The sequence below is a fragment of the Bidens hawaiensis genome, unplaced genomic scaffold (genome assembly GCF_021521415.1).
Source record: "Bidens hawaiensis isolate Kalapana, Puna unplaced genomic scaffold, B.hawaiensis_p1.1 tig00000820_1, whole genome shotgun sequence".
Lineage (NCBI taxonomy): Eukaryota > Viridiplantae > Streptophyta > Magnoliopsida > Asterales > Asteraceae > Bidens > Bidens hawaiensis.
In genome coordinates this window covers 2,522,973-2,593,967 of record NW_027491048.1, presented here as the reverse complement: position 1 = coordinate 2,593,967, position 70,995 = coordinate 2,522,973, and the positions used below count along the sequence as shown (strand labels likewise).

Below are 70,995 nucleotides of genomic sequence, written 5' to 3'. Positions count from 1 at the left end.
CTGTGTTTATACTCTATACAAAAACAAATGGTGTGTGAAATACACGCGTCCATGGCATCTCTCTAGCATTAGAAACCTCAACTGCAAGATATTTCTGGCTTTTATGGTTATATTTTTGCATGGTATATTTAATAGTGAAAATGTGCAAGCTGGGAACTTTTATTTCGAATCACTGGATATAGTAAAGGTCTTTAGTTTGACTTTCTGGAAGTCAAATTATGCAGATTTGTTTTAGTCAAATATGAACTATTTGGGTCTGATAACAGTCGTATTAACTTCACCCTGGTACAGAAAATTAATGGCCTCAAAGGTATTCGTAACTTAACTATTTCACTCTAATGCGCCATGTCATTTTGTATTATTATGTGCTTTCAGTTTGTTAACCTATAAGAAACATGATTTTAGAGTGATCTTATTTATATGCATACATATTTTGATGTGAACACTGTGAAGCTCAAAGCTTCATAATTTAAAGTTGATTAGATAATTCAAAACTCCAACATTCGATTTGTCATATGTATACATGTAAATATGAACAAGTCAGATTTACCGTAGAAATTTGCCTAATTTGACCTTAAGAAAGCTAGATCCTTTCAAGCTGAAAACTAACTTTTACTTCTTTTCTTGATGACTCAGGTGACATCACGCACGACGATAACTGCATTTACAACTCACTATCCAGTCAATGATAGGAGGTGGCAGCGGCGGGGTTGGAGTAAGTGTGGAGAAGACTATTGTTGTGAAGAAACAAGGCAATTTTGTGACAAAAATAGAAGATTAAGAAATCAAGAAGTGAAATCGTTGGAGAAAATTTTTGAAAACGATTAACAAATATTGTTTTTCTTTAGAATGTTAAAAAGAGTATTTATGACATTACAACATTCAGCAACCCGTCCATCGGACGGGTATAAAACTAGTTCTCAAATATAACAAATAGTTATTCAAGGTAAATAAAAAGGAACTTGTATGATTAAGAATAATTGATGAATTGTAGACTGAATATTGAGGGTAGTTCGAAAAGTCGTTGAAGAGAAAGGACAATTCTTGTAAAAAAAAAGTAATCACCGTTTGGTTGGTCATTAAAAAAGCATGGTTTAAGCAAGAGTATGAATGTACCTGATAGTTGATACACTGTTTAAACTCGGTTCACTTAACTTATGGATTGAATTGTATTACTATTAGCAAACGATTTAGACGACACAACATAACATGAAATGTAATGTTATAAACCAGATATACAATACTTTACATAATTGTATTTAGCGGTTACCTTATGTTTTACATGTATATATATATGTATATTATGGATACTTGATCATCAATAATATTTATTCTACATGATTTCTCTCTGGATTCTCTGGTTCATTTTACGTTATCAACACGAATTTGCTCTTTACATGAATTCATTTGTCTATTCATCACTTCCGGGTACACACAATCATCCTCATAGTTTGTTGAATATGTTTTCTACGTTATTATTGTTTACAGCCATATAATTATATGCCCATGCAAGATGAATTATATGATATGCAAGAATCGGTTATTAAAATCAGACTCATCATATTCAAAAAATACCCTCAAAAGCATTAGTTTTTGGATAGAAAGAGCCAGATTAGTCCGTCATTATTAAGAACCAAATTAATAGATTGATTAAAGAACAGAAAATAGGGGTTTTCAATTAATAGATTGATTAAAGAACAGAAAACGAAGAGATCAGCCAAATATATATATACTTTTTACTTCTAGAAAATCAATTTATATCAACTTAAAAGACCACCAAATCTACTTTATACTTGGGAATAGTTTTAAGTTTCAACCCAGTAAAACAAACATCATACAATAAAAAATAAAAATATAAAGCATTTACGATTGCAGGAAGTATTGTTGAGATGTAATATCATTTATAAACAATTACTGATTAGTCCCGCAAGCAAGTTAGTAGCCCGAATGTATCATTATACTTACAAGGATATATGATGATCAGTAACGAAGAAGTTGCTTGACAAATATACATTAATGGCCAAATTAGTCATATAACATAATGAATGGTGTGCTAAATTATTTACCGCGCTAAATAATTTGAAATGCTACCTAGCACTCACATGTAACCTAAAGACATATATCTATCGAGATAATTAAGTGTTAAACATCATAGGTGAAAATTTTAGATATTACAGTTAATAGCTAAATTGCTTATCATAAGATATGAATAATCATCTCCTACGTGAGGGCATGCCATTACGCATGTCGCTACCTTAATCAAATAATATCCAACTGTTGATAGCAAATACTCCCCGTCATAACTAATCTCCGGAAGAGAGTCAAATATGTTCTACATAAAGACTAAAGAAATATTTATAGCACCTCCGAATGCTAGCTGTCAGTTAAATATGATGGTATTCCCGGTCTTAGGGGGAGATAAGAATGAAAAGCCTGGTACTACATGAAATAATATGAACTGCATCACAAATATTAAATTTAGATCCCAGAAGAGGTCAGTATAAATCTGAAGTCAAACATGTCATATACATTTGTAAAGGGTAACAAATGAGTTAGATGTATTCATAAACACAAAGTGACAAAGTCACATATACCAGTATCAAATTCATTTGCTCGATTTGAAGTAATCAAAATAAGATTACCATACAAAGAAAATGTGGAAGACAAATTGGTTCCAAATATAAAATCCCACGAAAATCAAATGAGCAGAATAATGCAGTTGATATAACCTCAGAAGATGTGACATGTATAACTATGTAAGAGGTTATTGATATAATGTCTGAGTCAAGATAAATATCCTAAAAGAGACCATTATATTTCTAGAAGTAAATAATTAACCCCATAAGAGGTAAATGTCCTAGAAGAAACTAATGTGATTTACAAAGTTCTAGAAGAACCACCGGTATTGAATTGATATGAGCTCTCTACAAATTATATACAAAATAGTACAATATGGAACCGAAGTTAAACACGTGTATAAACAAATATTTGCATATGCTATAGAAATAGATGTAATCGATGAAAAGATTACGTATCTAAAACTCTGGAAGAGTACATACACATGACCAGAGTACATACACATGACTGCCAACAATGGCAAGATGCCTAAAAGGCTAAATTGAATATGACAAGCAAACGTTTTCGGACCCGTATTCCGAACACCCATAGACGTCAAACCAGTAGGTTATAGATGGGTGTCTTTATATATAAAAAGAAACGAAAGAATGAGATTTTGTGATGTAGGCGTGACTTGTAACACAATGGTTGTTTTTCCCAAATCCCAGTAGTTGATTATGAGGAAACGTATTCCCCTGTAGTGGATGCGATAACCATTAGATGTTTTAACCAGCCTCGAAATCTCAGAACGACTTCAGATAAAATATGATGTTATCACCGTATTGTTGTACGAGACAATTGAACATTACATTTACATGAACATTCCTAAATGGGTAAAAATGCCTGAAGCAATAAAATGACTTTAATATTCTATGTATCAAAATTTCACTCTTAAAGTTCATTTAATCGCAGTTTACAGTAATGTGTCCTACATTATTGAGAGACTCTGTCGAACTAATTAAGAGAAAATTTTGAGACGGCCAAATTATTCCTCGACCTGTAGATCGAGTATATGTTTAATTGTATATATATATCTATCGATCAAATTACATCCAGAAGATGTTAACATATCTTAATACAAGTAAAGTTGATTCACCAAGCACATCATGATCGGTCAATTGCTAGAGATACATATGATCCTCATTGTACCAAGAAAGAGGGAATAAGTACTTGGTCCAGAAGTATCATAATTAGAAGTACTTGGTCCAGAAGTATCATAATTAGAAGTACTTGGTTCAGAAGTACCATGGTTTAAACGAAATTTATGCCTTAATATGTCTTATAAATATCACGAGATTAAATAGTGCATTAATAATATATGTGGTAGTGAAATTTGATTATATTCAAACATGTTCCACTCATTTTTCCTTCTCTAAGTTTTGTCCCAAGAGGTTTTCTTAGTAAGGTTTTTAATGAGACAACATATCTGATCCAGTAGCATCAGTTAATCATATAGGTCTTGAAGTACCGATTTAACATCATCCTAAAGCATGTTGTTAATTATTTAAAATACGTGATGCATGTCTTTTTCCCTTAGCTATGGTCTTGTCCCACCGGGTTTTCCTAGCAAGATTTTTAATGATGCAACGTCATTAAGCGTATTAAATGATATGTTAATATTTTTAAGGACTCAAAACATGGATTTATTCCATAAAGAAAAAGCAGAGTTCCGTGTTATGTTTATGCAGGATATCCATCATACTTGCATTGAGCTCGACTATTATTCAAATACGTTTTCACACATGAAGGTTAATGATCCAACACTTACAAGAGGCATGCGGTTTAGACCAAATTGTGAAGAACTCAAAGGATATATGAAGACAATATAAATTGCATAGTTCCGATTGGAGACGACTACAACAAAATCAAGTCAAGCAACAATGATAGAAGATTGATTTCTAAAGACTTAGAGATAATGTTCAATTGAGGGGGAGAAATACACACGTTGTACTCTTTTTCCTTAACTAAGTTTTGTCCCACTGGGTTTTCTTAGTAAGGTTTTCACGAGGCAGCTGGTAGCATAACTAATCCTGCAGTATTAGTTAATATAAGTCCAGAAGAACTGAGCAAGCATTATCCAGTAGTATAATGTTGATAGTGTATAATAATGTATATCTGAGGGGGAGTGTTATAAACCCGAATACAATACTCCACATAATTGAATTTAGCAGTTAACTTATGTTTTACATGCATATATATGTATATTATGGATAGTATGGATACTTGATCATCACTAATATTCTACATGATTTCTCTTTGGATTCTCTGGTTCATTTTAATCTCCATATATTTTTATTTTATTATTTTTGAAATTTCTATGATACTTAACTTTCATCTACCGTTTGATATGATTAACTACTCTTGATTTAGCTTACTTTAGAACAATGTTAGTTGATACTTTGAAATTTACATTATAACAAACTATGTCGTTTGAACAACAAATCAACAATACGATGTCAAAAATGCTAAAAAAAAGGTACCATTCCTGCTTAATCTTTATAGAATGCACATGATATTCTTAACAATGTTTATATATACATAACACAAATGATTGCAAGAACACGTATATAATAAAGTTATATTAGAAGCAAAATGATGTCAAAACTTGGAAGCCTGGGTTCATATTAATTCTCGTTGTTTAAAGCTCCGGCAAAGGTGTTAAAACAGTTAGATGAGCCGGATCAATGTTTGTGGAGAGGTTTGGATGAGCGCGATAGTCAGTTTGTGGTCAAATGTTTAAGATAGGAAATTGTTTTGGTATGTTATTTGCCTTGTTAATTTTCTCAATGCACAGAACTTAGTAAAGTTGAATCATACAAATATATAATACCTTAGCAAATTCAACAGAAATGGAGAAAATGGCTATTAATCTTACCATGGTGCTTAGAGGTGCACAAAATACCGGCGGGCAAAGCAAAAAAAAAAGGGTCAAATAGCCGACTACACCCAAAACCGGTTCCTACCCACCCGTTTTTGACTTTTGTTGACAATACCCGGAACTGGTTCTTGAAAATACCCGGTTTGTGCACCTCTAATGGTACTTTTGCATCAATAAAACACTACTGTATGTTTTAGATGCTAGTTCACAAACAGATTGAGCAACTAAAGCCTGAAGGCAAAGGTAATACTTGTATATGAAAACCAAGACTTTCCTAGTTGTTTTTATTCACATTAATTATACCAACAATTCGATCTTCAATCGGTAACTCCATCTTCAGGTATCACATGAAAGTATGAAACTATGAGCTATGTTTTCCTGACTTGCATACTGCAATCTATTCACTGTGATTTTTTTTACTTTGCAATCTATTGATTGTTTTGGTTTCTTAAGTGACTTAATAAGAATGTTTTAAGTGAAATCGTTCATTAAGCTGTTAATTGTCTAGACTCAAACAAAGGAGTAATACGACATTCGGAAAATGTCCCAAATAATCTCCTCACTTATGCCTTCAAAAAGGTTGAGCCGACCATATACATAAAAATAACACGCGATTAGCATATCACCGTTACACTCACGTAGCATCTTAAAAGCATCCAATATGGAAGCATGGTTACACGTAGAGGTGGCAATGGGAGTGGGTTTGGTTGGATTTGGGTGATGGATCAGGATGGGTATGGGTCAGGATGGATTTTTAAAATAGAGGGTTAGGATGGATATGGGTCAAGATGGGTAAAACTAACCCATCTTGACCCAAGTGAAGGTTGACATACAAAGTGTTTTAAAAACCCCTCAAAAAAATATTCAAAAAAACTATTAAAAAAATATTAACTCAAAATATAAATAAAAAACGCAAAATGTAAAATAACTAAAATGTTTCCCCCATCATCCTCTTCATAAAAAAAAATTTGTACCGGTTCAGGTTCGAGTTTTTCGCGGCTTTTTTTCGGTTCGGTTTTGTTTTTTTTCATTTCGGTCAGTTTCGGTATCTGCTCGGTTTCGATTTCTCGGTTTTTTCAGTTTCAGTGTTGTTTTGTTTTAGTCAGTTTTTTCGGTTTCATTTCGTTTTTTTGTTTCGTTTCGATTCATTTCTTTTATTTTGGTCAGCTTCGTTTCAGTTTTTTTGTTTCGTTTTGGTAAGCTTTTTGATTGCATTTCGCTTTTTTTTTTGTTTCGTTTTGGTCAGTTTTTCGGTTTCATATCGGTTTTTTTGTAGCGTTTGATCGTTTTTCTATTTCGGTTTAGTTTCGTTTCAGTTTTTTTGTTTCGTTTGGTCGGTTCGGTGTTTTTTATTCGTTTTGGTCCGGTTTTTAAATTTCATTTGGTTTTTTTAAGTTTCCTTTTGGTCAGTTTTTCAGTTTCAATTCGGTTTTTTTGTTTCGTTTCGGTCGTTTTTCTATTTCGGTTCAGTTTCGTTTCGGTTTTTTTGTTTTGCTTTGGGCGGTTCAGTGTTTTTGTTTTGTTTTGGTCAGGTTTCAGTTGCATTTCGCTTTTTTTTTCGTTTTGGTCGTGTTTATATTTCGGTTCAGTTTCGTTTTAGTTTTTTTGTTTTGTTTTGGTCGATTCGGTGTTTTTGTTTTGTTTTGGCTTGCTTTTCAGTTGCAATTCGCTTTTTTTTGTTTCGTTTTGGTCAACTTTTCGGTTTCATATCGGTTTTTTTGTTTCGTTTTGGTCGTTTTTCTATTCGATTCAGTTTTGTTCCGGTTTAGTCGATTCGGTGTTTTTGTTTAGTTTTGGTTAGCTTTTCGGTTGCATTTCGCTTTTTTGTTTCGTTTTGGTCAGTTTTTCGGTTTCATTCCCGTTTTTTTTTGTTTCGTTTTGGTTGTTTTTCTATTTCGGTTCAGTTTCATTTTTGTTTCGTTTTAGTCAGTTCGGGGTTTTTGTTTCGTTTTGATCGTTTTTTGGGTTTCGGATGAGTTTTGTTTCGCACATGATAGTTTGAGTGTTTTGAAATAGATAAATTTTGGATAATTTGGATATTTTGTTTTGACCCATTTTAACCTATGAATGAAACTCACTTGTATATTTCCAACCCATCCTGACCCACTTGAAGAATTTTTATGATCCATCCTAACCCATTTAACTTTTAAAGTTTATTCATCTTGACCCAAAACAATCCATTTGGGTTGGGTTTGCCGCCCTTAATTACACGACACTATTTAACATAAGCATCTACAATTTCCCGTTCTCTACGCCATATTTTTGTTCTACCTATTTTCTTCTTCATTAGTTTTTCGTACATCTTCAATATCTCAAAACCATATAAAACAGTCGATCAAAATAAAGCAAAAACTGAATTAAAAATGTACTAAAAATTCATGCATGATAAAGAACACATACCAACCTAGAGTTTATAAAATCTCAGATAATACTCAAAACCTCAACGTCGTCTTACACATCACAATCAATGTGCAAAAACTGTATCGTTACGCCTTGGTGGCCTATCAGGAATTGAACCAGGTTTGAACTTAGACGCCTCATGTCTAGCAAGTTCAGGAGGAATAGGACTATTGCTTTGTATAAGCATCTGCTTCAAATCATAAAACACATCAGTATCATGTAAAGTCAAGAACGTTGTAGCCGTACCTGTCTTCCCTGCACGACCCGTACGCCCTATACGATGCGTATACATTTTAATACTTCCAGACATATCATAATTTATAACATGAGCCACATCTGGTATATCAATCCCACGACCCGCAACATCAGTAGCGACCAAAACATTAAACCTTTTAGTCCTGAAACCTTCAAGACTGATCTCTCTTTGTTCCTGTGACTTGCCACCGTGTAAAGTTGTCACACGGTACCCTGCTTTTTCCAGTGTTTTCGATACAAAATCAGCAGACTTTTTCGTGTTTATGAAAACAATGGCGGTTTTGTCACCCAAATCATCCAGCAGTTTCTGTAACATCGGCATTTTTTCAGATTCTTTCACCATGATAACATGCTGCGTAATCAGATCAGTTGCTTTTCCCGCAGTTCCTATAGTTACAACCACAGGGTTTCTTAAGTACTTTCGAGCTAATCTCTCAACAGCCGGAGGCATAGTTGCACTAAACATATAAGTGGTTCTGTATATCCTTTTCTCGTCAAGCTCCTCGTCTTCATTTACGGTTTAAAGTTACTTGACAGCATTGCATCAAGAACAACAACAACTTGTGGTTCAAATCCCATATCAATCATACGATCAGCTTCATCAAGAACAACATAGTTACACTGGTTTAAAACCGCATAACGTCTTTCCAAACAATCAATAAGACGCCCCGGAGTAGCATAACAACCTCACACCCTTGTCTAATCTTAAACCCTTGCTCTTCATTCGACTGTCCACCGACGATCGAAACCACTTTGATACCTAAATAATGCGCGAACTTAACCGTTTCTTCTTCAATCTGCTGTGCAAGTTCTCGGGTAGGCGCCATGACAACCGCATACGGACCCTCGGCCTCATTCTCTTCACTAATCGGAGGCATTCTAGTTATGTAAGTCAACATAGGAAGAACAAAAGCAGCAGTTTTACCCGAACCTGTTTCTGCAACACCGATGACGTCTCGTTGTTGCAGACCAAGAGGAATCGCAGCCATTTGAATAGGCGACGGGGTCTTGTACCCTGCTCGAGCCACAGCTTTCAAAAGTTCCGAACTCAACTTACTTTCAACCCAACTCCTCATCGGTCTCGGTATTCTCGACCCCTTATACGAAATATTAAAATCCTCTCTAAATATCCTCCAATCCCTCTCAGTCATTTCTTCCAGCTTCTTCTCGGACCAATGCCGATCAACTCTCATATCAAACGTATCATACGCCTCCGCCTTCTCGTCCTTCACCCTCTGCGCAGCCGCCTCTTCCTGCCTCTCCTCAATCCCATCCATCTTCCTAATTTCATCCCTCAACTCCTTCTCATTCTTCGCCGCAAGCTTCTTCTGCTCCCGACGATCCATCCCGGCTCGAAACCCTCTCCCAAACAATAATCTCGCCTCGTGCGGGTTCTGATACAACACATTCATATCCCGAGACGTGTCCTCGGTGTTCTCCCAATCGAACGAGAACCGAAACTTCTCACTCGGCTTACTCACTCGCTTCTTCGGCTTTTTCGACCCGAGATACTGCTCCTTGATCGCCTCGAGCTCCTTCTCGCGTTCTCGCTCCGCTAGCTTCTCCACTCTCGCTCTCTCCCTCGCCTTATGCTCCTCATCACGCTCTCGGTCTCGGTTCCGTCTTTCAGTATCTCGGTCACGGTCACGGTCTCGACGGTCGCGGTGGTGGTGACGGTCGTCTGCGGCGGTGGACAATGGTGGGGGTTTGGAAGATGAGGATTCGTGAAGTTGTTGTGAACGGCGTTTTTGTTCTTCGAATTCTTCTTGACGGCGTTTTAGGGCAAGTTGTTCACGCTCGGCTTTGGATAGAAATACTGGCTTTTTGGCTTGTAGTTTTTCACCGAGGTCGTCGGTTGAACGTTTCATGGTGTGATTGAAGCTTCAGATTGAATTGAATTGGATTGAAGTTGCAGGTTAGCCTAGGGTTTGGGTGTTGAATGTGATTTGGGGGTTTCAGATTTGTTTATGAGAACTCTTTCGATATTTTTTAATATTATTAATGCGGTGTTTTGGAATGCTTATTTCCATTAACTTAAACCCCTTGTTATGGGGCGACTTTGAGGATCAATGCGGGCAACACCACCAAGGGGCGCCCTTGGTGGTGGGGCGCGCTCCTGCCCAGCGTCGCAACGGCCGGCGCAGATTAAGTATTTTGGTGGGCCATCTCTCTCTATCTCTCACACGTGTGTATATATATAAGGGGGTCATTAAACCATAATGAGACATTATTGGATGGGGTTTCGATCGCCGGTGCTTATGTGGCGCTGAGCAATAGGGAGGGGCTTCGAAGCCCCTCACCATAGAGGGTAGCCTTATAACTTATAAACTTTAGCACTATACTAGTTTGAACTAATTTGATGTGAACCTTTAGAAATAATTCATTAAATTGGTTTGATCTAAAATAAGGAATCCCTGACATCCCCTAAGAACGAAAACCACACCAAATACAATATGTCCTAAATCTATTTATACTAAAGCTATGACTTGCTAATTAAGAAACCTAATTAGACTCAAACTAGGAAGCCAAATAAATTAGACAGAATTACAAATTTTGTCCTTTAAAAAAAGCCAAATTACGGTTCGTGTCCTTTTCTAAGTTTCCTTGCAGGCGGTGTACTTTAAACTTTTTTTTTCTACACGTTATGTCCTTTACGCTAACTGGGTTAGAAAAACTCAGTTAAATGCCCTCACGTGAGGTGCATGTGAGGGCATATTAGTCTTTTTGCCTACCTGCAACTACTTCTTTCTTCTTCATTTTCACTGCTGCTGCTTCTTCTTCTTCTTCATCACCATACCTCCCACTCTTCTTCTCCATCTTCTTAACCATCTACCCCTTTCTTCTTCAGCCATCACCGTCACTCACCACATCTCACTCACCATCTTCTTCTTCTTTATTTCTCCCTTGTAAACCTTAAACACCATCACCATAACCACAATCCCGTATTTTATCAAACAGTCTTTGCCCACACCACTTGGGCCACTGATAACAATAACCAAAGGCCTTGGATTTGGGGCTAAAGACTCGGAACTGAATGATGAGCCCATGGTGGTTTCCAGTGACCGGTACAGTTCGGTCCGTTCGGCGGATTCCGGCAACGGAATTGGGGCGGCGGGTTGGCGATTGTCGGACATGCTGGAAATTGATTTTAGGGTTTGAAAATTGGGGGTTTTGAAATTGGGTGCGAATTGGGTGAAGACGAGTAAAGGGTTAGTGGATTTTGTGGTGAAGAATAATGGGTTGAGCTTGGAATACGGGATTGTGGTGCACAAGCGTCGAATTAGCATCGGATTTAAACTGGGTTAGAAAAATATATCCAAACCCTTAACACTTCTTTCATAATAATCAGAAAGCAGTTTATCCATTGGAGGCTTACTCACAACAGACTGGTGATTAAACAATATAGCTTTGAACTCCTCTTGACAACATACGAAAACATCTAGAAGCTTTGAAATCCAATCAACAGACAAGAGTTCATGCGAATCAGCCAATGATAACTCATGAAATCTTTCAGTTACCTGCCGTTGAAAAGCTTCAATATCGGCATATTGATTTACGGTTTCGTGATCAACAGAATGAACGGCTGGATCACGCTTCATACTCAGAATTGAACGCCCAAAATCGGTTCTCATCTTTATAACATCAATTACAAGAAACCCCACTAATTTGGATGGTAAAAGTTGAAGCTTTTTTGAATATTATCAAATTTGGGGGTTTTGGAAATTGGAAACAATTTGGGGAAATTGATGAAACCCAGATGATAATTATGATTTTGAACAAAACCCAGAAAGGAAAAGTGGAATTGAGATGGAATTGTGAAAAAAACCCAGAAAGGAAAAGTGGAATTGAGATGGAATTGTGAAACTGATGGATTGGATGGATGCTTGACCAATGTATTAATAGATCAGACACACTTTATTGGTTGGGTTGTTTGAATAAAGACAGAATTTGGCCATGGATAAATATATCCTTCTGCTGCTGCTTCTGAACATCATCATCATCTCGTTCCTTCTTCAGATTCATAACCTCCGGCGCGTGGTGGCGGAAGAGGAGGAAGGAGATCCGCCGGGGGCGTGGTGGCGGAAGTCCATCGCTGGTGGTGGTGGTGGTGGGTTTCCGGTGAAAGAGGAAGAAGAAGAAGTTGTTGCAGGGTAGGTAAAAAGACCAAAATGCCCTCACATGCGTCTCACGTGAGGGGATTTAACTGACTTTTTCTAACCCAGTTAGCGTAAAGGACAAAACTTGTAGGAAAAAAAAGTTTAAAGTACACCGCCTGCAAGGAAACTTAGAAAAGGACACGAACCGTATTTTGGCTTTTTTTAAAGGACAAAATTTGTATGTCAATAAATTAATAATAATAACTAAAACTTATTCCTAATTTAATAAAATAAACCGACTCAACTCAAACTCTTTAAACTATAAAGCTTTATCAAGATTAATCCTTCAAATTTAGGGGGTTTCTGATGATGATAATGTAAGTGTAAGGGGGGGGGGGGGGGGTGTTTGGCTTAGCTTTTATTTTTTGGTTTATGCTTATACCATTATACAAATAAGCTTATTCAAATAAACTAAAAAAATATCTTTAAATAAGCTTCTTCAAACTAGCCTATATAAGCTAATAAGCATAAGCTTAAAAAGATAAACCAAACACCAATTTAAACTTATTTCGTAATTTTTTTTTTTTTTTAAATCTATAACCTTTTTTAAAAAAAGCTAGGCCAAACACCCCCTTAAGATTAGATTTCAACTCACAAACGCCGTGTAACGCTCATTGGGCCGACAAACTTCATTGCATTGTTAATTCGTTAATTAGTTGAGGCAATCAAATTGCCATGTAACGCTCATGGGCTGTCCAACTCAGTTGTTTTTCGTTAGTTCGTTCGTTGGGCCATTCAAATTGCCATGGAAAGCTCATGGGAGGCCAACATCCACAATTTATATTTCGTTAGTTTATTGTAAACTTAATAATCTGAATTTTAAACTAACTTAACTCCTCATGTAGTCATCACACATTAATCATATTGATTACATCATTTAACAACAATTTACGCTATGTACCCCCCTCATCTTATAATCTTTCACATTTAATCCTTATGACGCAAATCTCTTTACTTCTCAAGGCAACGTTATCATAAGTTATCTATATACTTAAACATTTTATTAATCTATTGACTTCCTTGATTTAACCTTCATCTTATAAATCCTCATTTTTGGTCCCTATAGAATGTCTCATTCAAGATACCAACGTTATCCTTGACATCAATCGTTTGATTCTCATGACCACCGTATGGCTGCCTGTATCGCCAAAGAGTTAACTGCTGCGATCCCCATAATAGCAAACCAAATTCGGAGCCTCCATGCAACTGATCCATCTTTTCCCACTAATTCCTCTGCTGGTGACTACGAACCATCTACTCCCCACTTATCCCCACAACAAGAAATGTAAGAACCTTGCTGCAATAAATCCTACCCACCCGCAAGTCTCCTCAAACAAGAAACTTTACCTCGGTCCTTTTTCCGTCATGCTCCATTTGTAACCATCATCACTCGGTTAAATCCTTATGCCGTCACTGCACCCAATGTAACCGTTATGGCCATCTTGCTAACACAAGCCGTATCCCGCCTACTTCACAAGCTGTCCCGCAACAACCTACCCCTCATGCTCAACCTGATATTCCTAATACTCGTGCTTGCTACCATGGTAAGGACCCAAGTCATCTCTGTAATGCGTGCCCTCAACTTACCCAAGCCTAATCTACGACTATGCCCTACTACTTGACCCATACTTACCAGGCTCAAACCCATCAACCTCATGTCCGTTAAGCTCTTCCCATCAATCAAGGTCAACCTTACTTAACCCAACACTACCAAACCCCACAATCGTAAGCTCAATTTTACCGGACATATTTCCCCCAAACAACCTTCTTGCAAACTGTTCAAGCTCACGTTATTCAAGCTACCCCAAATCAATCTACCTCGACTGTTGCAACTCCTATGAATGCAACTGCTCATGGTGCTTCGACAAGTCAATAAAGCTACACAAGGACCCCAAAGACTTTTGTTGTTTTCTTTATCCATCTTAACTTCTTTTGTCTTTTCTTAATTACGCATTGTAACGCCTCTTTATGGCCTTAGATTATTTCTCATTTAAACTATTTACCTTCTATCAAATAAATAAGTCTTTTGATTAAATAGATTGTTTATTGAAGCCTACTTCTATCTTATTTCTTTACCTTCATTAACCTTAACTATAAATAAGCAACCCCTTCTTAAACTTGTATCTTTACGTTTAGAAGTCGTCTTAAAATTTCTTTGCTTTATTAAAATTCATTGCAACTTTTAAAAATTATTTTATACATTGGAGACTTTCTATTGTTCTAAGTTAAAAAAAAAACTCCTTAAAACCCTTGTCTCTTAAAATCATGCTCTTTAAATGTTTTGTAATCCACACGATAAGATGAATCATGTAGACCATCCGACGATAACAGTAATTATGGTCCGGAACATAATCATCGAAGTCCTCGCATATAAATCATGATGCGTAAAATTGTGTGTCATTATATAGAACTGAAAGTAATTGGGATAACGGTGCAAATGTAAAAATGATAATGACATGGTGGATACGCCGCTGGTACATCCTATATATAAGTGCCCTTATCGGATTTGCATTTGGAGCGTTGTTTTAACTATTCAAAGTTCTGTGGTATGATAAAAAAAATTTAATTTTATTTTAAAATTTTCTTTTCCTCAAACTTTAATAGTTTTGTTATAATATCATTTAATTTCGGGACGAAATTCCCTAAAATAGGGGAGACTGTAACAACTCGGAATTTCCAAAATTTATTATTTATATTAAAACCCGACTCGTTTCGATGTTCGAGTTACTCTATAAAAATATTTCGTTCATAGAGTTGATCAATTATTATCATATTATTTTTAATTCCTTATTATAATTTTAAACCATGTATATATATTTTATGACTTTCAATATATGGCAAAAATCACCCAAACTCAAACTTTTACCTTTATTGTTTCAACCTTCATACCCCAAGGTCTAAAATGCAAATTTATATTCTACCCATCAAACAAATCTGGATACCCATTATCCAACCCAAACCCGTGACCCATTTTATTGAACCCGTTTTCCCAATTGTTTAACTTGGACCACAATTCTCGTCTCAATCTTAGGAATCGAAACAAGCATATTCTTATTATTACTATAACGAGCTGAACCGACATTCTAATTACGGGAATTAGATCAAAAATTGATTCGTTTCTCCTTTTAACCTAGCCGACCCTATAACAAGCTGATTATACATAAAAACGTTCATATAAATTCAATTAAACGCACAGACATAATCACCTCACCATCGCCGACCTAAATCATTTATTTAATTGGATTAATCTGGTCGTTCATCTGTTCATTCATCAACTGTTATGGCTGGTTCGTGTTCATCGCTATTAATCCATATCAGATCATTATTCGAGGCCTTACCGTCAACGCGCGTAATCCGTTTTCGTCATTCTTATTGTTATCTATTCACTTGTTCGTCTGCTAAGGTGAGTACCACATTCCCCTATTTTACCGTTTTCAATGTTTTGGGGACATATGCGTAAATTATATTTCTCATATATGCTTATACACAAACTGCAACTATTGTCTTATGTGTTAACAACTTATACCTTACTTGTTTATGTGCTTACTTCCTTTATATGCTTCCGCATTCGGAGAGGTCCAACATAATCTCAGTCTAGTATGATCATACGCCAGTCGTTAGCCTTTGTGCTTCTCGACATCTCAGTTATACTTGCTCATTTGGTTAATTTGTTATTCTCATATGACTTGTTGCAGCTACGTATTTTGTTATATATACTTAGGATTTTATTACGAAAGTGTTACATAAATAAATGAGATGTTATAATCCGGTTTAAAAAGCCATTTGGATTTGGTGAGACCCATGACCCGTTTTTTTACTATAAAATTGTTTTTTTAATTATAAATAATATACTTAAAAAAAACGGATATTAATTTTTAGTGTATTCCTATTTTATAGGATTTTCATATCAAATATTTGATAATATTACTTTTTAATTATATTCCTATTTTATAGGATTTTCATATCAAATATTATCCTATTTTAAATGAGATGTTATAACTCGTTTAGGGACTATCTGGATTTGTTAAGACCCATACCCGTGAATTCGGGTTAAATGCATGAGAAACCTTCATTTACAAATAAAGCAATCTGGTGACTTGAGAAAAACTAGGGAAGTCTCGTATATTCGGGTTAAATGCATGAGAAACCTTCATTTACAAATAAAGCAATCTGGTGACTTGAGAAAAACTAGGGAAGTCTCGTATATATATATATACGAGACTTAACAAATCCAGATAGTCCCTAAACGAGTTATAACATCTCATTATATTAAAAAGTAATATTATCAAATATTTGATATGAAAATCCTATAAAATATGAATACACTAAAAATTAATATCCGTTTTTTTTAAGTATATTATTTATAATTAAAAAACAATTTTATAGTAAAAAAACGGGTCATGGGTCTCACCAAATCCAAATGGCTTTTTAAACCGGATTATAACATCTCATTTATTTATGTAACACTTTCGTAATAAAATCCTAAGTATATATTATTAACTTTCTTATAATAATTAAAATTAAAATCCTAAAAAATATATAAGTATCATAACAAATAATGTAAAACAATTCCGTAATACGGGAGATAAAATATAACAAGTTGTAAAATCAATGTTGTGTGGAATCAAAGCTTGGTAGACTTATATATAGTATTAGAGCTCTAAGAAAGATTAAATATGTTCACTTTATTCTAAGAGTAGTCAAAAACTATATTAGGAAAGTTCTTTATGTTTATTGTGTCTAAAATATGCATTGCTTCACATGTGAACTATGGAATCAAAGCTTCCACTTAAATGTCTGTTGGAACACAGTCATATACTAAAGTTAGTCGAACAAACGTTTATGTTCGTGTTTGAAGATTACCGACTTTAAAAGATCATTTTCATTAGCAAGCGTTGGACACGAACAACCAGTCGCACAAACGACGTTATCTTCACATTTTACAGCACACAATTAAATAAAATCGATAACGAATAACAACAAACACAATCCATCCATCCTCCCAACACCTATTCTATACACTCCCCATTCTATTGACACCAACTGCTTTCAATTTCATAATCCTGAGCTCTTCTTTTCCTTATCTCTGCCTGCACTTTCCGTAATAAACTTTGATGCCAATCTATGCAGATCATGCGCAGCAGCCCACTTGTTTGACCGATCCAATGCACCCGACTCACATCTTTCAAGATCAAGCTGATCGTTTTCATCAACAGAACTCTCGGTGTCATCGCTTTTTTTAGAAAAGTTCATGCTGAACGCGTACCCAAAGTATTTTGAACTGTTGTAATTAGCATACATTTCAGACTTTATAAACGCACGAAAGTCATTCTGCGAAGGTGGTATTTTAGAAAAGAGGGCTTCTTTTACATTCTGAAAGCATCCTTTCTTGAAAGGATTTCTCCTCTTGTATCGGTTTCTGAAGTTTTCGTAAGTAGTCTGCGTAAAAATGACAACTTTAGTGTTTGGATTTAGTTAAGTAAAGTGTCATTTTCGTCCTTGTGGTTTGACAAATAATGCGAATTTAGTTCAAAAGGTTTATTTTTTGCATATTGACCCTCCACGTTTCCCAGTTCTTGCCAGTTACATCAAAATTACTAACCCCGTTAAATTTAATCGTTAAGTCAGGGGTAGACATGTCTTTTCACCATTTCTTTATATTATAATACTTATTTTAGTGAACTACGGTTTTCGTCACTCTAGTTTGTCCAAATATGCAGTTTTAGTGTAGTAGTTCCAAATTTGCAATTTTCTTCCCTATGGTTTCATTTCACTTGCAATTTAACCTGAATTCCCTAATATAGTTAAGTCTGGTCGTTAAACACATCAATGTACCCTTCACGTGAGGGGCAGTTTTGTTCCTTGTTTTTTTCCCCAGATACACCCAGCCCCTCACGTGAGGGGGCTTGCGAATTAGGACTGAAGTTTATTTAGGGAGAGAAACGACAAAACTGGTCGTCACGTGAGGGGCACACAAATGGATGAACGACCAAAAATAACAAGGTTCATAAATTCGGGTTTGATTGCAAGTGAAATGAAACTACAAGTACGAAAATTGCAAACTTGAAACTATTGGACTAAAATCGCAGATTTGGACAAACCACAAGGACGAAAACCGCAGTTCACTAAAATAAGTATTATAATAAAGAAATAGTGAAAAGACATGTCTACCCCTGACTTAACGATTAAATTTAACGGAGTTAGTGATTTGGATGTAATTGGCAAGAACAGGGAAACGTGGAGGGTCCATATGCAAAAAATAAACTTTTTTGATAAATTCGCATTATTTGTCAAACCACAAGGACGAAAATGACACTTTACTCTTAATAGTTTATAGTTATGACTTATGAACATGTGAAGAATGAAGTTAAGTGTACCTGATTTGTGATAATCAAATAAAGATGAAATGCAGAGAGGCCGCCAACGAACCATTGGACCGTGAAAGTGTAGGTAATAAGGATTCCGGATGCGGGGGATTTAATCATGGCTTCCCAGATAGTTGAACTGTTTTCTTGCATGGTCATGACGATGTTTATCCAACACATGCAGAAAACATATAGGCACAAGAATGCTGTTGAGGATACAAACATGAAAAAGCATCTGTAATTCCTCTGAAATGAACAAGTTGGTGCGGTTAGGTGACTTTTCGGTTTTCAGTTATAGTAATGATATGAGCGTAAGAAGAAACTTTGCATAACGGAAATTAACCGTTTCTATATGAATATTAGGATTAGGGGTGGAAAATGTGACCCGTGGGTTGAATGGTTGTATTAAAATGTATATAATAGGTTAAATTAAAAAAAGAAAATGATTTAAACGGGTCAAAACCGGTTGAAATTTCTTGAAGGTTTTTTTTGTTTTTTTTATGGAACCAGAAAAATGAAGAAAACTTTTTAGTATTTTACTTTTTATTTATTGATTCCTATTTCAAGTTATAATTTTTAATTATTTTTTTTGAATTTTTTAATGAGGGGTTTTTTTTAATCTCAACCCATTTTAACCCATTTCAAAAACCCCTCATTAAAAAATTTAAAAAAAATAATTAAAAATCATAACTCGAAATATAAATCAAATACTAAAAAATTAAAAGTACTAAAAAGTTTCTTCCGTTTTCTCGTTCCATAAAAACAAAGACCTTCAATGCCAACCCGTTTCAATCATTTTTTTTTAGTTTGACGAATGACCCATTATATACATTTTAATACAACCCATTCAACCCAATGGGTCACATTTGCCACCCTTAATTAGGATACAAGGATTAATCGATTTGGAACTGGTTATCGGTTATCTGATTATTGTGATTCAGTGTTGGTTATTTATGGTTGGATGTAACAAAATGCACACCAAAACACTATTTTCTTGATGAATTTATGGATTAAAAACATATCATTTTGGATGGTTTGATTCTTTGTTTTTGGATGGTTTGACATGTCATTAAAACATATCATTTTGAAGTGGCGGTTCAGGTCATCATAAGTTCTCAACATATTAATATGATATAAAACTTTGTTAACTACAACTGTGGTATGGAAGATGGCCAAACGTTTTCCGGTCTTTGTATGTGGCTGTTTCAAAAAATTTTAAATCGGCCCGTTTTGACCCATATGGTCAAAATCCATTATGCCCGAACCAAAATGACCACCTTAAAACGACGTGTGCTGACCAGTTCCAACGGTCCAACCTGACCATATTTTCAGATATAGGTGTTGATCTTCTACATTTTGGTGCTAATTTTGTAATGATTTGCAAATTTTCAAACATTTTCTTAAAATGGCCCGTTTTGACCGGTACCAATTTCTTAAAATGGCCTGCTATGATGGTCAAAACACTCTTTTCTTGATCGAAGTACGGATCACTTGTAAATATGATCAAAACTATAATTTATAAACAAAAGTGAGCAGGATAACATGACTGGTACATAACATACCTTGCCGATGCATTGTCCAACCCACGGGCAATGATGGTCAAACCGGTCAACGCAGTTGTTGCATACAGAGCAATGTGAGCATCTTGGTGGGCGATAAAGCAAGCAAGTTTGACAATACTTGACCCTAACCACCGTTCCGTTAACATTAACACTTTTAGTAGGTGCTAGATATCTACCACTTGGTAGATATCTGCCACTTTGCCCTCCAGCCCAGTCGCTACGCATGCTATTAGATGCATCCCAATCATCATCTACCTCTGGAGAAGGTGGTTGTCGGGGAATAATTCCAGGATCAGTTGCAGAAACAATAAAGATAAGGATAACAATCTGCAGTGGTTAAGTTTAACAAACATCAATAAGTTTTCATAAACCAAAAATATATAAAATAGAAGCGAAAAAAAAACGTTACATATAAAGTGAAGACAGCAGGAATAGCTACTAAAACGAGGCCTGTATTATCGGGGAAGTAATTCACAAGACTTTGAGAAACCAATGAGCAAAACAAGATTACTGGAACCACAATGAGGCAGATTGTGAGGTAAAGAGACCCTGCATCAGGTCCAAATATTAATCTGCCCCGTAACGCAAAGACCTGCAAGAAAACAGTAAATAAATAATAAAACCATAAGGGAGTGTTTGGCAATTGGTTCCTAATAGGGCTGTACATGAACCCAACTGTAAGCGAACAGTTCACAAAGTAAATAGACTTGTTTACGAACACCAACCAATTAACAGAAACAATATTTTGTTTGATTTTTCTAACCGAGAATGGTCAGTGTCAAACTGTCAATGGTTGGTCCAATTACCAAGTTTGTGTTGGTGTTTCTTTTAACATTCATGTTCATATGTTAAATTATTACATATAAATTAATCACTTAATACTCATATATAATTTTATTTTATAGTTAATAGTTTTGCTTAAATTTATATGATAAGATTAGAAAAGTCATTAAAGAGTATTAAAAACCTTTAGTGAACAAACATTAACGAACATAAACAGACGTAAACAAACACATTATCGAACATTAATGAAATTGAATGAACATGGCCTCTGTTCGTGTTCTTTCATTTAGTTAATCAAACACAATTCTTTGTCCATGTTCATTCATTTACTAACCAAACGAACATAAACGAACTTCCTGCCAAACGTTCGGTGCGTTTACAGCCCTAGTTCCTAGTGTTTAGAGTATAGTGAACTGCATCTGATTATTAGGGCCATTTTACATGTAATAATCAAAATTTGCCAAACACACAATAACTGATCCTGGTTATAACAATTTACATAAATCCTATTCGGGTTCACGGGTTATTCCTAAATATTAAATCTAACCTAACAAACATGCATCATTTGGATGATTTGCCACAAAATTATATATCCAGGTTGTGATAAAAATAAAATAATAAAAAGGAATGATGCATTACATACATTGTTTCCTTTCCAGACTTGGTAAAGACGGAGTGAAGGGACGTCGTGATTTGTGATTTGCCTTTCTGATAATCCGCGTGGAGGAGGAAGAAGACTGCTTCTTTGTTTGATCATAATGGCGTTGCAATGCTTCCTTCCCACCCCAAATATCCTAAAACATAAACATAAACAAACGTAATCATGCATATTGCATGCATGCATTGATCATGATCACAAACATATATATACACACACACACACACAAAAAAAAAACCTTTTCTTGATGAAGAAAGGGAAATGGGGCCAAGGAAACAAAGCAACAACCCAAGATTATATTATTATTAATATTATTGTTAAAGATCAGGCACAAGCAGGCAGATTAATTAAATAAAAGAGATTTAATTATATCGTATATACACCCTGCAATGTATATACGATATACTGCTCTCTCTCTATATCAGTTTATCTTCTTTCCTTCCTCCTCTTGTAATGTTTTGTTTCAATGTTTATCAAGAATTTGTTTTTAGGTTTGAAGAAACAGAAAGATTAATCCTTTTTGTTTGTCTAAACCGTAATTATTACATCCGGTCTAACTGGTTTTAATAAAAATTAATTCAAGATTGAACCCATAACTGTAATTTCAGAAACCGGTTAAAGATATAGGTTAGATTGGTCAAAATGGTTGGGCTTGACCGTTTAAACCGGGGTTTTCATTAAAAATAAAATTGTATAGTATTTTTGAAAAGAGTATACTGGTGTTTTCGTCTTTGTGATTTGTCTAAATCTGCAGTTTTAGTTCAATAGTTTCAAATTTGCGATTTTTTTTTCATGTGGTTTCATTTCACTTGCAATTACACTCGAATTCATTAACCCCGTTAAGTATGATCGTTAAACCTATCAGCGTGCCCCTCACGTGAGATGCAATTTTGTTCTTTTTCTCCGAAATAAGCCACAGTCTTAATTCACAAGCCCCCTCACGTGAGGGACTGGGGTGCATTTGGGAGAAAAAAAGGACAGAACTGGCCCTCGCGAGAGGGGCACACTGATGGGTTTAACGACCAAACTTAACGGGGTTAATGAATTTGAGTTTAATTGCAAGTGAAGTGAAACCTTAGGGACGAAAATCACAAATTTGAAACTATTGAACTAAAACCGCATATTTGGACAAAGCACAAGAACAAAAAACGCAGTTTACTCTTTTAAAAACAATAAAAATGACTCGTTAATGTTATATGCCTGGATGGTATAGTCGGTTCTTTTTACATGGCTAGTTTCAAGTTTTGTACCATTAAAAACGAAATTTCAAATTATGCCTGGACCGTGTAAGTGTCAAATTAGCCGAACATGCGTGTTTGCTTCGGTTTAACTTTTCTTCTATGTTTTTGGTTATACCAAGTCATTTTATGTTATAACAAGTCATTTTAGGTGATAACGACATATGCTATTGGCCTTAATGGTTATAACAAGTAATGCTCCATGTTAACTACTTTAAGTTCATTAGGTCACCTTTATGGGCTTTGTTATGTATCAAAGGGTTTTTTATTATTATGTACATAAGTCATTTAGGTTATGTTCGGTGCTAAAGAGTTATGTTTAATGATCTCTCCACTAATTTACCAACACGAGTTTTATTATGCGTGAATGCGTTAGATTATACCCTGTAATTTTGTACCGTGCATAATACAACAAATGCAATACTTAATAAGTGGCCCGTCCCATGGGCCAGCCAAATAAAACAATGGTTTTGGGTCTCCAGTATTTGTACGTCTCCAATTTCATATGGGTTATGTTACTTATGTACTACATCTTTTAAAACCGAGCCATTTTTTTATTAAGAACTTGTTGATGGATCACAAGTTAAGAGTGAGATGCATATTATTAATGATTTATTTTGTATTATGGTACCCATAGTAGAAAAAATAAAAATAAGGACAAAAGCTAGTGGCGGCTGATGGTTAGAATCTTAGATAATTTATAGTTAGATTTTTTTATAATGTCAAATACAGTTCGATTGAACGGGGCCAATCTAAAAGGTTAAAGAAACAAAAAGCATTTATCTCCAACGACTATAAACTTATTAGTTTATTATTGTCAGTCCCAAGCCCGTAAAAAGGAGGGTTTACATCGAATATATTTTTGAAAAACGTCTTAGTATTTTAGTTCGCTTTATGCCTCCATAAACATTGAGACGGCCCTAAATATAACGAACTTCACCTATTATCACAGTTTACGTCCTTTTCCCTAACGGACGTTAGATTTTGTTAAGGGGAGTCATGTACTTCTACATGCCAATAATTTAGCAAACCATCACACTCAAACCTTTGAAGTATAAACAAAACACTAATATTTTTCTTTACCTTTTATACATATACTAAACTGATAAATCTAAATATTAACCGACAACACGTGTTTACTTCCATTTAAAAAATTCGGTCACTTTTTAACTTTTTACAAATCCAAAATAATTAGTCTTCTTCGTTTGACAGCTAGAAAATATGGAGTGTAACGTAATAATATTATCTTAAACAACACAATCTTTACGACAAAAAGTCACAAAGTAAGACAAAAAAAACAACATGCATATGCAAATTAGTCAACTTTTTTATATGTCACAAGATTCTCTTAATTCAACATCTTTATCAATTGTTTTCAAGCTCCTTATCATAACTATTTGACTCAATAAACTATCATAATACAAAAATCAATTTCTACACACATTATATTATATTCATATAAATATGTAGTATCACAATGTAATTCAATAATAAATTATAACAAAGAATACAATGACAAGTGACAACACAACATGATGATACACATATAGTTATACATCATTAAATCTCATCCTCTCTTTAGAAACACACATATTATAACAAACATAAGGATGCAGATTAAATGGAATATATGGAGTTAAATCAATCCACTATGCGTTTAGACGTCGCGGTCCCTCTTGCACTCGGGTGCCATGACCGGGAACCTTCTCCGATCAGTGCAGTAGTTGTAAATAGTGTACTTTTGACGCACCCATTGAAGACGACGCCATTGGTAGGCGTCGAGATCTTGAAACTCCCTCTGGTCCCACCACCTTTTGCCTTGGGTTGCACAAAAGTTTGTGTTTACCGACGATTCACACCCGTCCACGTGGAACCCTTTGTATGCGGCCACAAATGGTGCCTTTGACCAATCGGTCTTCTCCAAACCACCCCTTGTTGCCCAATCGTCGGCGTTCCATAAACTCGAGTAAATCTTCATTGGTTGGTTGAATGGGAATCTGACTCCTAGATCTTTACTGTTCTTGAACACCCTGATTGGTACATCGTCCACGAAAAACCTGCGTATTTTACTTAATTTTTAGTGATCTGTGTGGATCGATCTATGTTTGATCCATCGTCCTATCTAGCTGTTTACTAGATAGTTTTTTTATAATATAGGTGCCCTGTCTTGTTGCTTACTAGATAGTTTTTTATAATATAGTAGTCGTTAAAAAAAGAACTTACACAATCTGGTACATATTCCAGAGGACAGAGTAGGAGTGAAAAGCTTGCGTGGGGTCAAACCATAAATATATACGTTGCTCCCGGTCACCTTTGCCGCCGGTGAACACGTTAGTTTGCAAAATATAAGGCTGCCCGGTCCGGTTTCCCAAGAACTCAAAGTCGATCTCGTCATGCTCGGAGTTTTGTGATGATAGCTGTCATTTTGATTGAAAACAACACTCATTTTTAGTAAACTAGAGGTCATACTATAGCTACACTATCCTCCATAAAACACTTAAGACGACCGTTTTGACTTAAAAAGTCAAACTTTGAAAATTATTGGTCATAATAGCCGTTTGAACAGAACAATATCTAGAAGGTCATGTCACCGTAGGAAGTCAAACTTAAAAAATTATTGGTAGGAATAAACAGTAGGGGTCAAACTTAAAAAATATTTGTACGGTCATTTCGATAATAAACAGTAAAATTTTGAAAATTTTGGTCAAAACGTCCGTCTGACCTCTTTCCACAACATTTGAAACGATGTATGGGGGTCAAACTTAAAAAAATTATTGGTCAGAATGACCATCCAACAAATATGTGTACGGCCATTCGACCATAAACAGTAAAACTTTTGAAAAACTTGGTCAAAACAGCCGTCCGACCTCTTTCCAAGCAACATTTGAAACAGTGTATATAAAAATATCAGACTGTATGCGTATAGCGGGTCCTAAGTTGGTTAGGAGAAATAATAACATACATAAAAGGCGGTGACAGTGCCAGCAGAGTCTCCAGGAACCATCTTAATCTGCATACTAAAATGTCCAAAAAGGTAAGACCCCTTAGACTGGAACCCTGTACCCGTATACTTATCTAGCACAAGTTGTATCTCCGAACCACCATTAAAATATTTAATATGATCAAACGCCCAAGTAGGCACATAGTTTCGCCCGAACGGCACGTCTATCGGCTTCCTCGGAGGCGCACCAATAGCCAAATCCACCAATGCAAACACCAACACACAAATCAAAGCCAAATATCCTCCTACTCCCATCTTGTTTCACTACAAATACGAACTGAATTAACTTTGTAACTTATAACTTATACCAGTATCTATATATATAGAGAGATTAAATATTAAACAAGGCATGTAACATGTTTAGAGTTTAGTTTACCTTTGAAGATGGGATGTGGATAATGGAGGCTTAGGGTGTGTTTATATAGGGACTATTGGAGATATGAGATGAAGATGGTGATTGTATGAGACAAGACAAGAGTGCAATAATTAAACATATACAGGAGGCAACAGTTTAAAGCCAGCTATGTCTATCAGATACTATATTTATCGGATTAGCTGTTTTTGATACACATTACTCAGTGAGCTGATATGAACATTGATTGATATATAAATATAACAAACACTTTTTTAACTTCTTTTATCCATAATAATAATACACATGTACAACTTTTATTTCTGAACAAATTTTAAATACATAACAGAGGTGTAGATAGTGTATAAAAGATAATTGAGTAAACTGCGGTTTTCGTCCTTTTGTTTGGTTCAAATATGCGGTTTTAGTCAAATAGTTTTAAATTTGTGATTTTCGTCCATGCGATTTCATTTCACCTGCAATTAAACCCGAATTCATTAACCCGTTAAGTCTGGTCGTTGAACCCATCAGCGTACCCTTCACATGAGGGGCAGTTTTGTCATTTTTTTCTCCCCAATACACCCCAGCACTTCACGTGAGAGGGGGGGGGGGGGCTTGTGATTACGTCTTGCTTTATATGGGGAGAAAAAAGACAAAAATGGCCCTCACGTGAGGGGTACGCTGATGGGTTCAACGACCAGGTCTAACGGAGTTATTAAATTCGGATTTAATTGCAAGTGAAATGAAACCACAAGGACGAAAATCGCAAATTTAAAACTATTGGACTAAAACCGCAGATTTGGACAAACCACATGGACGGAAACCGCAGATTTGGACAAACCACATGGACGAAAACCGCAGTTCACTCAAGATAATTAAAGTTAATTATTAAACCTAAAGCAATATGTATATGTGTTTATGAGCTTGTCGTGGTTATGCTTAAAGTTAAGTTTTGTACTTAGTCGTCCCCTAATATCATATATATTAGTATATCATATATATTAGTAAGATAATGTTTGTTGAATCATCATTCATATGTACTACGAGTGAGACTACACGCATTGATAAAGGCCTTGTTGACTATCATTTACGTGCCCGTTTACTAGGGGCAACACGGTAGCATACAAAGGATCCGCCGATCTAAATGCATGTATAGTTGTACACATAGAGGTCGACAATTTTGAACGCATGTTTATATAAATATTGTCGAATTTAAAAACAATGACATAGGTGAAACGACTTATATGAGAGACAACTTTATCGGCCATGATTTTGTAAAGTTTATTATTACTAGTATTATTATTAAATGTTTTACTATATAGATTATGAAAAACTTTAAAATATTCAAAATGCAATTATTAAATGTGAATAAAAGTATTTTAATATTAAGGAAGGACAGAGGAAAGAGAGTAGGTAGTTTGTTTAGTAAAGAAAAGAAATGAAACAAATTTGACTTAAACAGTCAAAAACTTTGACTTGATCACTTGGATGTGTTTTAATTTTTTATTTTATATTTTTTGAACAGCAGGATGTGTTTTAATATTACTTTTAATTAAAATAAAATGTTAGAATTGATCAACTAGTTTAATTTCTTTGATGTTATTAGTTATAGACCATTTTTAAATAATATACTTTTGTCAATATTGTTTGTTATGATATAAAAAAAACTAATATGTATTACTGTGTTACATACAATAATTACATAATATTTTTTATTCTTGTTCGATAAAAAATATTTTTTTCTTACATAATATTATTCTCTTAATGTTGTTTCAATTTATTAGATTTGTGTCTTATTCTTTTTATCTTATTTGAACCATTTGCTAATCTGGAACCCACTTGATCACGTAAAAGTGATTAGTTGACAGTCACACAACATTATTATCTCACAATTTGTGAATATAATAATAATAATAATAATAATGATGAGATAGAAATTTATTTATTTGTTAATTTTTTACTGTTACCTTTTTTCCAGTACCACTTTTAAATAAAAATCCTACTAGCTTTAGAACCTGTGGCTTAAAAAAATACAATTAACCTATAGAAATTAAATAATTAATTTTTTAGAAAAATTTATATATTTTCAAGTTAAATGATTTTATGAGCTCATATTATATTTCTAATGGGATATTAAAACAAATATGTGGTGTTTCTCACACAATTCGTTTTATAATCATGAAAAAATATACTTTAGTGATTTTATAAGTTGTAATTATGTTCTTCTTAATATAATAGTGAATTATAACAAAGTGATAAAATGTTTCATTATGAACAACATAATATTATAAAATCGGCATAAACAAAAAAAGTTTTTTATTACAGTGTCGACAGAGATTAATGAAAACTTCATAAATCCATATAAGTTGAATGAATATGTGAGATTAAAATTATTATTCATTCATAATTTCTTCTTTTCTTTATAAAAATAGCATGAAGAAAACACATTTTGTATTACAGTTTCGAAAGATATTGATGAAAAATTCATGGATCCATGGAGTTGAATGAATATTTTAGAATAAAATTATTCCATTGATAATTTATTTATCATTTTAGACATATAAATATCGTTCATTGAATTTTACCAAATTCATCTTCTACACTTAATAGTGTATATAAATTGACTTAATAAAAAAAGATCTGATTTCATGACAAATATAAATACTTTGACTATATCGACGTAAATAACATATTTTTAATCCCTATAATTTAGGTAATTATTTATTTAATTAGATGATAGATTCATATGTTTTAATTAAACTGACATAAATATGGTTTCTATTAAAAATAGAAGAATAATTTGAGTGAGAAATTTAGACTAGAAATATATGTCCCCAGTTATTTCCTTTTATTATTTGAATAGATAGATTGTACTTTAATGCAAGCCGCATAAGTAAAATGGGATACTAAGGTAATTGCAATAATGAAGATAATGCATTAGATATAATTTTTAAAGTTTATAAATAAAACTTGTATAAATTTTCATATGCACAAAAACAATGTGTATGCAGGCTAATGTTAACCTTAAATTTCTAATATTAAGAATTTCCAACAAACTTTTATCCTATCATTTCAAACTTTTTAACTTTAAACACTATTTAACTATTTTCAACTTTTCATCATACATAAGAGAAAGTAATTATATTACCAAAATGAATATCAAATAAAGATTATAAAAAATATATAAATAAAAAAATTCCTAAGAAGAGGAATATCTATCTTTTGTTAGGATTAGCCATTAATATTGTTCATTTGCACATGACATGTTCTTTCAACCATGTTCCATGAACGTGCGGTTCGAACCCTAGATTCCTATCGGTCTTAAACACCCATCCCCATACCAATTCCTTATTATTCGTTTATGTTATCCATAAACTTTTACCAACAATTACTAGTATGTTCATCAAATTTATCTTAATCTTCATACCATTTTTCTAACGTGATAAATAATTATAACTTATGGGTGAGAAGCTAATATCAGGGGAGGCTCGGAGGGTGTGCTAGCCGCATCATCAGCCGAGGCACATAAGTTTCGGGGCACACATTATTTTATACATATTACATATATATGTTTTTGGTGTTAAAAATAAGGTTATTTGCAATAGTTTATGAGATAATTACATGCTCAAAATATAAATCGGTAGATAAAAGTTTTATCCATGTACATTATCGAATAAAAATTTTCGTTTAGGTCTACGGACCTTTTTATTTTAGCTCGGCCAAGATATTTAAATTCTCAGAGACGACCCTGAGAGATATAGTATGTATAATTCACCAAAAAGGACAAGTCTTAATGCTTAATGAAGTTTTTCAACCGGTAAATTTCATAAACATATCAAATGATTCAGATGTTACCTCTTGTAATTTATGTAATTTAATGACTTGATCAATAAAAATCTTTTTATTAAACATTATATGTATACGTGTATAAAATATTAAAAGTCAAATAAAAACATTTTATAAACTAATATGTGTGTGTATGTAATAATGTATGTATATGAGAATATCATGTGTTCCAAAAATGGGTAAAATGCAAAAACCAAAATGTGTTTGTGTATTGTTAACTATTCAAACCAAGTACACACCAATAAATAAGACTTAAGCTATAACATTTACTCATGTTCATACCATAGGGACCATCTTCTATGTAAACTACTTGAGTGCTTGTTGACCATGTATTAACCTTCAAAGTATAGGGAGGTCAAAGGGGTTAGCCTAAACTGTTGAGTCCTAGATACATAAAAGAAAATAAGAACCTAGATTGGAAATAAATCATTGCTGGTATATTCTGATTATATTCCCATTCTAGTTAACTTATGAAGTACAACTCCAAGTATACATGCAAAATCAGTAAATTACAATTTTTGCTATGCTAATAATATATATGTAACTCAATTTCAAACGATAGATTTTAATGAAATGAAAGAATTAAACGGCTTTATAAATCAATGACAAGAACTATATTATGTTTAATATTATTTTTCGTTTTCTTTATAAAATTTTTTGAAGAAACAGTGAAAAATCCAAAAAAAACAATCATGTCCCAAACATTAAATGCTCAATAATTTTAGACCAATAATGCAAATAAAAACTAACAAAAAATAAAAAATTCTATTAAGTAACTAAGCAAGTTGATGTAATATTTAATTTACTAAAAATGTACTAAAAATGTGGATAGAATTCAGAATTTACTAAAAATGTAATATTTAATTTTTCTCCTAGGTTTTCTAAAAATGTACATTTTTATAAGCTTGTCAAATTGTTTTTGCACTGTTTTTTATTTGAAAATATCTAGTTGTGTTTTTTGACACGTTAGGCAAGGCCCCTTAGTTTTATGGAATTAAAAATCCCATTTAGGTAGAATCTGTTTTAATTTATTAACAGAAAACGGTATTACGGTATAGGTTTGAATATTTTATTTTGTTGTTATATCATATTTTACCAAACCATGTGCTACTTATGTTTTTCTTATGATATAACACGAAAATATTCAGAGAACGCAATGTTAACCATAAAAAAGTTATACTGGCCTCCCAAATATATTGTGTATATACACACACACGCATCGTTGTTAAAATCTCACTTAGACATCGATTAACCCTCGATTAATTACTAGTCGGTACCCCACTAACTAAGTAACTAGTCACTGATTAATTCTTATTTGTTCAAAATTGAAATATTTATATATAAAAATTGGTTTGTGTATGCATATTTGAAAATTTACATATAAAATCCATTTCAATTAATCGCTAGTCCATGTCCCACCGTCTAACTAACGCCTAACGATTTCTACAAAACTGCATATAAATATTTTACCAATTTACCATGTTGGCGTAGGCATAAGTTATATAACTTGAATTTGGTGTGAGAGTAAATTTGGCGAGTGAATAAAATATAAGGCAATAAAGCTAGTTTGTTTTTTTTTTTGTTTTTTTTTGTGAACAACAAACAATAAAGCTAGTTAAAGCAAGTATTAGTAGGGTTGTAAATGAATAGAACCAAACAAGGCACGGTTTATGTTCATTCGTTAAGCTTCTATCGGACAAACTATTGGTTCATAAATATCTAACCGAACGAAATTCTTGTATTTGTCCATTTAGTAAGGAAGTAATCTTATTCGTAAACGGTTTACAAACACAAACGAACAATCACAAACAATGTTTTATTTGATTTTACTAACCGATAATGGTAACCGTCAAAGGTTCAGTATGGCTACCAAGTCTGTGTTAGTGATTTTTTTTAAAAACATTTTCATTTATATGTTAATTTTACATATAAATTATCACATCTTACTCATAAGTCATATATTTGCTTTATAGTTAATAAATTGCAAAAATCCATATGATAAGAATATAGAAGTCATTTAAAAAGTATTAAAAACTTTTAATGAACAAACATAAACAAAAAATATTCACAAATACAAACGGGCACAATCAAACACATTATCAAACATTCGTAAACTCAATTGTACGAACATGACATATGTCCGTGTTCATTCATTTACTTAATCGTATAGAATTCTTTGTTCACATTCATTCATTTATTAAACGAATGAACATAAACAAACTTCCTTCCAACAATTCACAACAATTGGTTGAAATTTCTTTCGTTTACGGTTAACATAAAAAAAACGTTTAATAATCAGTAAATACGCTAAATGGTTAATGCAAGTATTTGTATTGAGGATGAATATTTATCAACAGTAGTTAACACTAGTTTCGTTTATCAATTATCATAGAGTGGGTTGTCTGTCACATCGTATCTCAAGTTCACCTTTAACAAAAATAAACAGCACGGAATCTCATTGAAATATGGAAAACTAATATGCTTTATTTATTATTCCAATAATAATAATATGCGTTATTATTATTTGAACCCCACCAGAAGAATTGAATTGAAACAAAGTTTGGTTGATTTAAAGATTCACGCATCCAACCCATGTAACATGATATTGCTCTTTCCATGTCTGTCTGGATGTATGTATATCTCCAAATCAAATCTCACTTTTTAACTTCTTCTGCTTCTGCCGACATCTATTATCCTCATAAACTTTTTTTTCCTTAAAAATATCATTTTAATTCATTCTTAATTTAATCTTGTCAATAACAAACACCCTTCTGGCTCAAACAATAACTGAGAGGTAATATATAGTTACTTACAACACGTACAAATAGGCTTAACATACAAAACATAAATGGTGAAAGAGAAAAGAACATGTGATGCTGAACCTGTAATTACGTTACAACAAATACAAGTAGAGTGAAAATCGTTACGCTACGGTGTATAGGTAGCGTAACTATTACTTTTCTTGTATATTGTTGTAGAGTAATTATTAGTACGTTATAACAAAACACAAAACAACGTTACACTTTATTAGTTTCTTTACCTTGTTATATAATGCTAAATCATCCATAGATGTAATTGACTATGTACTTGGAGTTATCTAAAATGATTATATTTTTTGGCACAATAAACCTACATACTCTTTAATATTTTTTGTTCATAAATTTACATGTCAAAATTTATGACTTGAACCATCATAATTTGAGGAAAAATATATTTACTCGATACGTCACACGCTATTTGGTTCTAAGATGTTTACATGTAAGTAAATATCTCGACCACGTTAATATTAAACCGATATAATTATTTGTTCACAGTTAGGTATACGTAATCAACTAATTTACACATGTGTAAGTTATTGTGTATAGGGTTGCATATATGCATTGCTTATATATTGAAGTGTTAATAAAACATAACATATAACATTATAATTTAAACAAAATATAAAACTCTTCATCTTACAATTTAAATTTGAAATAATAATAAAATGTGAAGTTTGAAATAAACAATTACAGAGCCAAAATAAAAGAGATGTATAAATTTTAAAAAAATTGGTTCGCGAATACAAACGGCTTGAATTGTATCATACACGGGCAACCCAAATGAAGAGAGTTCAAGATAACTCAAAACGCATCAGTTGTGTTTAGGTTGGTTCTTAATCAAAGTGGACATTTTGGCTGGCTATGTGTAGTGGATGAGTTACAAAATGAAGGAGATTTTTGACATGTGGGCAAGGGGGCGATATGTAGCCCATGGGGCGGTGTTGTAGCCCACAAATCGCTTCACCCTCCAATACTTGATCGCCACGTCAGCATGCCCATCACACAACCCAACGATATATATATGCCCTCCCCCCACCCACCCCCACCCCCCAACCCTTATTATCAAGGGGCGGTGTTGTCACCCAAATTCGCCCCTATTTGTCGTCCACTACACTTGGCCTTACTAGAATAGTCACAGTAAAATCAATCTTTTCGCATAGTCAGAAAACTCAAAGCACCCGAATAGGGTAAGGATAGATCACATCACCCAAGATACTAATGAACACCTAATTCATTATTAGGTTTCATCCTGAACTTAAGTCCATGTTACTATGCCATTATGCAACCCACCAAACTAAAAAAATTAATGTGATAACCAAATAGTAGGACCCAAGAAAAAATATATAGAGGTAATGGTTTGTTAATTATATTTAATAATTAACATAATAAAATACACGTATTTAGGGTATGCATTGGTTGGTTTAGGTTGATTTTGGCCCAAAGCAATAATAATAATAATAATAATAATAATAATAATAGAGATGTCGGTTAACGGGATAATCATAGCCATAGACGATTAGACGATCAGTTATGATAGTTTCGGTTAATCGATCTTAAATGCCATAGTGGGTCGATTAATTTTGAATTTGAGTCTAGTTAAAATTAGCTAAGAACAATATAAATAAACATTATTTAGACTTATAAATTTTGTTGACCATGTAATAAATTTTTATTACACATGTATATATATTACGTACCACCTACAATTGAAAACATCTTATTGTTGACTATTTTACTTAGATTAGTTGACTTTTTAAAGATGTTTGTAAAGGCGAGTATTTAAATTTATGGCTGTTATATAAAAAGAATTTAAATATTAAAACAGTGCATGAAAAAAAAAGTATATTGATTTTTATTAATCTCAACTATCAATTATCACATGTTGGTTGTTGTCAGTTTCAACTAATAAATTGGTTGCTGACGGTCTCATCTTTTAACGTACTTGTTCACAACGGTCCGCGACTAACAGAATTATAACTTCCTTACTTGCAGGCCGGAAAATTCACATTTTTTACCCGAAAATTAAACCTGAACGACACCACCGCCGACCAACCACCACTTGAGTACCACCAAAACCGATTCCGACGATGGTTCCAGCGACCTCAATAATTAGGGCTTTTGCTAGAAAAATGTTCTTAAAGGTCCGATCCAAGGTTAGAAAATTTGGGACGAAAATGTGTTATCCGTAAAAAATGTGAATTTTCCAGCGAAAAACGTTTTTCTGACGACCTGTATCTAACAACGTTAAAATTATGTCAGTCACGGACCATTGAAACAAAATAAGATAAAAGGTAGGATCGTTATAAACCAATTCTATAGTTGGGATCGTTAGCGACAAACCAATACAACAAAAGAAATGATGACTATGTGATAATGTAAAGATTTATAATTATGTTTGTAAAGAGAAAATGATGTTTTTATAATTTGTGAAAGATGTTTTTTCCCCTCCTTTAGCATTAAATATATGTGTATAAATCACCTTCCTATTTAACTTACATTAGTTGACTTTTCAAGATGTTTAGATGCATATAATGTCACATTTTCACTCTACCAACAAGGCAGCAGTCATAAAGTTTAGAAGTTACAAATACAACTACAACTTTTAACTGTTTTTAAGGATTGAAGAACATCCCAAGTACAACAATAATTTACTTATGTCACCTTGTCCTGTCAACAGGCTCATCATCAATTGAGATGCCGGATGAGTACTTTTTGATTCTCAAAGAAATAAGAATGCTAGATGAAATGCCCAACATGGGAAATACATATGACCAGATCTTTGACTGGTTTGACTCGGACCCAGTGGAGGTAGCCACGGCGGCACCAGCAAGGCTACCAATGGATGTGTTTTGTAAGATCATAGGCAAGCCGCCGATGACAGTTGGAGCCATAAAGTCCTTTAAAAACCGGACATCTGTAGCAGCCAATGCATAATTAATGATGTATGATGGTATGGGTGAGAAACGGGCCAGAAGAACAAATTTCCAACCGTCACGTTCAACTCCCTTAGAAAGCACATTAAAATATCTGTTTTCATGTGCCCACCGTGTCGCAGAACTAGAACTTCTGAAAACAAGCCTGAAAGATACCTCAACATCATTAATATCATTACAAGAAAGACGGAAAGTATTTTGAAGAACAAAATAATATTATTGTCACAAAGCATAAACGCTGCTACGTAAACAATTATTTAAAAATGATAATAAGCCCCCCTATGTACGCTCACGTACATGAAAAAACCACACATATGGATGATTTTTTTTAGCTAAACAAAACAAAGATCAAGTCACAAATAGTCCAAGATCAAGTCAATTAAACTGTAAAAGTAATAATATCTAAGTGAAACCTGTAAAGGTATTAGATTGCCCTTATAAGATATCTCATGCATATCACATACACGCTCATACTATCGTTTCAGAAGCATGAAGCTTTACTTCAAAATTTCAAAGCAATCAATCAAATATCAGTTAGAACTCCAAAATCGATTCAAGAACACCTCAGTCTACAAGAGAGAAATTTAGCTCCCAAGTTCTTGATTTGAATGATGCACTAACTCTAGAAGCATAATGATATAAATTTCATCCACGAAATTATTTTACAATCATTAAATGCTTACTGAAAGAATCATAGACACATTCAAACTTTGATAACATTTTGATGTTTCAGTGGCATAACTTCAGTATTCAAAGCTTTAAACAACAATAATCTGCATTTTAACTTTTAAGCAAGTTGGATATTATATATATGTCAAAATATGCATAATTCACGTCAAAAAGGTACCCTAGCCAACTCAGCACCGCCTAGCCCAACTTTTGGCCGACTCGGCACCGCCTAGCCCAACTTTTGACCGCCTCCGACTAATTTGGCCGACTCGAAGATTTGGCCGACTCGGCACCGCCTAGCCCAACTTTTGACCGCCTCCGACTAATTTGGCCGACTCGAAGAAACTCAGAAAGTCGCCTCGGAAGGGGTCCGAGGACTGACTACTTGCCGCCTAGGCCAACTTTTACAACATTGATTTTAAGTAAAATTAGTATCTTTCTGTAAGTTTTCATGCTTTGTAACATACCTAGAGAAATAACTATGACCTAACGGCTAACAGTTCATACCTAGCAGCAAAACTTTAGGGCTACAAACTCAAATTCAAACTCAACATAAAATTAACTGAAATCAAACACTAAAATAAGTTAAATAACAAACATGATATTGGATCAAATACAAATTAATTAAATTAATGTGCTAGGAATCAAATACTATAATTATATATACAACATGGGGAAGGTCAACATACAAATGAAATTAACGTGCTAAACGTGAGAATCAAGTAGAGTAATTATATATACAAGTAGAGTAATTATGTAATGACATCATAGAGTAAACGTGAGAATCAAGTAGAGTAATTATATATACAAGTAGAGTAATTATGTAATGACATCATAGAGTAATTACATAATATTACTCTACTTGATTCTCACATTTAGCACGTTAATTCCATTTGTATTTGATCCAAACCCTATACAGGATAATGTAATTATAGTGTAATGTAATTACAACATAGTATAATTACACTACTATGTAATTACATAATTACTCTACTTGATTCTCACGTTTAGCACGTTAATTTCATTTGTATTTGATCCAAACCCTATACAGGATAATGTAATTATAGTATAATGTAATTACAGCATAGTATAATTACACTACTGTGTAATTACATAATTACTCTACTTGATTCTCCCGTTTAGCACGTTAATTTCATTTGAATTTAATGTAATCATAGTGTAATGTAAATACAGCATAGTATAATTACTCTACTTGTATATATAATTACTCTACTTGATTCTCCCGTTTAGCACGTTCATTTCATTTGTATTTAATGTAATCATAGTGTAATGTAATTACAGCATAGTATAATTACACTTCGATTCAATGTAATTACATAATTAATACTTGATTCTCACAGTTAACACGTTAATATAATTTGTACATTAACTTTCACCGATAAATAATAACCGATACCTTCCGATCCAAAACGAGAGAGAAGCACCGAGAACTTTAGCCGAGAAGACACAAATCAAAGCCGGAACGAATCCGAATAACAACGAAGCACCGGCTTCGAAGAACACAGCGTACGGAAGGCACAGAGCAATTGAGACAGTGTGGATCAAAACATACACCGGAATCGCCCAATTACCTAACCGATCGGACACGTGTCTGAAGAACTCGATGATTGACTCTTTGTTTACAGATGGTGAGCCGTTGATCTTTAATGATGCTACTACACCGAGTAACACCACCGCTGCGGCGGTTAGTAGTAGGTTCAGGCGACCGGCCATGACTGGTCAACGAATGTGGTCAACGCAATGGAGTCAACTTGAGGTTGTGATGGTGGTTGAAGATGAAGGAAGAAAGTAGAAACAGGTTGAATTGGAAAGCCCAATAGATGGGTAGTTGTGTCATTGTGTGGGCTTAAATGACGCACAAACGGCCCAATTGTTCTTGCGATGTCTATTCTAAAGTGCACAAATCGGGTTTTTCAAATGCATCTAGTTTGGGTCTGGGTATTGTCTCTACAAACCATATACTACGCATCGGGTTTGGGTCAGGTATAGAACCAGGTATTCAAAAACCGGGTTTTTAAATACCATATTTTCGAGTACTGGAAAAAAAAATTTCGGGATTCTTTGGACTTTTTTTCGAGTATAGATTGGATTTTTTGAGAGTATTCTTTGGATATTTTTTAGGTAATTTCGAGTATCGATCGGGTATTTGAAAAACTCGGTTTCAGGCATTGCAAAAACTTTGTTCCGGGTATGGAACCGTTCCGGTTTTCGGGTATTACCGAATAAAAATCGGGTCCGATTCGGGTACACGGGTAGGGTCTGGGTACGAGTTCGGGTATTAAAAAGCCGGGTATAAAAAATACGGTTCCGGATTTTTTTTGGGTTTGGTTCCGGGTTCAGGTTTTTTTGTGCACCTCTAATATGTTCTATTTTATCTAGCCGGCACTTGTTAAAAGCTAGTCGGTGCACTAGGCTCACATGTGTGCGCATGTTTCAGGGAGAGGTCGGATCGCTTCACGATCTAATGTACGCAGCCTTACTAGACACTTTTTTTTGTGTAAGAGAGTGTTTCAACGGTTTGAATCCAAGTAACAACTTTACCAGTTGCTCCAAGGTCCGCTCTCTCACTTGTTAAAATGACTAGTTTAGGAAATTCTGTGCTTATAATTTATATTAATCAAAGGTTTTTCATTTAATATATTTTTTTATATAAAAAGGTAATTTAGGGATATGTAAAGATAATTGTTTGATTATTTTATTTATTTATAAGTTATTTAATAAATGAGAAGATATGACCTGAATTTATATCCAACATTCACGGTATATTAAGACCCAAGACCGATTTATTGTTATGACTATGTGACAACATATTAAAAGCGCTACGTTCATCACTTTCATGACAATGACATCTAAAATCTACATTTATAAATACACCTATGACAAAGTAAGAGTAAAACAAGCCCTTTTTGTTTTTGACATCCATACAAACTTTGGGTCTCTTTAGTTTTAGTCCCGAAAGATCTACAACAATATGCTTATGGTTAAGACTTACGACCATTTATTTTTATTGGATGCTTAAAAACATAACTTAAATATTTTGATCAATTAATAAAAAAATTTATCTACCGGTTACCACCATTGAGAATTCTAGTAAGTTTTTGCTTTTACTTTTGTTAAATTTGTCTATTGACTTATTTCATAAAAAGCAAAAAATTCAGATAATTAAACGAAAAAAGAAGATTACTTGTAGCTGTATCACACCAAACACATAGCTATTAATTTCTAAGGCATAATCTAAGCCAAACATTCATCTCATAACATGTAAAGCATAATAAGCATTACCTCTTAAATCAAAAACAACTATTTCTAAACCAACAAATGTGACATGTGATGTAAACAGTTAGTGCATCACAAAAGATACAATTGTCATAAAGACCATCAGTTTTCAACAATGTAAAATTGCCTCTTCCAAAATCCAGTTGTCAACTTAACACAAAGTTCCAAACAAACATCACTTGGTTCATCATCTTACAAGATGATACCTTATCACACCTCTTTCTTCATCCAACTCGAAGTTACCGTCCATAAATTCCGTGCTTGTAAAGAACGGTTTCAGATCAGTAATTTCATATTCCAACAGCTGCACACGCACGCCGAACAACAATAATCAGTCACTCGTTCAACTGCCTCACCATATATTCAAAACTCAAAAATAATTTAATACAAAAAAAACTAAAGTACCTTGTTTTGCAAGTCATCCACTTTCACATCAACATATGCAATGTCTTTTCTAGACCCCGGAACTATCTGTTCAAAACGTAGCGCTTCTTTCTTCAGTTGATTCAGAACATGCATCACAAGTTCATTGTAATCCTTCTTGTGTATTATATGCTTTTTAAAGCTCTGCACCGTTTAAAAATTTAAACTTTAGAACTTTGATTACATAACCAATGCATATAAAAAAATCCACGCTCCATATTACCTTTTTAAGGGCCTTCTGCACTCCAAATTTTTGAGTTGAAATAAACGACTCGAGCATAACACGAATGGCCATGTCAACATCTTCTTGAGTGACGTGTTGCCTGAGATGCATTCGAGCATGAGCCTCTGACATTCGGATCATTGATTCAATGTGCCTGACAGCTATTGGAACTCCTTGCCCATGCTGCACACATGTCACTTGGTTAAAACATAGTACAAGTGTATAACCTTTTAATCTTGGCCTAAAATGTTGTTATTACAAAACTCACCGATGATTCTCTTCTTAATTCAGCATAAACTGTTGTGAGTTTGTCCAAATCAGCATCATGCAACCTTGGGAATACATTTAACTTAGCGTACGTAAGGTACTTCTTTAACATGTCTTGAGAAAGTATCTGATAGGGAAATAAAATTTTATCAATTGTAATCCGGATCAAAAAGTCAACCAAAGAGTATTAACAAAAAGATTAAGATACCTCAGGATCTGCAAACATGGCTGTGTCCCGGTTATCTTCCTGAGAATTATTAATTGATGTGTCATCCAAGTTAGCACCTTTTGGGATGGATTTAGAATGACTATCAACCACAAACTTTGCAAGCATCTCATCAATGAGAGGGTCCACCACATCCTGCATTAAACAGTTTTTCATCCATGTTAACTACAAGTCTACAACAATACACAAACACATAAAAAAAGAAGCTTGAGTGATATAGTGATTAGATATGACCTTCACAACACATAGAATATCGAATCTGGAAACAATTGGATCTGTTAATTCAACATTTTGTGAAAAGTTTTTAGAGGAATCATATCTGCAAAAAAAATTACCATTTACCAGGTATTAGATTCAATCTAAAGAATGAATGTAAAAAACAAAATAAGATATTTAAACACTTATGCAATTTTACTGTTATAAGTTTATAACTCACCTTCCTCCAATTGGATTAGCTGCAGCAATAACAGAGCATCGAGCTTGAAGAGAAGTTACAATTCCAGCTTTAGATATGCTTATACTTTGTTGTTCCATAGCCTCATGGATACTTACCCTGGAAAAATCAAAAAAACATATTAGATATAAAATATATTTCATTAGAAATAAATCCATCAGGCGAAAACAAGAGACAGACTTAATTACCTGTCTTGATCATTCATTTTGTCGAACTCATCTATCAGACAAATCCCTTTATCAGCTAAAACAAGAGCCCCACCTTCAAGGGTCCACTCCCGTGTAACTGGATCCTTGTGCACTGCTGCTGTAAGACCAACAGCAGAAGCTCCTTTTCCAGTAGTGTAAACTGCCCTTTGACCGGTCTTTTCAACATATCTTCAAAACAGAACTCATAAGAAAACTAAAACTAAAGTTGACTTTTATACACTTTTAACTATTGGGAAAAAGAATATAACCAAAACTTACTTAAGAAACTGAGATTTTGCAGTTCCAGGATCACCTAACAACAGCACATTAATGTCCCCGCGCAACCTATGTTTCCCTTCTACATTTTTCTCTTGACCTCCAAACATTGCAAGAGCTATTGCAGTCTTTATATCTTCATGACCATAGATTGATGGAGCAATTGACTTGATAATCTGATCATTTTCACACATAATCCATACTGAGTGAGATGTTATCTAACAGACATGAATGTATCTACCAACAGTTTTTCTAAACAAGCTTATAGAAAGTTAAGAACATACCCGTTCTCCAATACGTGGATCTTTAGACAACTTTTCAATTTCTTCTTTGTCTTCTTGAGTAAGTTTGTAGGCTGAAAACAGGTCTTGTTTCTTCGTAACATGGTTTGCTTCAATAACCGTGGCAAAAACAGGGAACCCGTTTTTGGTATTCAGTGATAAATCAAAGTTGTTTGTATAGATTCCTGTAACTTCCTAAAAATAAGAAGAGTAAATAATGTTAAGATGTTTACCGATATCAGTGAAAAATAATAAGACGCAGAACGAGTGAAAAAAATATTACAATTTCTTCCCCAGGGCGAGCACAATCAATCAGATCATTCAAAAGTATGACCTCCTTGTATCGTGGCAATCTACCAGCTGGAACAATGCCAGGGCTTTCTTGAAGAGTAATTTTCTGATAGTTCCTGTATATAGTCTGTCACAGGAAGAGTATAAGACTATAAGTTACAATACAGGTATAAGATCAATTTCCAATGTACCAAAAATAAACTAAAAATATAACTCACCTGCTCAATATTGACTGTGAATGGCCCCTTTGACTGGCACTCTGGGCATGAACCGACTTTCACTTCTGAATACGAGTTTTGGAAAAAAGGTCCCAAAATGGCCCCACATTTGTTACAGTCATATTTCACTTGCTGTAACTGAGGAAAAACTCCAGATCTTCGAGTCACAACACCACCTACGCGAATCATAGTGTTTAAATGGATTTGCCTGAAACAAAAATGCAAAGCATTTTATACAATGCATATATTTTAGTTAATAATATACCAGCTTCTAGGTAATAAACAAAAAGATGATACCTTATGTTGCGAATTTGGTCATAAACAGGTAAGTTGGTAACTCTGACATAGATTTTCTGGTGAATTCTTTTGTAGTTTGAATGTATATTAAACACAACTTTATTAGCAACTTCCTCCATAACCTCAAGGACAGACTGGGGTGCATCTGCCAGCCAGATGGCAATATTTGGGTGGGTGAAGATAAACTGCTTATAATCAATCTCCAAGCTGCACTTGTTAGCTGCAAAATTGAATAAATTGTTATATATAACAATCATTGACCACATGAACCTGTCTTCCAAAAAAGAGAGCTTTTATTTATAACAAAAGTAAGACACTTTACCTGAAACCATCTCATTAATTTGTCTAAGATATTCATGATCATGGGTCTTTGGGTTTTCAAAATTGACTATGAATTCCTTGAACTTTTTAGCAATAAAACGACGCACTTCATCTCGAGTAACCCACTCCCTTAGTGTTCCCTGAACACGGTACATCTCAAACTCACCTTCATCATTATCATCATCATCCTACAAAAAAAGCCAAAAGATATATGACGAAATGAAATGTTGCTGCTAGATGAAAGAAATATAGTTCGAAAAAGCACAAGACTTTGTACCTCAAATGGATCATCATCTGTCTGATCAGTTGTGGGCGGGTCATCACCGCCTCCACCACCACCAACTCCACCACCACTGCTAAATGCTGGACTGGGAGGAGGTCTGAAACTAGCTCTAGTTCTCTTTGAAGGCCTGCGGCTTTCATCATCTGTGTCTGTAACCAAAGATATAAAAACAAAAGGTTTAAAAATGCAATCCTCCTTCACAATTGTAACAAGGAATACAAACTGATTTGAAAACTTGAGTTTCAGTGCACAAAAAAATACTGTGTCAAATAACATAAATATGCATCTAACAGTATACAATTAGCAGCTGGTATAGCTAGCTATAAGCAGGGGTGAGCAATAACCAGACCATTAACCAAACCTAAAACCGAATCGAATTTAGCCGATAAACAAATTAACCGAAAATCGGTTATTGGTTATTTTGTGTACCCACTGTTAACCAAAATTAACCAAACCATTCATATTTTTATATATTTCTAGCTTCTATACCTCCATTTCATGTATATGTGCCATCATTTCATGTATTTGTGCATCCATTTCAGTAAAGATTTTATCCGAAAGTTAACTTTTGTTATTAACAGAAATTAACCGCACCGAAAGCCGATTGGTTAAATTGAATTAGGCTAATAACCAAACCAAACCCTGCACACCCCTAGCTATAACCCAAACTAACTAGACTCTCTACCACCCCTTAAGTCAACTATGAAAAACAATACTCATGCTACATAATATAAACAGTTAACATACCTTGATCATGGAGCAGATGTGGCAGTTTCCTTTGAGAAGCAACACCATCTCTAGCATCTAACTCCATCTCCGCAGCATTCCGGTCCGCCATAATTTGATCCATGTCTCTATCATCCTCAAGTGACTCATCCAGTCCAGCTGATTCGTATTGATCATTCTCATCCATCCTCCGGTAATCACTACATCACAACAAAATTAATTGTTCATGTCTACATAAATAATAATAATAATAATAACCGAACATCACAACAAAATTAATCGTTCATGTCTACATAAAAAATAAATAATGATAGTAATAATAATAACCTAACATTACAACAAAATTAATCGTTCATGTCTACATAAAAAATAATAATAATAATAACCGAACATCACAACAAAATGAATTGTTCATGTCTACATAAAAAATAATAATAATAATAATAATAATAATAATAATAATAATAATAATAATAATAATAATAACCGAACATCACAGCAAAATTAATTGTTCATGTATACAAAAATAATAATAATAATAATAACCAAACATCACAACAGAATTAATTGTTCATGTCTACATAAATAATAATAATAATAACTACTAACAGCAGCAACTTACTTAATATAATTATCATCAAACAGATCTTCGCCTTCACCTTCCTCATCTCCAACATCTTCAGCTTCGTCATGAATAATATCCGGATCAACAGCGGCCTCATCGTCGTCGTAATCGGAGAAGTTTTCCGACGTGCGGCTGTTGAACGGAAGCTGATCCGTGTTGAATCCGGCAGAGGTAGGTGAGTCCGGTGTGGACGGCGGATTGCCATTGAACTGGCTGGAGTTTAGGTTTCCGCCTTGGTCTGATGATGATGGTGACTGGTTGGAACGGCTGTTGTTGGCTCCTCCACTTGCATCTTCTCCCGCCATTTCTCTTGTTTCTGTGGTGTGAGAGTGATGGTGTATCTGATCGCATTCACCCTCTTTTTAGTTAGGGTTTAGGTTTTTGGCGGGAAGTTTTCGCGCCATTGTTGATGGAGATGGTCTTAGAGTTAGCAGATTGTGCCTAAAACGTGGAGGTTTAATGGGTACACGGCCCAAAATCATGGGCTACACTAAGTCTAAAACTAGAGGCAGAGGTGAAAAAAAAACCGAACCTGAAACCGGACCCGAAAAAACTAGGAACCGGTTTTTCTTATACCCGGGTATTTAATACCCGAACATGTACCCGACCCTACCTGTAGGGTACGGATTATGCATTTCGGTACTAAAACCCGAACCCGATTTGTACACCCGAACCGGTTCGATATCCGGAACCGGGAATTACAAATATCCGATCTATTCCCAATCAATACCTTAAAAATACTCGAAAATTTTCCCTAATAAGTGCAACTTCTTAAAAAATCCAATTTATATCCGAAAAATAACCGGAAAAAAAAACACCCTCAAAAATAGGGTTTTATCAATACACTGAATAGGGTATTCAAATACCCGGTTTTATACCCGACCCGTACCCGATAAATAGTGTATAATTTTTAGAGACAATACCCAGACCCGAACCCGACCCACGTATTACCAATACCCGATTTTCCAATACCTGGTTCCATACCCGAAACCGGGTATTTTAAATACCCGATTTGTGCACCTCTACTTAGAGGTAGAGCCGTAGAGGTGTACAAAACCAGTTTGGTTTTGCATATTTCAAACTAGTTCGGTTTAGAAACCGGTTTAAGCATAGAGTTAGCCAACCTGATCCAGACCGATTCGGGTCGGTTTTAACCGGTTTTATTGAAAAATACCCAAACCGCTATACGAATCGACGGCTTGGTTCGGTTTGAGAATCGAACAGATTAGGTTTGGTTTCCGGTTAACCGGTTTTTTGTACACCTCTATTTAGAGGCGCTCAAATAAGGTACTTTTAGAAACCAGTTCCTGGTTTGGTTAACAAAGGTCAAGAATCGGGTCGCCTAGAAACTGGTTACGAGTATGATCAGAAATATAACTGGGTTTCTGGATTTTTATATGGTTTTGGCCGGGTCGGATCCGGGTTTTGATTGGGTAAAGTTGGAACCGGTTGCGGCGGGTACAAGTAAGATTTTTCCAAGGAACCGATACATGATTCATACCCACGGGTCGGGTAGGACCGTGTCCGGATCAGGTTTTTGCCCATATATATAAAAAACTGTGTTATTTATGGATTTTAGACTCTAATTATAAATTTAAGTTGTATTCATAATTGTAATTTTATGTTTTCTTTGTTTATGTAGTGTAATTTTCATTTTTTTTTATTTATTATTATATATCTATATGAACGGTTGCTAAAGTTTCATCCTATCATTTAAAACATTAGCAGTTATCAGTGAATATAATCTCATATCGTTTAGTTTTATAAGAGAATCAACATAGGTAGTAAAATTAGACATGTTTTTTTAGGAAGTTTCTTTTAAGAACATTTCGTAGGATGGAATGGGACAATGAGTACACTTTTTACACATATTTTCTTGTATTTGTTTTTCTAGTAAGGCAATGGGACGTATTTGGATGAACGTAAATGTGATTGGTGCGACGTATGTACCACATATGCATGAAATGTACCTCCTCGGCCCTCACACTCATACGGAGAGGGTGTGATGTGAATCTATGTCAAGGAATAAAGAAGAAAAGGATATGGTTAGTTTCAACTCCTGTTGACTCACTCACGGATAGAGCGTGCTCATGCCTCACTCGCTGACACGGGTTTGGCATGACGATGGTGTGAGCCAACATGGCATGCTCAACGCTCATACTAAGTAGTATGTGACACATGGTCTTGGTGCTTGATGGCAATCTCTTTTAGAATCATACGAAGTTAAAGTTTAAATTTAAATAGTTTGGAATCACAATTACAACTTTTTATGAGATTCAAAATATAATTTCACTTGAGATTTCGAGATAGATTGGAAATAAAATTTTATTACGAGACATTTTTCAAAGATACCAGAAATGAAGACTTAGGGTTGGATAAAACGTGCCAAAGTTATATTGTATCTATTAATAAATGATCTTTTATATTTAAGCCGCATCATTAACATCATCCCAATTATTGCCTTGGGGTTAATTTTCAGTATTTTTTTAGGTCAAAAGGTTTTCTATGACAGTGAGTTGATATAGCTTCGTACACAACAAAGAATTTTCAAGGTATTGAAGTATTGACCATTCAGATACTCATCAAAACTCCAAGATTCAAATGATAATTTAGATACATACGATACGACCCATTATCAAAAGAGATTATGTATAGAAAACCCAAATTAGATAGTATTTATACTCTACTTAGAGAAAACGTAGCGGGACAACAAATCCCCACCTTTGGAGTATTTTAGGCGAACCCCCCCCCCTCCCGAGGGTCCGATGAGGGGAGAGGGGGACATAAACTTGTCACCGGTGAATGTTGGAAGAATACTATTATTATATTAAATGGCCTTATGACAACCACTGAAAAAGCACAAGACTTTGAACCTCAAAAATCGTCGCTTGGGGAGATTTTAGGGACATAAAATGAAAATCGCTCCTCTGCTAATGTGCCACCGCAGTCAAAAATCACCCCCATTTTGTAGCTCTCCACACATAGCCCTTAGAGAAATACTTGAAATTTTGACTGATCAAAGGTGGGGGTACCAAATTTGGTTGTGATAGAATGATTTTTTTGTTGCTTCAACCAATGTTAAATTTCCTAATGAGATTGAGAGTAGTGTATAATATTTAGGCTCGATAAATAATTCTTTTGAAACCCAAACAAAATCACATAACAAGGCCACAAAATTTCAAAAATGTTGGTAACAGACAATCAATACATATGCTACCATTGTCCATAAATTTGTAAAAATCTAACATATTAGTTCTACAAGCAACATTCATCAGCTTAAAATTAACTCAAAAACACACATCATACCTGATCAACATCAACACTCTTCAAATTGCCACAAACATTACATTCCATCACACCACTCGTTTCCGCACCCGACGGAGGCAGGGGCGCAAGCGTACCCCCACAATTCGTCCGATCACACATGTAATTCAAAAAGAAATACGTGTGCGGAAAGTCATCTTCACCTTCCATTCGTTCATCAACGTCCTCATCCATCGCACCTTCTTCACTCCCATCATTCCCTTCCTCATTAACATCATCATCGTCACCATCGTCCATAGCCAATCCCTCTTCCTCACTCTCAGACCATCCCGCCTCCACTTTACACCGATCACAATCACAAACAAACCCGTAATCCTCACTCAACCTCTTCTGCCTCTCGACGTACTTCAAATTAACCGGAAAATAACTCAAACAAATCTCCCTCGCTTGCGGGACATCATGAATCATCCTAATCGTAATCTCGGTATTGTCATCCGGCTTACGTCCGTCAACCGCATCAAGATAGTCAAATCTACAAGCATTCGGAAGACAATCATGATTAAACAATGACGCCACCGGATAAACGCCACCCGCTCTAAGCGACCTCTGGCCATTCTTTTCCGAAAACGGCTCCATCAATCCAAACGAGTTCAACTTATCTTTCATCAGCAAAGCCTTAGTTAACTCCAAACTAAACCCTACATCAACGGGTAACGGCGGGCACACGGACGAAACAAGCGAATGAATAAAACTAGCCGAAGAATCAAATAAATTATCCGAATACGAACCCGAACCGTGAAGTGACAAAAGTGTCTGGAACTTCATTGGGGATAACACAGCAAGGTTATACGCAGACACGATAGACCGAGTCTGCGTTTGGATATCGAGTGAATCCGAATTGTTAGAGACGAGTTTAATAAGACGAGTTTGGGTTTGGCAAACCCAGGGGGTGTGGGAAGAGGTGGAGGCTTTGGATTGGCAGGTTATGGTGCAGAACTGTGAACTGCAGGTGGAGCAAGTGATGGGTTGTGAGTGTGGTGAGATGATGGTGAAGCAGTGAGAGCAGTAAGTGTTGGTTTGGTGGTTATTGGTGGGGTGGAATGGGAGTGCTGAGTAGAGGATGATGGGAGACTCACGGAGGATGATTTCGCCGGCTTTTAATGGGCGGAGAGAGATCATTGCTCGGCCACGGCCGGGTATCTCCGTCGTTCCGATGGCTGGCGGCTCCATGGGTGTTTGGTTTTTGTTTTGCTGGTGGTGGTGTTGCAGGTCCTGGGGTTTTACGAGGTAACACAAACCCTAACTTGTACTTTGTGAGAGAAAATGTTTTATTTTTATTTATAGCCTTAGAGCACTCACAACTCACAAGCCACCCGAGAACAAAGCTCTATAAAACATCACATCAGTGTCTGTCATGTTTTAAATTTTTCTTAAATTCTCCGCATTTTATGCGTATTCAAAACTAGACACAACCAGACACTTTATGTTATGTACCATGTAGTTAGCTTTTGAGCATTTTATAAAAAGTGAGGAAAGTGAGAAAATACTCCCAAAACGCATCTCTCTTCCCCCCCCCCCTCTCATGAAACCCTCAAAATTCAAGTCAACCTCACGATGTTTACAAAATGTTGACTTATGTCTCACAAAATCCTTATAATTCGAGTCAAAACGTGTTTCCCGATGTTTTGGCCTCAAAACGCCCCCAGAATGTCATCGACTACGGATGATCTAACAAGCATTCACAAACCGTAATATCATTACTTACCTCGACAACTAATTAATATTTAATTAATTACTTTTCTAACAAATTAAGTTTTATGTTTTGTATACATTTAAATGATACATTAAACATTTAAAAAAATGTTTTTTAACAATCAATGAATTATTCAAATAGGCTACTGGCTAAATTCACCACAAGATACACTTGTGTTTCGGTTCGGTGAAAACCTCACCATGTCAACGCCCATGAACACTCGCTCGAAGGCACGACAGTGTAGTGAGGTGTTAAGCCTATTCTCACATCATCACCCCATGCCGCCGAAACTAAATGATGAGTGTAGAAATCAAACATGTGTCAAATGAAATATCAGGTCTCTTTCTTACCACTCCACCACAAACTCACTGGTTAAATAACCATTTGGTCCACTTATAATCAGGGTCTGTTGGTTTCATATTACATTGGGCTAGGCAGGCAAGCAGCAACAACTCGTTACCATTGATGCATTCGTCGTGCATGCACAACTAGGAATTTACATCTCCTTTCTTGTTGAGGTTGTGCATGATAAAGTCCAAGGCGAACCCAACAAACCCAAGCGTTGAACACAATCCAAATATCTACGATCTTCAAATATTTCGTTCGTGACATTAGGCTATGCATTATGTAGGTAAGTGAAAACACAATTCATGATGCGTAGGCGTCATCATGGCGAACGAGGGCTTCTACATTTCAAATCAAGCTAGATGTATTATTGGAGGGTGAAATGCGATTTGTGCTTTGTGGTATGAAGTAAAGTGAGATCATTGGTGTATCAATAACTTAAATAACAACTGAAACTATGTTTCACGCCCACCGCTACTCACGGTGTCACCTCTTCCCGTCATGCCTATGTTGCAATGGTGTGTGGCGCCAATTCGCCTACATGGCCCTTTGGCAACCCATATCACACACCCTCTCAGCTATATGTTATATTATCATGAACGTGAAAGAGACGTTTAGTCAAACTCACTAAAACTACATCCTCGCACGTGATTGCCATCACGAGTGTGAGGAGTATATCAAAAAGTTGAAGCGTACCCATAATGAAATGAAGATACATGATATTTGTAATATTTTTAATGTAACATTTAGTCTTATTTTTTTAATAGCTTGTTTCGTAAGTTTTTCAAGAAAGAAAAAGGGAAAAATATACAAGATATTGTTTATTTTATGACAAACATAAATGAAAATCCAACTGTTCTCAAAATACAGTATTTTTTTTCTCGAAAACGGTTTTCACCGACTTTTGAAAGTATATCTAACTCAGTAGCGAAGCCAATAATTTTTTCCAGTTGGGTCCCTAAGTTTTGGTATATTGATATATATCAATTTATTTTACATATTTTCGAGTCAAGCCACATGTAGGTCCCAAAACGATCACCAAAGGGTTTTGCACTTGACACGGTTTTCGAGACAGATGCGGTAAATCAAACGACCGAACAAAAATATAAAGATAATATGGATAGTGAACGATCTCGTTATCGGTAAAAGATTAATACATTAAACGAAGAACCGAGCCACCCGAGGTGAGCTCCCCTTGGGTGGTGATTTACATCTTACAAAAACACTCATAAAATATAAACAACAAGTCCATATTTATAGTCTAACTAGTACAAATAAACTAAAAGTTCTCCCGTTGAAGCTGAACGCGCGTTCCTGAAGCTCTCGTCTCGTAACCGAATTTCTCGCCGACATTAATTATAACTTGACCATAATATATTTAACGGGTTTCGTAATTTGATTTTGTAAGTCACTACAAATGACCTTACACCACACTAAAACAAACTATAACTCTCAAACAAACTTTAGTTCACTATCTTTTATGCCAACTAGGTTTACACAAAACTCCATTTCCCAATTAATTGCAACAACATGATCTTAAAATTATGTTGAAATAATGTTATTCGAAAAAGGGGTCGGCTAAATGTATAAACCTAAACATAATGTTAAACAAGTATGTAAGAACTGTAAACTGGCATACACATCGTGTTATATGGGGCATATACATTATGGTATACAACTTTATAACCTGTATACAGATATATACATGATAATAAAAAAATGGAATGAGTGATACTTTTTTACTTTTGTTAATTTTTTAACAGCGTTTTGAAATTACCCTTAATCTTCGAGTAAGCTTTTCTAAGGCGGGATGTCGACCGTTCATACTAATTATGATGTTCTATATCCGACTCACCCAAGAACACAATCAAGAAGAAAACCCACCACGGTGGGAAAATCTCCTTGAATTAGGTTTCAAACTTGATACCTCAGATAATGGTTGCAAAAAGTGTGCATACCCGCCTAGGCCTAGTACCCGACAAGTGATTCCCGAATACTCCCTGACTGGTCAAGGACTCACAACTCCACCAGTCGAATGTGTTAACCCCGCCTAACAATTTCTGCAACCATGTCTTAAATATAACTATCATTCCATATCTTTATACCATTGAGCCAACAGGAAGTAGTGATATTAATAAATAAAAAAAGAGAAAATCCCTAAAATGACCCATTTATAGAATGTAGTTTCAAGTTTGTCCCCCCCTAATTCAAGTTTCCAACTTTGTTCATTTGGTATCTCATCGCCGGCGACATGCTAGCGAGCACCGATGATGTGTTACTGAACAAATTGGATAACGACATGTGGCCGGAATAGGTCGTCGACGATGTGTTCTCTGACCCATTTAATCGCAGAAGATAAGTTCTTGTTAACGACGTCAACGACGGGCTGCCATACCTAACATTCGTGTTCATATCGCCGGAGATGACTTGCCGAATCTTATGGCCGGCGACTTGTTGACATAACATAGGGTTGACGATGCGTTTATGTTGCTAACATAGGGTAACAACGACGCGTTAATGTTTAAAACACGGGTTACACGATGCGTTAGTGGATAACGCATCGTCAACCCTATGTTATGTCAACAAGTCGTCGACGTTCGCTAACATGTCGCCGACAACGAGATATCAAAAATACAAAGTTGAAAACTTGAATTATGGGATAAATTTGGAACCACATTCTATAAATAAGCCATTTTAAGAAATTTTCCTAATAGAAAAAAAATGACATGTGGGCACTTTAGTCTTTAACCCAAAGTCCCAAAGAAATAGGGATGGCAAAAAAACCCAAACCCGATGGGGAAAACCGAAACCCGCCCCGAACGGGGCGGGTTCGGGGACACTTAATCGGGGACGGGTCCGGGTTCGGGTTTTCCCCGTTTAAGTTAATCGGGTTCGGGGCGGGTATGGTATAGCCTGTACCCGCCCCGTATACCCGCCCCGTATACCCGTTTAAAACCCGTTTAATTAAATATAATTTTTATATTTATATATAATATATTATTTATTAAATATAATTTTTATATTCGGGTATGACTTATTATTTACATTAATTTAACTTTATTCATTAATTGTATTAACTTTATTTATATATTAGGTGTCACAACGGAGCTTGATTTGTATCTACAAGAGAAAGTTTGGATAAAAGAAACTGAGATTGACCTTTTAGCTTGGTGGAAAACAAATGGTGTCAAGTACCCAAGGTTGCAAAAGATTGCTCGAGATATATTGGCGATTCCAATATCTACCGTTGCTTCCGAGTCCGCTTTTAGTACAAGTGGTAGATTGGTAAGTCCACATCGTAGCCGTCTTCATCCAAAAACATTGGAAGCGTTAATGTGCGCCCAAAGTTGGTTGTTGAATGAAATCAAAGGTAAACAAACATTTTATTTTTTATTTTTAACTTAGCTACTATATAAACTTTTGACTTTTGTGATATGAATATAGCAACTTGTTCAGAAGAATCCGAGGCATATTGCCAAACTATTGAATATGATTGTGACGATGGTATTGAGGTAATACATATATATATGGTTTATCGTTTACATTTTAATATGGTTTAACATTGATTCTTATATAGTTTCCAATTAATATGTTAATGTTTGATTATCATAGCAATCCGGCGTGACAAGTGTTTGAATGGTTGAATGGGTGCGGTATGGACGTGTAAGAAGGATCAATCATGAAGTTAATTTCCGTTGTGATGGGAGAAATAAACATTTTTATGTATTAATAATGTCTTTTGTATGTGTAATGTGTTTGGATATTGAACTTTTTGTGTATTAATATTGTATTGTAATTTTGTATCATTTTCTTACAATCGGGTTTTAAACGGTGAACCCGACGGTTAAATGGGGATCCCCACGGGGAATTTAGCCCGTTTAAAAACCATTTATGCTAGACGGGTTCTCCGAATACCCGCGGTTTTCCCCGAATCCCCGATGGGGATTCCCCGTTTAGTCCCCGCGGGTTTTTAGACGGTTTTGGTAATGAGTTTTATAAACCGGGGCGGGTATGGGATTGGCATTCCCCGCCCCGAAACCGCCCCGTTGCCATCCCTACAAAGAAAGTAGCATGAGTAAATCCAGAAAATAATATAAAATTGATGGAAACACGAAGAATTTGTCAGCGGTACTTGTGTCCTATTAAACCTCTCACGACTCACCTACCCACCCACATCAAACAATACAAACACCCTCCTTCAAGTCAAACAATAATAATAATAATAATAATAATAATATCACCACCACCACTGGCCGGAAAAATGGCCACCCAGAGCAGCATGTTCACTGCATGCCCAATGCTAACAACAACTCCACCGATCAAACACCACCACCGCTTTCCGTCATCGATCACATTCAATTCGAACATCAAACTAACCGCCGCTAGGGTTTGCGGTAAAGTGTGTGCACTTGGCAGCAGTGATGCCAATAGCAACACCGGATCAAAGGTACCGAACTCGAATTACGTGGTGCCGATGGATAATTCGTCATCGTGCATTACGCGGCCGTTGATTGAGATTCTTAGGGATCTTAATAAGAAGATTCCGGATAATATTACTGTCAAGCATGATGATACTACTCACTCATCATACATCCCTTGGTATATTATAAAATAATAATAATAATAATAATAATAATAATAATAATAATAATAATAATAATAATATACATATAAACTATAGTTCTCTGTTTAGGTTATATTATTTGTTTTGATTTGAATTGTTTGGTTATGGATTATAGGTTTCATGCTAACAGGATGTTAAGTTTCTATGCTCCAGGTACTCCAAACTTTCATTTTCAACTTTTTATAAACCTAATGTGTGTATCTCAGTATCTGAGTTTAATACACCTTATGTGTGTATGCCGTGGACCTTTAGAACAGAGTTCAGTTCAGAAAGTCGTGCATAGTAATTTTTTGGCTCATAAGAATTGAAACTTTGTTTTTAGTAGGATTGGGTTTGCTATCCAAAAGGGGGTTGCGGCGCAGCTTGTTGCCTGCTTACCTGCCACTTCATTGTAAAACGTTTGATGCAAATCGTACAATTATCGAATCAATTGGAAATATCGTAAAAAAATATAAAGAAATCTTAGAATGACATTAGTGTGGTATTTTATCGAAAATTTGGTTCGTATGACTATAAACCAACTGTTTGTTATCTCAGTCTTTTAAGTTTTAACAAGTTTGTGTGAAAATTTTGTGTTTGTACTACACTATGCAATAGAGGTACAGTGGTTGAACTTTGCGTTTCTGTTATTCGGTTTTAACCATTTTATACATTTGGTTTTTGAGCTGGGGGTCTATCCGGAAGCAACTTCGTTATTTTTTGGGATAAAGGTAAGGTTTGCTTACATCCCACCATCCCCAGACCCTGCTAAGCTAATAGCTTTGCTATTGGTGGGATTTTTTACTGGGTATGCTTGCTTTACTACGCTATGTGAGTTTTGAGGGTGGGTAGAAATGTGTTGGATATGTGCCAAGTTTGTAAACCTACTGTGTGCTATATAATTGGGTGGTTGCGGATTTGTAAGAAGGTAAAAGGTGTTTAGAAATGTAGGTTTTGTAAGTGTTTTTGGTTCATTCGGTGTGTGTATTAAGTTGAAGATAACGATAAACCGTCCCAAATTGTTTAACAAAAACAGAGTTATGATTTTGAAAGTAGTGATCCTGAGAAACTTGCGAGTAACAAACAGTAGATTTGTAACATATGCACTGTTTTGAGGGTGAGTTGAAATGTGTTGGATATGAGCCAAATTTGTAAGCCGTTTGTGTGCCTTATAATTCGGTGTTGTAGAGAAGTAATTTGCAGATTGGTAAGAAGGTAAAAGGTGTCTACAAATGTAGATTTAAGTGTTTTTGGTTTATTCGGTGTGTGTATTAAGTTGAAGATAAAGATAAACCATCCCAACTTGTTTTAAGAAAAAAACAGGGTTATTTTGTAAAAGTAGTGATCTTGAGAAACTTAAAAGAAAGTGAGAGTAATAAACAGTAGATTTATAGCATATGCGCTGTGTTTAGAAGTTATACTGTGACCTGCATATTGACCTGCACTTAGGAGTGTCTATTAAATAGGTAAGGATCACTCTCTTTTATGTATTTGAGTTTATGAAACTGCAGCTTATATGTTTAATGAACTTGTACATGGTCAAAGAAGCTAGCTTTTATATTTTATCTTTCTTGCCTTACTTTACAATACTTTCTTCTTCAGGTTGGTGTGGAGAAATTCGAGATGTAATATTTTCAGATAATGGAAGTGTCACTGTGGTTTATCGTGTTACGGTCCGTGGTTCTGATGCAGAGGTATGCCCAAACCATTATATTACTTGCACCACATCACCTTGAATGCCATCGCTCTTAAAATTCATTAAATTTAGTCTAAATTCTTGAAAATAAACTTATAAACTTCATTATGTCTAGTCTAAACTCTTAAAAATAGATATATATTATCTGTTTTGATGCAGGCACACCGTGAAGCAACTGGAACCGTGTCCTCTGCCTCCATTGATCAAGGTGTTGACCCGGTTGCTGCAGCTGAAGAAATAGCTTTCTGCAAAGCGTGCGCTCGTTTTGGACTTGGCTTATACATGTATCATGAAGACTAGACGTAATACATGTTTTTTTAAAAGCATTAATATAATATTGTGAAAATCTTTGATTGTTCAAAATGGTAGGTGAGCTATGTCTGAACGAATGCGATAGCGAGAAAACTTTTATGTATTTCCATCCTTTAATGACATATGTTTGATAGAGAATGTCATGTTTAATAATGTTTTGACAAGTCCTAGGATTTTGATTTTTTTAATAATGTTTGACAAGCATATCTGTATAAATTTAACATCATTGATGGGTTCCTATGCTTTCAAAAGCCTTGTACCAGCATTGTTAATCGTCCAATCAGCTACTGTATCCACAAGCAGGTCAAACTCCTTTGAAACATCTGCACGAAGGGTTGTCGAGTCAACTCCTAGTGAACTGCTTACTTCTTTAGCGACGGTCTCTAATGGTGTCCCTGCTGTCAAATTTGCCCAAAGCTCTCCGCCACGATTTACAGCATCCACCATTCCTGACGGTACATCTGGTAAAGCCTGGTTCACACAAATTTAAGTAAACACTTATAACGCAGGTCAAGTATGATTTCAAATTTGCCACATCAGTGTCGGTTAATAAGAATTATACCTGCTGTAAAGGAAGTCCATGATCACCGGGCAGAGAACGAATAGACATATCCAGCACTGAACTAATGGCAGCCTCTGAGCTGAGCACCTGAGCTAGAACAGGGGTCTCATCGATCGTGTCATCTTTGAATTTTATTAGGAGATTCCTTGAGATTCCATAGTATGATTTTATCTGCACAATTATTTTAAGTTTTCAACAGTCACAATCTTGAAAATTAATAGTTCTAAATATACACATTACGCATAAAAAGTAGCAAATTTACTTACTAATCTTCGAGTTTCTTCTGGTTTTGGAGAAAAATTCTCCCTGCCATTGGCCAAGTCCATGTACAATGGAGCAAGTTGCTCCACTAGAGGCATGACTTGTTTCATAATAGGAGGGCTAAGGTTCTCTAAATTTTTTAATGTCATTTCCGTCTGCGTATAAACAAAAATAAACAAATAAAATTATGCTTTAATAATTAAGTATCAAAATACATGAAATTGCAGTTTCTTACCCCCAAACGGATTGTAGGTGATGATGCAATCTGTGACAGGATCGGTCCAAGGCTTTGAGCCACTGGTAGAAGAACAGGCGAGAATAATGGGACCGCCATGCTGGCATCCTAGATTACATTGAAATGAGTTACACTGTACCACAATAATATAATATAATGACCGGAAGATTTAAGCCGAAACTAAGTACCTAAGATTTAAGCCGAAACTAAGTACCTTGTTGTTGAATGACATATATACATTACCACACCTTTGCACGACATACCTAGAACCTGACCAATAAACATTTAATTATCGTCAATGATTCTTTAAAAAATTAATTTCTGAAACGAAAGGATGAAATACCAATCAAAAGGTGGATGACGGATCCTAGAGAATGCCCAATGCCAAAAGATGGAAGATCTTGCACCTATATGTACAACAGCCTCAAATAAACAATAAAACAAAAACAGACTTCATAGTTTATATAAAACAAAAACATTGTACGGTTACAATTTGAAGCTCACAGTTTCATGTAGAGACCTAAGACACCGGTCATATTTAAATTGAACTTCATCTGCAATAAATAAGTAATCAAAGCCACTGGCATAAGGCGTTGCTATCACCAACACACCCCTAGACACCAACAAGAACAAATGTTATTCGCTTTTACAATAATTAGAAGGCAATTACAAACACCATGATATATGATCATACCATATACTCATATAGACATATAAGAACACTTACTTCTCAGCAAGCCGCTCCAGAAATAAGCGATAGGTGAGCTGAGGAGCTGCCCCGACAAAAATGCCGCCAACAAAATGCACAACAGCCACTGGCTTTGAATATTTTGGTCTTAACACCCAGGCTCCCTGAAATTGCATTAATCACAAACCAGATAAATATATTAGGCTAACTAACTATGTAAACCGTACCTCAACTTGTTGCCAATCTTTTGAACCACTCCATCCACCTTGAGATTGTCTCACAGTATCCGTTAGTAACCTACAATCGCACGAGCCGTGCATTGTTACAAATAATATACATTTGCAGTTCTAAAAATGATGATGGAAGGTTTGTTTGTTTGTTTGTTTACTTACTTTTCGATATCTCTATACAACTGTATTCCAGTTCTACTTGGTTCATTGTTGCTTTGCTCATCGTTGAAATTGCGACACAGTACCTTGAAGCTATTAAGTTTGCGATATTTGACATATGATTGAGGATGATGATGACGATGGTGAATACCATATGATCGGATATGACTTGCTTTAAATTTAGTCTCGCGGAAACCAAACTGCCAATGTGGCAAGCATAAACAAGCGGCCATGCCTGTGGACGACGATCAGAATTATAATCATCAATCTCGATTCTCAAATACGAATTAGATCATTTGAGAGATCTCTTTCGAGCTCCATTTAACAATATATATTTTTTCTCGTACGTATTATATGTAAGTTACATGTGCAGATTTTTTTTAAAAAAAGTCCGTGGATTAGAGTCATTCGACTATAAAAATTTACTGTAAATGTAGACGTAACGAACGTTTACATATACGCGTAAAACGCTTACATCACGTCTATGTAAAAAGTCGATCCAGATATACATATGAAAAAATAAATATAATATTTTGTTAAATGAAGTTAAACCATCTCCTTCTTAAATATGATCAGTCAAACCACAATTAGGGTTTTTAAGCTGGTGCTTTAAACTTAAATTAAGCTGCAAGGGTACAAATAAAGTGTTTTAGAATCAAATTCAAGGTTCAACTAACAAATATTTGACTGAATTAATAACGAGGGCTTAAAGTAACATGAACTGATAGATAAAATATTGAAAATTAGGGTTAGAGATAACCTGGAATTGAATTCGTTAGACGGTGAGTTAAACCGGAACTAACGAAGGTAAAACAGGAAAGAAATGAGCGGCAGTTGAAGCCAACACGAAAGTTCTGCAACCTCTTTTCTATATACGAATTCTATAATAGTAGCACAGCGCCGCGATAAAGCGAGAAACACGTACTTTAGTAATAATGTAACAAATTTACGAGCGTTCATTATTTTGTTTGAAAGTGTGAGATCATTCATCAGTTTAGTTTCACGGTTGAAACCGTAGCTGATCGTACATATTTAAATGTTAATTATTTACTCATTTAGCATTAGATATGTTTTACAATATATATTAGACATAGTTAAAGAAAGTTTTTATTTAATACAAGTAAACTCGTCCTTACAACACTAATTTAGCCAAATTTCCAGTATGATTTTTTTGTAATATTTGTTGTTCTTATGATTTCGTCTTCTATTTATCATAACAAGGTTTATCAGTTATGTGACCAAAGTTGTCTTTGTTCATGTTACGATTCTCTTAAGTAACGTATTAGTTGGTGTTTAATTTGAAGTGACGGTATAGACATATTAATAATTCTTATTTTAAACTCAATTTATTTTCGAAGTACAAACTATATTGGAAACTTATCGTTGGTAATGTTTCGGCTTGGTTGGGTATTAATTTCAAATAATTCAGTTTTGGTTTTCGATGACAAAAAAAACGTGTAAAGTTGGCTCATGGTTTAATTTAAACCATCAAAAACGAACCGCTTCAAAAACTATTACAATATCATACTCAAATTAAAGATAATAAAATGCTCGCTTTTATGATGCCAATTATTTTAAAAAATATTAGCGTAGGAAAAAGTTATGACTGTTTAAAAATTGTGGGATAGCTTGGTTAAAAGTGAAAATATAATAATATATAGGTAAAAGATTAAGGACCAATGATGTAACATTAATAGATGAAAATTGTAAATATTTTAAAAGAATTTCAAATGCAGATTTAAAGAAATATTGACATTTTGTCCATATTGAATGTTGTACATATTGAATCAGATGTTGTAAGTTACTTAGGGGTGTGCATGGTTTTGTTTGGGGCGGATTTTAGTCAAACACATAACCATAACCGATATAGCGGTAAACATATAACCATAACCATAGTTGATCCATCATGGCGGTTTCGGTTAATCGGTTTTAACGGTTATAACTAGTCGGTTAACCATGATTAAAATAAACAATCCTTTCGTATGATGTGAACACTGAAAGCCGCTAACTGTATTGTGGAATTCAAATATATATATATATTTTTTAAGACAGAATTACAAATTTTGTTCTTTAAAAAAAGCCAATTTACGGTCCGTGTCCTCTTTTTAGTTTCTTTGCAGACGGTGTATTTTAAACATTTTTTCCTACACGTTTTGTCCTTTACGCTAACTGGGTTAGAAAAACTCAGTTAAATACCCTCACATGAGACGCATGTGAGGGCATTTTTGTCTTTTCGTCTATATCCAGCAAAAAGTTTATATAATACTCTTTTTTCTTCCGGAACTCATCCACCACTAACAAACCCACCATCAACACCCACCTTCACACCACCATTCAACCTCCGGCAACCACCACCGCCGCCCACCAACCTCCCCTCCAAAACCCAATTCCATCTTCCAGACCAAACCAAAAACCCCAATTCATAAGACTACTTATAAATGACCGTCTGTCACCATGTTAGCAAGCTGTTCTTGTCAAACCAATTCATCTGCGTTGTAAGTCAAAGTCATCTAATCCTCAAGGATTTCGGCTTTTAACTGCACAACATACGTAATCAGTCAATATCTCAAAACACTAATAATTTGTATTAATATTCAACAACCATTGAGAATCACAACATACCAGGACTAAATAATCCATTTGTTCATCGTCAAAAGCAAAATCACCCAACAAAGCAGCCAGATTGAAATCCGGCCCTAAACAATCAAATTAGGCAAGTCAAAGTTTGACCTCCGTTGAGGACGAATTAGCCGTCAACTTGGAAATTAGGGTTTCTGGGTGTTCTTGATTTGGGTTTAATTAGCCGCCACTCACCACTGTCAACGTCCTTCAACGGCTCGCAAACTCTCTCTTATCCATAACTTTCGCCGCAAAAACCGCCGGCATATCACAAGAACTATTAATACTCATAATAGAGCGACGATCGGGGATCTGTATATGATAAACCGCCGGAAAAAACCACTGTAAAAACCGCCGTCTTTCACCGGAGATCTGTAAATGATAACCTAGAACCGGGTTTAAATCCGGAATGAATGGAGTGTTTGGAAGTGGTTGTTGTCCGGGTGGTTTCGGAGCAAGAGCTAGTGTTGTGGTTGATGTCGGTGGTGGTGGTGGAGTTGAAGCTGATGCTTTGGAGGTCGTCGGAGATGTCGTCGGCGGTCCATGGCGTTTACATTGTCTGAGAGAGAGTGAAAGATGTGGGAGCAAGTGAAAGGATGAAATTGGTTTTGAAGGAAGAGACTGGGCCATGAGAAGTTATTAATAAATAATAGGATACAGACGAAAAGACGAAAAGACAAAAATGCCCTTACATGCGCCTTATGTGACGATATTTAATTGAGTTTTTCTAACCCAGTTAGCGTAAAAGACAAAACGTGTAGGAAAAAAATGTTTAAAGTACTCCGCATGCAAATAAACTAAAAAAAGGACACGAACCATAAATTGGCTTTTTTTTAAAGGACAAAATTTGTAATTCTGTCTTTTTTTTACTGCAATTTATGGAATATACATATCTAGTTGACTTATTAAATAATTGAAATGGAAATTTAGATTGACAATTATGGAACATAAGAACGAATAGGTAACCATTATCACCGTTATTATTATTGGCCTAAATCCTAGTAGGTGTGGAGAACTTTTTTCTTTAACGGACTAACGACAATAAGTGTAAAAGTTACATAAATGGGGCGGTTCGGTTATGGCGGGTTTGGAATTAACATTAACAAAAATCGACCCACATTTGGCGGTTTTCAAAAATTAATTAAACCGACCCATCGGTTATATCGGTTATCGGTTAAAATCGGTTCGGTTATGTCGGTTATGGTTCGGTTTGCGGTTATGACGGTTAATTTGCTCACCCCTAGTATAGACATACGCTTTCCGATGTTAACTAACTCATTCTTTAACCATTACGTTTTAGTTTAACTGTAAATAAAAAATGATAATTGATGATTGGTTGACGTTTCATAGCCCCACCCTCTTCTCACCGGTTAAGGGAGTGACGTACACCTTTAACCCTCACGTTTTGGTGTATAAACGCCTTTTGTGGGTGAGGTGGACATGGACGTTAACCCACAAGTAGTCTTAAAAAGATTTATAATTAGCCGTTAGGGAAGCCCTAAATCAATGTATCGAAAACGAGAACGGCTTTTAAATTGGTTGGTCTAGCTTAGGTTTTTTTTTTTCGAACGATGACTTTCTCAGTTAAGGGTAATCACAACTCCTACGAGAGGAGCCCCACCACCCCACTCAGGCCAGACTATGTTGTCTTAGTCGGATCTACGCTGGCATCCGAGTTTGGCTTGGGCGTTCCTGGTAAAACCCGACAGCCCTAACCCGCCAGAAGGCACGACAGTCGAGTTAACCAGAACGAGTCTGAAAACAAACGGTAAAATCCAGGCGGCATCGGGATTCGAACCCAGGCCAAAGGCCGGGTCATATCTCATTTGCCATGTGAAATACCGCTCTGATTAGGTTGTTAATCAGATACTTTTTCTTTTTCTTTTTTTTTTAATTATTTTTTTTGGTTTGTTCTGTTTGGAATTTTAATAGGCAATACACGTCAACCGAACCAAACAAGTTAAATATGGTGGTTTTGATGGAACCAAATAAACAAAAAAGAAATTTGTTTTCTGTTAACCGAATAGCTAAATTCAACTCCCAAATTGGTTATTGCTCACGATGACAACTCCACATTGGTTAACCAATAACCAAGTCTCTTAAGTGATTTTAAACGGTTTATTAGTTTAACTGAATTAAGCATTTTGTAAAACCGAAAATCAAATCAACCATTCGTTTTTGGTTTCATTGGTTTTAAACTGAAATTGTGAACACCCCTATTCTAATTAGCCAAACTTGCTCTGGACTATCTTTCGAAAGAAAGTGATTCGTAAGAGATGGATAAGCAAATGGTACCCGGTATTTTCTATACCAATTTGAGACCGGCCCACTTTTTGAGGTTTTAGGATAGGTACGGTACCGGTCTTTTACCTTAATATACTGTACTGTACCTAGTATTTTCGGTTCTAAAACCCTTTTTTAACAATTTTTAAGATCGATAATTTCGCTACCGAACTCATCCCTAAATGATTTGGAAAAGAACAAGTGACATCAAAAGGGAAGAAACGAGTCAAACTTTACTGGGTTTGACTAGTGTTGTCTAAAGCCCACTTAGCTCTAAGCCCAGAATTGGTATACTTTACCAACCCAATAAATTGTGTTTCACAGTTTCTAAATATCATAAGATAACAAATCACAAATGTGTTTTTATATTATTTGTCCTCCTATAAAACTAAATTAGAATGTCTTTATCATTCAAGTTTATAATCATTCTATTTTGACTAGTTACTTAATATCAATATATGTAATCATAAGAGTTAAAATATAAATCAAACAGAATAACTTTTTAAGTAAAAGTTATAACCTCTAATATTTTTCTTCCTTTCTTTTATCTTTTCTCAAATAAAAACAACACTTTTAGAATGAACCAAATACCATGTGTGACATAAATAAATCTACAATGCTATAAAACATCAAATCATTAATTAATATATATATAACTAAAATACAACAGATCAAATTAAAGGTTATCAACTGCTTGCAGGATCCCATACAAACAAAAAATAAAGAATAAATTATAATTATAAAGCAACAAGCAGTATATAATATATCAAATTCAACATGAGTGTCAAAATCAGTATGAACGGTTTACATCCCGTCTCAGGAACGCTCACTCCGGTATTATGGGTAGTTGCAAGCGTTGTTCAGAAAAAAAAAAATCATCAATCTCCGGAACACCATTGCTCCTCCCCTGCACAATATGAAGTTATGAACAACAGCTTTGTCACCGATTAAATAAACAAGTTTCAGGTTTCAATCAACGATGCTCCAGCCTATACTATTATACCTATGTTTGTAACTCGTTGGCTAATTGAAAATTATTTAGAGCATAATTTAGAACAAAAACTACCTTTGATATCACGATTCTTGTTTCGTATCTGCGTTCTTGCCTTCACGAATATCGAGTTTTGTGACTTGTGAATACGCTGTGTTAAACATAAAATGTTAGCATAAACGGAAAACGAATGTATAAAAACATTTCTGGAAAAAAGTTGTCACATGCTACTTATAATAATAATAATAGATGAAACGTACGTGAAAGCTCTCTTCTCGTCTTACATCAGGAACAAAAAGTTTAATAGCAGCCTACAAGTGGTTAACTTTATGAGCTAATCGCGTATCGCAAAAAAAAACTATAAAAAACGTAAAGAGCTAGAAACTAACCTCGTCACGTTCCGCTACATACAGTTCCCTGCCTGATTGTCGTTTTTCTGGTTTGAACTTGAACACGTCATGTAAAAGTTCATTTTCCTATGTCACATATTATTCCGTTAGTTATACCAATAAACAATAAATAAATAACAAAAACCAGATAGAACATAGAAAGTGAAGGAAAGTAGGAAATGCAACCTTCATGTGGACAACAAAACCGGATCCAAGTAACCGCTTTAGAAAATTAAGCTACGTGACATACACAAACAATTCAATCCAAGCATTTCAAGAATATTATTTACAAAATAAAAGAAAAAAGAAGATGATATATACCTGAATTTGTTGAGGTAACGTGTTGACGCTTAATATTTGCTTACCAACTTTAACAGAAATTTCTGGGACACGGCTCTCCTAAAAGTGATACGCGTGTATTGCTAATTAGTTCTAAGTTCTAACCATGAAATCTCAGTGCTTAAGTGAAGCGTATTGATAAACTAAGGTTATAATATGTACCTTTAATATGTTTTTGACATCAAACTCTTCTGCTACTGAGGTGTCACCTTCAAATTTCTCAAGGCAACCGAGTTCAAATATTAGGCCGAGTGCTTGCTTAGCTCCGATGAGAGTAGATTCATGCTTTACTTCTAGTAAATTCTTGAAGAAAGGAATCGCTCTATACAAAAAAAAAAAAAACTTTTTTATCTTTTATAATATTGATGGTAGAGGTGGAGATAAAATTAATATTTTATTAATAAATTACCCTCGCCAATGCTTGTAACTAATACTCCAACTATCCATGGAACTTAGAAGAAACGACCAAGAAAAAATGGCTGCACTTCGAGCTTCCTGTTTACAAATAACGTTTTCAGTAACAATTAAACTTTGAAATATGATTAAAAAACTCTATGATTACAATAATCATGTAACATGCCTTATTATCTGTTTTTAAATGCATGAATTCCCAAATACTTTGCATAGATTTTTCGGTCTCGTCTAATTCGTTCCCTCCAACAAAAGTGATAATAGCCAAACTATCCAATATCTACCAAAAGAGCTTTAAATTAGTAATGATAATTAAATCAAAAAATTTATTAAAAAACATAAAATTGGTAAAAGGTCATACTAATTTTAACTTCTTAGATTGAGACTCGGTTTTGAGAGCTTCTGAAAGAACCGGTGCTGCTTCTTTAAATAGTTCACGACTGTTTTCCCCACAACCAATGTTGATAGCTAGTAATCCTGGAAACAAAAGGTTATAAACATTTAAAAGTGAATATAAAACATTACAGTTAATTAATTAAGGAACAGAGCAAACTACCGAGTGCCTCAACAGCCAAACAATTCTCTTTAATCGACCCACGTTTAAAAGATTTCAAACACAGGTAAAGTAACTCAGAGAAGCTGCAAGAACATATAGTTTGAACATTAATCTCATTTCAAACTGTTTTGTACTATATGAAATTCAATTTGAACAAATAAAAATGCTAACTTTTTATCGCAAAATTGGTATTGATATCCGAGGCTAGTTCTCTGGATAATTGAAGAAAGTGCAAACTCCCTCGTAGACCCCCTAAACAGTTAAATAAATCATCAAAAATTAAGCTCAATGAACTATTCTGACCATCAAAAACAAAATTTCAAGATTAGAATAACAGTGTCTAAAAAAAGTCTACTTTTTTTCATATAACTGTTCTAAGAAATGGTTCAAACTCTTTGATCCCGGTTGAGCACTCGTATTTGTACAGCATTCTTGGATATCGGTATCACTATCGAAATCGTTAGCAAATTTTCCACCTTTTCGAGCCTCTGTAGCAGAAAATTAAGCAACTTTAAATAAAATCTTTTAGATTATAAGTATAAAAATATAAAATATATGCACCTTGACATGAATTCTTTTTTTTCCTTCCCATTTTGACATATTACTTATATTAGAGAATCAAGCATCTGTCACCTCTCAAACCCTGCATAACATTCAAGAAACTTGCTTAACAAGTTACTTATTGAAAAAAATAATTAATCTGTTTTTTTTTCAATATTATTATTATTATTAGCTCTGTGATGTGGCAACCCTGTTCTGATTGCAATTGAACCCCAGTATATATTTGAAGAAACACTAACCGGACCCCGGACAGATTACTGGTAACCTGGGGGTTGGATAGCTGTTTCCCACGAGGGGTTAGACCCTTGGAAGATGGTTCTTCTGATAACCTGCAAAACAGACACCGTGAGCTCGTCACTGAGAAGGGGGGGTTCCTCCTTGTGACCACCCTCCGGCGTGAGAATCAGACTAGATTGCTCTTTAAATATAAAAATATATTAAGAGATTGCTAGAGCAGATATCAGGTATATTATGATGATATAAGATAATGTAATGTGTTGAGATGATCATACCATTTGGGGTATTTATAGCCGAAGGTAGGTTTCCAATGAGGTATGGCCGGCTGCAACAGTGTTCCTGTTCATCAACAGTAGCCTACGCACGTGCCCTGCTGGTAGTTGGTGGGTAGGCAGCGGCTGATAGTGACCAGGCCTGCTGTATACTATTCCCTTTCCACCAACTGCCGGCTACGCACGTGGTATGACAGTAGTTGGTGAGTAGGCAGCGGCTAATAGTGATACAGTACAGGAGCATGCTGCTCGCCATACTGTATCAGTGAGCTGTCGTATCTCTGATCAGATCTTTCGCCCATACCTCGTCAGGTACAGTAAAAGATCCTTCAGTATACAGACTGGCTTATTTGGGCGGGAGTATTCCCCCTCCCGCCTCTGTGCGGGATTGCTCCCGTCTTTGCTCATTCCTTCAGGTGACACTGAATGATCGAGAGCTAAGTGCCTTGTGCGTGTAGCCATGCTGCGCGGGTGGCCTTCCCTAATGGCTTGTATCCGAGGCTGCGGGGACAGGCGGAGTCCTTCACCATTGGGAGGCTTTTCCTGCGGGACCAGCTTGCGTACTGCGCGTAAGGACGTCACGTCTCTGAGCATGGTTGGTCCTGCGGATCCAGTTGGTCTCTGCGCAGACGTCCCTGTTTAAGGTGAGTCTTGCGGGTCCAACTGGGCTCTGCTGGTACCTACCTCTTCAATATTTTTGCAAATTAATATACAAATGTTACAATTAGAAGCATACTTACAAAACCCTAATTGATTGGCAGCTGGGAGCGAAAGAATAATAATAATATAAAGATGTCGGCTTTGGAAGATTGATAAACACGGAGCTTAATTCATAAGAAATTGAACAAATTAAAAGCATGGGTGTTCGTTGAATCGATGTACCTTTGAAATCAAATGCAACCGATATATGGGTTTGAATGTGCAGCTTGTTTCCATTAATGTTTTAAGGTTTCGCCTGTTCAGAAGTAGAATGTGTTCTGTGTTCGATTCGAAACACCAATCCTCGGACAGATTAATGTTTATTTTGGGGCGTATAATATATTATTATTGTTATTGTTATTTTTTAAAAAAATATTTTTTTACTGTTTTGAACAACAACTTTCATTAAACAAACTAATATACCGCTAGAGGCCAAAACAAACAACCAACTTACAACAAAAAATTACATCAAACTTTTCACAATAAGCATTTGAAACAGGACAAGTTTTTATCCAAAGATACGCATAGATTTGATCGCCTACGTAATTTAAGCTAGGGCTGTGCTCGGTTCGGTTTTTAGGCAAAACCGAAACCGAATAATCGGTTTTTTAATATACAAACCGTTTGGTTTCTGTTTTTCAGTTGTAGTCGGTTTATTTCAATTATGTGTAGACATTGCAAAAAAAATAAAAAATGAAGATGATAATTTTAAGTTTGTAAGAGTGTATTAGAGTATCACAAATATACTGAACACAAAAAACAAAATTAGACGCGTGTTACGTGGAACCATACGTATACAAAGTTGCTAGAGTAATATAGTTTAAAATTCAACAAAGTTTTTAACCAAAAAACACTAAAAAGTTTAGTTATAATCTTCATTCATTATCTTGTTCATCTCCAAAGTTTAATCTCAGCCTTCATAATCTTCATCACCATTAATCGGTCCGGTTCGGTTCGGTTTTTTAAAAATGGAAACCGAACCGAAACCGAAAATTCGGTTTTTCAAAAAAACAAAAAATTAACCGTCGGCTAATGCTTCGGTTCAGTTTTTTCAGTTAGTTCGATTTCGGTTAGGTTAATTTGGTTTTCTGCTCACCCCTAGTTTAAGCTACGCTAGCGAGAATGTTGGTGTACCAAAGAGACATGAGAATAATTCAATGAATCATCTTAACCTTCTGGCGCTCCATGTTGATGTAGTTGTAATACATCAACAAGTTTCTAATCGGGTGGTCATAGATAGGTGGAATCCTACATCAATTACTCACAAAATGGCAAGTTAAAAACCATCGAACTCACTTGTTTTTACTTGTAGAAAAGTTACATGAAGTAAATCAATTTTCACTTGTTTTTTCATATTCTCCACACAACTTAAAAACCATCGAACTCACTTATATCTACGAGTTAAGGTCACGAGGGTATCGACAAACCATCAATTTCCACCTTCCAAAGGAAAATATTAATTTTATTATTTATTATATCGTTAATATAGCTCTTAGTAACAAAAACATAATAAAACCATTAACAAGTAGAGGCACTTGGTAATGTGGTGGTCCACGTGGTGTAATTTCTTATTGCAAGTGCCTCTTAGGGGATATAATTTTATAATTTTCACCTTTTAGGGATGTGATCCTCATACTTCAACCCAACATGTCTATACGGCTCGTATAGGCCTATACGGCCGTATAGGGTACGAATGACTGACAATGTGACAAAAAAACAACTTTTTGCAGCCTATACGACCGTATAGACTTATACGAGCCATATAGGCATTAAATGGCTTGTATTGCTCTCTGACTAACCATAAAACCTATACGGTTGTATAGGACTATACGACCGTATAGAAAACATTTGTAGAAAAATTCAGATTGCCTTTTGACTACTATTAATCGATGCCAGAAACGACTATACGAACCTATACGAGCCGTATAGACAGATTTTCAGTGGTGCTATATAACACATGAAATGGTCGAAAAGAAGGTTTAAAATTGCTAAAAAAATATTATGCAAGTCAGATAATATATCCAAAAAAAAATCGTAAAAAATATCTCTACGGCCGTATAGGCCTATACGACCCGTATAGGGCTATATGAGGCACTATAAACGATGGCCGAAAACATCAGACACAAACTGACACGATTAAGGTGTTATATGACCGTATCCCTATACGAGGCGTATAGAAAAAAAAATGGTGTGTGAGGATCATAAGTGGTGTGAAAGGATCCTAAACCTTTTAACTATCATCTACCGTGATAACTTGCCATGTATATAATGGATGATGCTTTTATTATGATTTCGTGCACCATATGTTCAAAGGGGCGATGCTCATGGACCATGGGAGGTTCCTCCGATAAATGCTAACAATTATAACAGTCAATTGTTGTATTTTTCATGAAAAATTACGACATTTCATTATTCATTCTCGTTCTTTGTAGAACTTTATATTTTACCCGATTATTGATTTCGTACAATCCAAACACATTAATCTGAAAATGAGATATACACATTCCAAAAGCTACTATGAACACGTATGAATATACCTAACTTGTATCCCATAAATGAGATCCAAAAGTTTTGGGAAAAAGAAGGCAGCTTAATACCATGA

General features: G+C 35.1%; 8 protein-coding genes, 1 long non-coding RNA gene and 1 pseudogene across 10 annotated transcripts; 1 reads left to right on the top strand and 9 right to left on the bottom strand.

The window, feature by feature from the left end:
* Positions 1–7,709: 7,709 nt before the first annotated feature.
* Positions 7,710–10,030, bottom strand: LOC143542504 (DEAD-box ATP-dependent RNA helicase 21-like; annotated as a pseudogene).
* A 7,331-nt stretch (positions 10,031–17,361) lies between these two features.
* Positions 17,362–21,966, bottom strand: LOC143540004 (putative protein S-acyltransferase 7). Its single transcript, XM_077033172.1, has 6 exons — positions 21,913–21,966; positions 21,660–21,810; positions 20,643–20,825; positions 20,234–20,560; positions 18,684–18,917; positions 17,362–17,745 (listed from the first exon to the last, which is right to left on the bottom strand). Exons 2-6 carry the CDS (start codon positions 21,771–21,773, stop codon positions 17,362–17,364), a joined length of 1,242 nt encoding a protein of 413 aa, XP_076889287.1. The 5' UTR covers positions 21,774–21,810; positions 21,913–21,966.
* A 2,402-nt stretch (positions 21,967–24,368) lies between these two features.
* LOC143542495 (xyloglucan endotransglucosylase protein 2) lies at positions 24,369–26,409 on the bottom strand. Its single transcript, XM_077035069.1, has 4 exons — positions 26,290–26,409; positions 25,875–26,177; positions 25,136–25,329; positions 24,369–24,969 (listed from the first exon to the last, which is right to left on the bottom strand). Exons 2-4 carry the CDS (start codon positions 26,166–26,168, stop codon positions 24,570–24,572), a joined length of 888 nt encoding a protein of 295 aa, XP_076891184.1. The 5' UTR covers positions 26,169–26,177; positions 26,290–26,409; the 3' UTR covers positions 24,369–24,569.
* An 8,908-nt stretch (positions 26,410–35,317) lies between these two features.
* LOC143539986 (uncharacterized) lies at positions 35,318–38,376 on the bottom strand. Of its 2 annotated transcripts, none has more exons than XM_077033165.1 (2): positions 37,950–38,376; positions 35,318–35,996 (listed from the first exon to the last, which is right to left on the bottom strand). In XM_077033165.1, the coding sequence occupies exons 1-2, from the start codon at positions 38,264–38,266 to the stop codon at positions 35,588–35,590; spliced, it is 726 nt and encodes a 241-aa protein (XP_076889280.1). In that variant the 5' UTR covers positions 38,267–38,376; the 3' UTR covers positions 35,318–35,587. The 2 variants fall into 2 exon arrangements, with proteins under 2 accessions (XP_076889280.1, XP_076889276.1); XM_077033161.1 differs by having other exon boundaries at positions 35,353–36,008; positions 37,950–38,373.
* A 1,398-nt stretch (positions 38,377–39,774) lies between these two features.
* On the bottom strand, positions 39,775–45,234 carry LOC143542488 (DNA replication licensing factor MCM2-like). Its single transcript, XM_077035063.1, has 17 exons — positions 44,926–45,234; positions 44,325–44,503; positions 43,572–43,726; positions 43,296–43,482; positions 42,974–43,193; positions 42,677–42,884; positions 42,451–42,585; positions 42,171–42,362; positions 41,890–42,062; positions 41,611–41,799; positions 41,405–41,521; positions 41,203–41,287; positions 40,951–41,103; positions 40,744–40,869; positions 40,476–40,658; positions 40,235–40,396; positions 39,775–40,133 (listed from the first exon to the last, which is right to left on the bottom strand). The coding sequence occupies exons 1-17, from the start codon at positions 45,231–45,233 to the stop codon at positions 40,017–40,019; spliced, it is 2,889 nt and encodes a 962-aa protein (XP_076891178.1). The 5' UTR covers position 45,234; the 3' UTR covers positions 39,775–40,016.
* A 2,948-nt stretch (positions 45,235–48,182) lies between these two features.
* Positions 48,183–49,452, bottom strand: LOC143539975 (histone-lysine N-methyltransferase ASHR2-like). Its single transcript, XM_077033153.1, has one exon. The coding sequence runs from the start codon at positions 49,420–49,422 to the stop codon at positions 48,229–48,231; it is 1,194 nt and encodes a 397-aa protein (XP_076889268.1). The 5' UTR covers positions 49,423–49,452; the 3' UTR covers positions 48,183–48,228.
* Positions 49,453–54,551: 5,099 nt separating this feature from the next.
* On the top strand, positions 54,552–56,985 carry LOC143542480 (DNA repair RAD52-like protein 2, chloroplastic). The gene is made up of 4 exons (XM_077035055.1): positions 54,552–54,889; positions 55,030–55,067; positions 56,496–56,587; positions 56,749–56,985. Exons 1-4 carry the CDS (start codon positions 54,552–54,554, stop codon positions 56,887–56,889), a joined length of 609 nt encoding a protein of 202 aa, XP_076891170.1. The 3' UTR covers positions 56,890–56,985.
* A 24-nt stretch (positions 56,986–57,009) lies between these two features.
* Positions 57,010–59,284, bottom strand: LOC143542472 (uncharacterized). The gene is made up of 10 exons (XM_077035049.1): positions 59,040–59,284; positions 58,875–58,944; positions 58,687–58,811; positions 58,464–58,572; positions 58,303–58,366; positions 58,174–58,229; positions 57,960–58,067; positions 57,730–57,879; positions 57,464–57,634; positions 57,010–57,372 (listed from the first exon to the last, which is right to left on the bottom strand). Exons 1-10 carry the CDS (start codon positions 59,267–59,269, stop codon positions 57,139–57,141), a joined length of 1,317 nt encoding a protein of 438 aa, XP_076891164.1. The 5' UTR covers positions 59,270–59,284; the 3' UTR covers positions 57,010–57,138.
* A 5,198-nt stretch (positions 59,285–64,482) lies between these two features.
* LOC143539963 (uncharacterized) lies at positions 64,483–66,870 on the bottom strand. The gene is made up of 12 exons (XM_077033144.1): positions 66,796–66,870; positions 66,625–66,707; positions 66,430–66,545; positions 66,234–66,348; positions 66,067–66,148; positions 65,820–65,979; positions 65,640–65,717; positions 65,505–65,555; positions 65,319–65,405; positions 65,190–65,240; positions 65,005–65,080; positions 64,483–64,845 (listed from the first exon to the last, which is right to left on the bottom strand). The coding sequence occupies exons 4-12, from the start codon at positions 66,280–66,282 to the stop codon at positions 64,817–64,819; spliced, it is 663 nt and encodes a 220-aa protein (XP_076889259.1). The 5' UTR covers positions 66,283–66,348; positions 66,430–66,545; positions 66,625–66,707; positions 66,796–66,870; the 3' UTR covers positions 64,483–64,816.
* Positions 66,871–67,026: 156 nt separating this feature from the next.
* On the bottom strand, positions 67,027–68,651 carry LOC143539956 (uncharacterized). Its single transcript, XR_013136517.1, has 3 exons — positions 68,577–68,651; positions 67,186–67,267; positions 67,027–67,112 (listed from the first exon to the last, which is right to left on the bottom strand). It is a non-coding gene; the product is annotated as an uncharacterized LOC143539956 (long non-coding RNA).
* Between the last annotated feature and the right edge of the window lie 2,344 nt (positions 68,652–70,995).

Bases quoted from the DNA above. Each gene is read 5' to 3' on its own strand.
- LOC143539986 (XM_077033161.1), bottom strand. From the start codon at position 38,266: ATGGCCGGTCGCCTGAACCTACTACTAACCGCCGCAGCGGTGGTGTTA. The intron at 36,009-37,949 runs GTATCGGTTATT...GGTATCTTTCAG, and splicing joins CTCTCGTTTTGGATCGGAAG to GCTTGTTTTCAGAAGTTCTA.
- LOC143539975 (XM_077033153.1), bottom strand. From the start codon at position 49,422: ATGGAGCCGCCAGCCATCGGAACGACGGAGATACCCGGCCGTGGCCGA.
- LOC143539963 (XM_077033144.1), bottom strand. From the start codon at position 66,282: ATGCAAAGTATTTGGGAATTCATGCATTTAAAAACAGATAATAAGGCA. The intron at 65,980-66,066 runs GTAATTTATTAA...TTTTTTGTATAG, and splicing joins AGTTACAAGCATTGGCGAGG to AGCGATTCCTTTCTTCAAGA. The intron at 65,241-65,318 runs GTTAGTTTCTAG...AACCACTTGTAG, and splicing joins ATGTAGCGGAACGTGACGAG to GCTGCTATTAAACTTTTTGT.
- LOC143540004 (XM_077033172.1), bottom strand. From the start codon at position 21,773: ATGATCAAACAAAGAAGCAGTCTTCTTCCTCCTCCACGCGGATTATCA. The intron at 20,826-21,659 runs GTATGTAATGCA...GTTTTCTTGCAG, and splicing joins AAGTCTGGAAAGGAAACAAT to GTCTTTGCGTTACGGGGCAG. The intron at 18,918-20,233 runs GTATGTTATGTA...TGTTCATTTCAG, and splicing joins TTGGACAATGCATCGGCAAG to AGGAATTACAGATGCTTTTT.
- LOC143542480 (XM_077035055.1), top strand. From the start codon at position 54,552: ATGGCCACCCAGAGCAGCATGTTCACTGCATGCCCAATGCTAACAACA. The intron at 54,890-55,029 runs GTATATTATAAA...TATGGATTATAG, and splicing joins CACTCATCATACATCCCTTG to GTTTCATGCTAACAGGATGT. The intron at 56,588-56,748 runs GTATGCCCAAAC...GTTTTGATGCAG, and splicing joins TCCGTGGTTCTGATGCAGAG to GCACACCGTGAAGCAACTGG.
- LOC143542488 (XM_077035063.1), bottom strand. From the start codon at position 45,233: ATGGCGGGAGAAGATGCAAGTGGAGGAGCCAACAACAGCCGTTCCAAC. The intron at 42,363-42,450 runs GTAATATTTTTT...TCTTATTTTTAG, and splicing joins CTCGCCCTGGGGAAGAAATT to GAAGTTACAGGAATCTATAC. The intron at 41,104-41,202 runs GTCATATCTAAT...TGTTTAATGCAG, and splicing joins ATATTCTATGTGTTGTGAAG to GATGTGGTGGACCCTCTCAT.
- LOC143542472 (XM_077035049.1), bottom strand. From the start codon at position 59,269: ATGGCCGCTTGTTTATGCTTGCCACATTGGCAGTTTGGTTTCCGCGAG. The intron at 58,573-58,686 runs GTAAGTGTTCTT...GTTGGTGTCTAG, and splicing joins CTGGAGCGGCTTGCTGAGAA to GGGTGTGTTGGTGATAGCAA. The intron at 57,373-57,463 runs GTATAATTCTTA...TGTGTGAACCAG, and splicing joins ATGGACTTCCTTTACAGCAG to GCTTTACCAGATGTACCGTC.
- LOC143542495 (XM_077035069.1), bottom strand. From the start codon at position 26,168: ATGGGAGTAGGAGGATATTTGGCTTTGATTTGTGTGTTGGTGTTTGCA. The intron at 25,330-25,874 runs GTATGTTATTAT...TCAAAATGACAG, and splicing joins GCACTGTCACCGCCTTTTAT to CTATCATCACAAAACTCCGA. The intron at 24,970-25,135 runs GTAAGTTCTTTT...TAAAATACGCAG, and splicing joins TGGAATATGTACCAGATTGT to GTTTTTCGTGGACGATGTAC.